Source organism: Oryza sativa, chromosome 8, assembly GCF_034140825.1.
Source record: "Oryza sativa Japonica Group chromosome 8, ASM3414082v1".
Classification (NCBI taxonomy): domain Eukaryota; kingdom Viridiplantae; phylum Streptophyta; class Magnoliopsida; order Poales; family Poaceae; genus Oryza; species Oryza sativa.
This window is the reverse complement of record NC_089042.1, coordinates 23,519,048-23,587,787: the sequence shown is the minus strand read 5'-3', so window position 1 is coordinate 23,587,787 and position 68,740 is coordinate 23,519,048. Positions and strand designations below refer to the sequence as shown.

The following is a 68,740-nucleotide window of genomic DNA, read 5'->3' as shown; positions in this document are numbered from 1 at the left end:
TTAGCTGATCAATTCGATCAAAAACTGAATTTCTAGGCAAGGAGAAAAGATAATGTACGTCTTGCTGCAGTGCAATCTTCCTGTCTCTCCTGGATTGGCTCCTGTTCATGATCATCTGGGGCGCCGCAGCATTGGAGGACGACGCCTTCATCGCCGGAATCTTCGAGTTGGGCCTCTCCATCACCTTGATCAGGGCGGAGAAGAAAACAAAATGGACTCGTTTAGATGCAACAAGCGACAGTGAATTAAATACAACGCGGGGCTGCAGGAGCGGGGAGCAATCAAGATACCGAATTTGAACTGCTCTCGACTGGAATGGATCCCCCGGAGCCCATTTCAAAAACTCAGAGCGAAAACCATCCGAATTGGCACGCGAAAGCAACAGGAGTGAGGTGTACAAAACTTGTTGAACACAGAAAGCTCTGCTGAGCTTTGAAGCCGTAGCAATCAACCGCTCCCTCCAAGAACACAAAAAAAGAAAAAAAGGAGCGCAGAACTCGTCTCCCGAAGACACCCCCAAAAGGCCTCGAAACGCAAAGAATTCATGCGCCCATCTCCCATGGGACGCGAAAGGCGGCAGCTTTGTTGCGATCCGAGGAGCACGCAAGAGTCAAGGACGGCAATAGACACACACAAAAAGAAAAAAAGAAAACGTATTGGAAACAACACAAAAAAACGCGAGGAATATCATCATTAGCGCAAACTTTCCGGCGGCCGGAGCCCAAGAAAGGGAGTGGAGTGGGGGGAAGGAATGCAAGGGGAGAGCCACGTACCTTGTCGCTCCTCGGAGGAGCCCTCACGCCGCCGTGCCGCACCGCCGCCGGTGACGTCCTCCTCCCCACGCTGCCACTCATCGCCTCCCCGGCGCCGTGTACATCACCTATCACCACCAGGGTAAGGTTGGGTGGCCACTGGCACGAACGTCCGATCGGCGACGTAGGATCGGAGGAGCCAACCGACGCCGCCGCCGCCGCGAGACGAGGAGGAGCCCAGAATGCGAGGCAGAACCCGGCGGTGAAGTGGTGATCGCGGGTTCGATTCGTCTCGTACTCTCGCGTGATGTTTCTTCTCCTCCTCCGCGTGGGTGGTGGTGGTGTTCGCTTCACTACGGCTTCCTCCGTTTTATTCGCGGCTTGATATCGATCGGTCACGCCAGGTGAGGTCTCCTTTATTTTCATTTTTCTTTGTTTCTCGCCGTGCTGCCGACTTGCGACGCGACGAGGTGGTGGGCGGTGGGATGGCCGAGGCGATCGAGCGATCCACCGGGTCGGTTTGATGGTTTCTGCCGGGCTCGGCTAAGGAATATTGTGATGGGAAGAGCGGGCTGGGTCGGTCAGGTCAGCGGTGGCCGGGACGGGACGGGGGGCCACGCGGTCAATCATGAGCTCGTGGTGGCCTCGCTTTCCACCTTTCCAATATCGCACATATTTTCCCCTTCGCATGGGAAATAGTAGTATAACTTGGGAATATATCTGGATGTGTTTAGTTCGGATTCCTTCCTCCTAATGCGCAAAACGAAATTACGGATTAGCACATAATTAATTAAAAATTGATTAGAAAAATTAAAATAGATTGTAATACGATTTTCTATAATGGCTCTTCTATATTTTTTAAAAAAAACATTTTTTACAAGTTTACGCGTCAAAAATGAGGGATAGAAGTTAGGATAGTGGTCAAAAGAACTCAACCTTAAATGGAAACTTAGGAAGTATTTAATTAAAACGTTAAAAAAATCTTTGAAAAAACAAATATGTATTCTTTGTCCCAAAATACCGAATCTTAGAGATGAATATGGATATATAATATATGTTCAAATTTATTTCTACAATTGGATTATTTTGGGATAGAGTGAGTAGGTAATAACAACCTATAAAGTTGCATGAGCAAACTCAATTTCGTTGCTGAGGTATGAAATTAACAAACTATAGAGGAAAACACTCCTGTTTTTTTTCTTTTTCAGTGTTTCTAATTTTTATATCTCACAAATGAAATTGAGTTTATCCATGTAACTTTGCATAATTGTATAATACTATCTTAGCTATTTGTAAGGCTTTTTAATATATAAAGACTTTTATATCATTGTTTGAGATATAATTTTGGGAAACATGAGAGAAAAAGAAAAAATAATAAAAGGAATAGCGTTCTTCCTTTATGATTTGTTAATTTATATCTCATTAACGAAGTTGAGTTTTTTCATGGTGTGATATTTTTTAGATTTACTTGAGAACTCCTGTAAAAAAGTTTTTAAGTTTTCGTCTAGAATGTGGATTTCACTTTCCACCATATACTTTCCCCACTTGGCACTCCCTGGAAGTAGTAGTCCAGTATTTTTGTTCCTTCCCCTTCTTTTCTTCACTTGCCGTTAGCTGTAGCTGTCTGATCTGACTCTGATCACTGCTCTGTTTGGAAAAAGCTTAGCTGCATATGCTTACGAAGCAATGCAGCTACTACTACAAAACTTTTCCAAGTTGACACGGTGTAAAATAATTAGTGGATGCGAGGCTTACACAAAAAACGCAGCACTCATTTTGCTCCCCTGCAAATTTGGTCGCTGCAGCTGTTAACAAGTTAACACTAGATCAGAGCAAAAGCCGAGGAGTCTCAGGCTCGTCAGGTATATAAAAAAGCTCTGATCTTTTAAAAAGGATCAGCTTGGTTTATAAGTTTACGAGTGTAATGCTATCCAAATGGTCGGTTTAGACGAGTGTGCTGCTGCTTCCATGATGCATCGCATACGCAAAGGCCGGCTCTGCCATGTGAGGAGTTCATCTTTTGCAGTGCTATCCTGTTCATTCAACGCACAGCACATCGTCAGAGACTTTGCGAAAAAGACAGGGTCGTGACGAAGTGTTGTGTGTGTGTGTGTGTATGCAGAGAAGCTGGGCATCACGTCGCCCTGCAAAATTACAAGCGAGCAGGAACACGGAGGTAGGTGAAAAGCGTGTGGGGGGTTTTTAATTTTTTGCTGCAAAATGATCCGTATTTATCGGTCGTTTCCTACGCAGAAATGGCAGTATAGTACTGTACTAGCTGTAGTTCTTGTCGACCTTACAAAAAGCTTCTGCATTTGTGGACTGTCACTAAGCTAATCACCCCGTTGTTTTGGAAAACAATGTTAACTAGTTAATAACAAAAATAGTTTCAGAACGCCCGGTCGTTCTGCCCCGGGGGCGACGCGGGTGGCGATCCCCACCAAACCCCCCCCCACCCCGCCTCGCCGCTGCCCGAGCCACCGCCGGCAAAGCCAAGCGGCTGCAAGGACGGAGGTGGTGGAGCTCTCTCTCCCTCGCTCACGGTTAAGGCGGTCGGGGCGCCGGCAAGATGGAGCTCAGGGCAAGGCGCCGAAGCCGAGGAAGAGCCGATGGCAGCATCCAGATTTGGCACCGGGATGCACGGATCTGGTCCCCCCATGGCCAGATCTGTTGCTCCAGGCGGCGGAGAGCCAGGTCAGCGAGTTGGCGGCGTCGGTGGCGTGGAGTTGGCGGCATTGGCAGATAGAGTTGGCGGCCTCGGCGGTGTGGAGGTGGCGGCGGGGGCGGCGGCAAGCACGATAGCGTCGGAGGCATGGGTGGCCGCGGCAGGCATGGAGGCGCGACTGTTGTGGCCGCCGGCGGGCTGTGGCAGGCCGGCGGCTCGAGGCGGGTCGCCGGTGCGAGCGGGCCAGCGAGTGGACGTCGGTGGCAGGCGTCGGAGGCTGCGGATCCGAAGGAAGCTGCAAAGGTGGAGGATGGCGCGCTCGCAGCGGCCTTCTTCACGATGGCGGGGTGGCGATGGTGGCGGGGTTGGTGGTGGAGCGACAGCGGCGGTGGTGGAGGCCAGGGGGCGGAGAACTAGGGCTGTGGCGGCTGTGGCTGTGGTTGTTGTGGCGACCGTGGCCGTGCCTACGGCGAGAGGAGGCACGACGGTCTCGGACAGCTAGCCAGGGGCGTGGTAGACGGCTACATCTGACCAGCGCAACAGCAATTGGAGGAGGGGTCGGAGGTCGGCTCGGCGCAACCGATGGCAGCGGAGGTCGGCATGACGCAAGGAGGCGCGGCCGGCAGCGGTGGAGGCCGGCTTGGCGCGGCCGGTGGCGGGAGGCCGGATTGGCTCGATGAGGCACGTCCGGTGGTGAAGAAGGCCGACGTGGCGTGATGAGGCGTGGCCGGTGGTGGAGGAGGCGACCACGGTGCGAGGAGGAGCTGCTGGTGGGTGTGGCGCGGTCTACGACGCACGACGGCTAGCCGGCGGGGGGCGCCGGTGCAGGGGTCCCACATGTCGGCGGAGGTTGGGCAGTGGTGGAGCATCGGTGCGTTAGCCGTGGACTCGCAAGTGGTGAGCGGCAGGTGAAAACCCAACCCGGCCTTGGCCGGACCGACAACGATAGAGCTCGAGTGTCATTCCCCCTCCTAAGGGCGTTGTCGTGCCGTCTCACCCCTCAAGGGTGGTTGCCGGGCGAAAGCCTAGTCTTCTCTCTTTTGAAACCTTGGTGGACGGTGGCGGTGGTTTTCGTCACTTCTCTCCTTGGAGTTGTCATTTAGGCATCCCCTTGCTGAAACCACTCGAGCAATTGGTGCAAGCACACTCTAGATTTTTCATCCTCTTGTGGTGGCGTCCTAGTTTCTACAAGTTGACTACGTCGGAGGGCCTAGGGGGAGAGGTGCTCCATCTTCTCTCTCACCCTCTCTCCCTAAATCCTGAAGACGTGGATAGAGTTGGGCTTTGTGGTGGTTGTAAGAGCGTTTTTTGGGCGATCTCGTTTGTGTTCCGTTTTTAGCCTAGCGGCGGTCGGTCACGCTTAGCGGCGATCGGTCCGGTGCTAGCCTTCTCCCGGACCTGTGTGTTGGTGCTGTTGGTGTGTGGGTGGTGGTATATTTTTTATTTTTTTCTGGTTACGATCTTGCAGGGTTATAATTTTATAATTGTTTTCTGCTCTATCAATAATCGCACCGTCTCATGTGAGTCGTTAAAAAAAACTAGTTAATAACATTATTTTTTTTTGGTTAGTGTCTGAAGAAGATTAAAGGAAGCTGGGAGTGAAGAGATGGTGATTTTTCGGCGCGACCAGGGGTGGATATAGTTGCAGGACAGCTAGAGCTATAGCTCTACTCCTATTGCCCAAATATCCATAGAATCATACTTTAAAATTTAAAAAGCCCAAATATCCATAGAAATCATACTTTAAAATTTAAAAAATAGAAGACAAAAGATAAATTTATTTAGATTATACTAGTTCAGCCCTACTATGAGCATATTCTGGCTCCTCCACTGGCTGGGACGGTGGTGAAGAAATGTCTGGACTAATTTTATAGGCCGTGTTTGGTTCACCCCCAACTACCCTAAACTTACAACTTTCCATCACATCACATCACATCCAAAATTTTTCTACACACATAAACTTTTAACTTTTTTTTCAAACTTTCAACTTTCCCTAAACTTCCAATTTTTTTTAGGAACTAAACACACCCATAAGATTGAGGGAAGGTAAAATATTCTCAATAAACATAGTTGTTAATATTACAACGTGTCCTGCGAACGAATAGAACTTTACGTCGTCCAAATCCAAATCAAAGCATGTATACGTCGGGTTGGCTATCAGCAATGCACTAGAAACCGGCTTCACACATAAAATGTGCCTCGATTCGACACGCTCGCCATTCTTACATTGGAGAGATGGCGATGGTGATGATGATGTATACAAAGCTTTTGTGCCCGGGCACATGAGATGAGAGTCGCGGAGCTGGCAAGTAACAACGTTTCTTCTCGTTTTGATAGCCAAATTGGCCAGTTTGTCTCGACAAAATTTCTTCCCGAACTGACACTGTCCATGTGACGTGGTCCACGTAGTCAGTGGCGCGTAACCCTACCAATCTTCGGTGTGGAATGAAGCAGATTTCCTATATACGATCCATGATCCATCGGTGGCACTTTTTTTTTTAACGACTCGTACGAGACGGTGCGAAGTTTTATTGATAGAGTAGGAAAAAATTACAAGATTATAACTCTGGAGAGTCGTAACCAGAAAAAAGAAAAAAATATACCACCACCCACACGCCGACATCGCCAACACACACGCCTAGGAGAAGGCTAGCACCGGATCGGCCACCGCTAAGCATGACCGACCGTCACTAGGCCAACAAAGGGGCACAGACGAGATCGAAACCACGGCTGACGCACCGATTGCTCCACCACCACACAAGCTTTGCCGACATGTGGGACCCCTGCACCAGCGTCCCCCGCCGGCCAGCTTTCGTGCGCCAAAGACCGCGCCACACCCACCGACAACTCCTCCTCTCACCTAGGTCGCCTCCTCCACCACCGGCCGCGCCTCTCTGCGCCAAGCCGGCCTCCTCCACTGGACGCGCCTCTCGCGCCAATCCGGCCTCCCTCCATCGGCTGCGCCTCTCGCGCCAAGCCGGCCTCCATCTCTGCCGCCCGCGCCTCTCGCGCCGAGCCGGCCTCCGCTGCCATCAGCTGCGCTTCTCTGCGCCAAGCCGGTCTCCAACCCCTCCACCGAACGATGCCGCGCCGACCAGATGCAGCCGTCTCCCACGCCCTCGGCTAGTCAACCGAGGCCGCCATGACTCCGGTGACCGCAAACACGGTCACCACCACCGCAGCCGCTGCTGCCGAACACCCAGCCACCTCGCACCCGACTCCTTCCCTGCCGCCGACGTCGCCACCGCCTCCAGAGTCGCAGCCGCCGTCGTCGCTGCCACCGACGCCAACCACCGCCTCCGCAAACTGCTGCTGCGCCGTCGTCCTCCAACACCGAGCAGCTAGCTGCCCGACTCCATGTCTTCCGTCGCCGCCGCCGCCAGTTGACACAGCAGCCACCACATCCACGACCGCCGCCGCCATCGCCAACTGCCGCCGCCGCCGCCGTCACCACACCGCGGCTGTCGTCGCCAACTGCTGCCCGCGTCCAGATCCGGCTGAGACCGCCATCGCCACTTGCCGCTGGCCAACTGCCGCCACCACCATCGCCACACCACCGCCGCCGTCGCCAACTGCCGCCACCCTCCAGACCCGGCCGAGAGGCGCGGATCTGGGGGGCACCACCGCCGCAGCCGCCAGGCACCGCGCCGTCGCAGCCACGGGACCGCCGCCGCCGCCTCCGCGCCCTCGGCCAGCTCCGTCCCCGCCGCCATCGCCATCCCCGCCGCCTTCAGCCACCGCCGCCCAGCACCGCGCGCCCCCGCCGCCTCGCTGCCTGGGGTCGGAGCTCGGCCTCCCGCGCCGGACCCGGACAGGAGGGTTCCGGATCCGGCCATCCCGCCGCCTCCACGCGCATCACCACCGCCAGCGGCTCGGGATCCATCCCCCCGCACCAGATCCGCGCAGGAGAGCGTAGGAGCCAGCACCGCCTTCTCGTCGTCGGCCCGGTCGCCCATCTCTTCAACCGTCGTCGGCACCGCCACCTCGCCGAAGCCATGTGCCACCGTCGAGCTCGACGTCGCAGCCGCCGAAGTCGCCGCCCCGAAGCTAGGTCGGGGTCGTGGGCTCCGAACGCCGCGACCTCGGGGGGAGGAAGCCCCACCGCCGCCGTCCTTGCGGCCGCGCGGTTTCTGGCGGCCCGCTCGGGCGGCGGCGAGGTAGAAGGAGGGCGGTGGGGGTGGCACGGCGGCGGCAGCTGGGTTGCCTCCCGTGTCGCCCCTGCCCTGGAAGCGACGCGGGGGCAAGAAACGGCAATCCAAGAGCCATCGGTGGCACGTATGTATATGTATGCCTCTCGTAACTGTTAGCATTGAAATGTATTATGAGCAGTCGCATTCGAATTCGAATTCAAATTCAAATTCGCATGCAATGCGATCTCAAGTGCATTACTGAAACGACAGTGTTGCACACTTGCACACATGACTACATGAGCGGTCAGGTTTATTTTCAAGAAGAAACAGAGTGCCCATATCCTACTGCGACGTTCATCGGTCCTGCTTTAAGTGCTGTCGATTAGTTTAAACAGTGATTAAATAGAGGGTCACTGCTGGCCATTAGTTTAAGCAGATTCATTCAAACTTGGGACCGTCCAAGACACGACAGAGCAGCAATGGGGGCTTTGTTATGCCGGTGTGAATATGCATCAGAGATTCAGAGGCCAAGAAGAAGACAAACTCCCTCTCCTAACCCCTGGAATCCAAAGCTCAAAAGCATCAGCAAGTTCAAATCATCTTTCAACTAACAGTGACACTGGACCAGCAGTTTTGAGCAAAACACCCATATGAATTCATTAACTTAGTGTTGTGGAGTAACCAACCTGGCTTGTTGTTACTCTTGTTTGCAAATCATAATGGGAAGATGCATCACAATATTTTAGTACTACTCCCCAACAAAACCTTTCTTTGGTTAATCTTATAAGTAACTAAAGCTGCTTAAGACTGCTTCCTGTCGTGCCTAATGACATTTCTAAACGTGTGGTTGGCGCTCGTTTTTCAAACGGGTTGGTTGTACTCATGTGACCTCGCTTTTGCTTTGCTGCCCAATTGCTATAGTAGCATATACTACTAAGTATTATATTAAAAATCGTCAGTAAACTGGAAGCAGATGTGTCTTTTACATAGAGTTAAACATCAAACAGAGGAAAAGGGTTAGTATAGATTTATGGCATCAGTTCAACAGAGATGATTGTACATCACCCCCCAAGTCCATAACAGAACCCCCTATTCAGGTTTGTAGCACAGTTTTCAACAAGTAACTTTGACTTATTACTCCCTATTAGTTAGCTAAGGGGGTGTTTAGATCCAGGGGTGTAAAGTTTTGGCGTGTCACATCGGATATTATATAAGGTGTCGCATATGGGGGTCTTCGGACACTAATAAAAAAACTAATTACAGAATCCGTCAGTAAACCGCGAGACGAATTTATTAAGCCTAATTAATCCGTTATTAGCATGTTTGCTGAAGCACCACATTGTCAAATTATGGAGTAATTAGGCTTAAAATATTCGTCTCGTAAATTAGTCGCAATTTGTGTAATTAGTTATTTGTTTAGACTATATTTAATACTTAATATATGTGTTCAAACGTTTGATGTGACAGGGTGTAAAATTTTGGGATGGGATCTAAACGAGGTCTAACATTTTGTTTTGGACATATTTCAAGGCAAGATTTAAAAAAGTTTGAGCCTCAAATCTAGCTCTAGATATTTAGATTGGATGCTTGTATATAATGGGATTAATTTGTCTCGAAAGATACTTTTATAATGTTATATACTACCTTAGTTCTAAAAAGAAGTTTATCTGACATATACCAACAGTGGCGATTCCTATTCGGGGTCACAGAACCACGGATAGATGAATTAATCCTAGCTTAATTTATGACATGCCTATTAATATATCACTTGATAATTAGATAACAAGTAAGTATTGGACCCCCAGTAGCGAACCGATACAACCCCCATCTATAACAGACACTTTCTAAAACTCCAATGTAATTATTGTTTTAAAAATAAAGTCTTTCTAGGACAAAATAGATGGAAAAGATAAATTCTTTATGGGACGGAGGAAGTACTTATCAAGTTTTTAAAATATTTGGCAATATTAATTATAGTCAAGTTATGTTTGAAAGAACACATCTATGTCAAAATGGTATGTTTTGGTCACTCCCTGGCCATCGCGATGAGATCCAAGGCGGTGGATTCGGCCTCGTTCTCGCTGGATCCATGCGGGAAGACAAGGGTGGGGAGCAAACAACGATATCAACGGTAGCGATAGGGTGCAGTGGCCGTGGCGGAGTGCAACAACGACATCGGCGGCGGCAGCGAGGTGCAGTGGCCACGACGGAGTGTGGCAGTGACCTCAGCGTGAGCACGTCTTGCTTCTTGCCTGGACCACACAAACCCCTATTCTCTTTCCTAGAGCCACCGTAGACCACATTTACCTTTGCAGGCTCCACTGCCACCCTGCGAGACCACCCTAAACCTTCAGCGTGGCATCCAAACCTAGCTAGAACTTGAGACGACAGGTCTGAGACACTGCTTTATACATGGCCTTAGCTTAGGGATGGCAATGGGTCGGGTCGGGCACAGGTAAAGCAAAACCATGCCCTACCCGATGCCCAATGTCGCCGGCTCAAACCCTACCCACTAGGGTTAGCGAGCAAAACTCCGTGCCCGTACCCATACCCGACGGGCACGGGCATACCCGGCAGGTACCCAATGAATCTCACATGAATAATAACTCGAAAGATAAGTAATTTAACAAAGAGAAATAAAATCAATATTTTACAAAATTATCAGTTATCAATGATAATTTGAATTACATCACAACTTCTTATCAGTTAGCATAACAAATGATCCAAGAGAAAGGGGTATAAGAATCAAGAGATGAGTCGAAATTAGCTAATACAAACGTATCAGGTCGGGTATAGGTTATCCACGGGTAAAAAAGAAACCCGGCTGTTGCCCATAACGTCTTGGGTCTTGGGCGGACGTGCCCACGGGTACAAAATCACACCCACACTAGTGCTCATCAGACATTCGGGCCGGGTATCCGCTGATATCCGAACCCATGGCCAAAATTGTCATCCCTACCTTAGGTTCACTAGCTTGCTGAACACACGCTAAAATGTCAACCACATGGTAGATTGTTCTTTGGCCATGGTCCACTAGATACCTTTTTACCTTGTGCATGCTTGCCTGCCTGCTTCCATCGCAGAAAGCCACAAAGTTACTGTTTGTCACTGCAGGCAGCCCACGGAAGGTATGGCCAGTGGGCAGTGGCCACTGCAGCCGGGCAATTGCCTAGCAGCAAATGGATTCAAGAGTCAGTCATGTGCCAAAAGGCAGTGCAGCTTGCTGCTTTTGCCTCTGCCTGCCTGACATCCTGGAGTGACTGGTGAAAAATTGTACCGTATTCCCTCCGTCACAAAAAAAAAAAAAAGACAAATCCTAGGTTTCCGTGTCCAACTTTAACTGTCCGTCTTATATGAATTTTTTTTTATAATTCGTATTTTCATTGTTGTTAGATGATAAAACATGATTAATATTTTATGTGTGAATTGTTTTTTTTAATTTTTTTCATAATTTTTTCAAATAAAACGGACGGTTAAACGTTGGACACGAAACCAGGTTTATCTTTTTTATAGACGGAGGGAGTAAAGCTTACACTGTCTCTCTCCAATTCCGATTCTTTGTTGCTCGAACTGATCCTCACTGTGACTGCTCCGGCTTGGTCGGCACTTGGCAGTTTAGCATGGAGAGAGAGATCATCATCAGATATTCGGAATCCGGGACAATGATATCAGAATCCAAAGTTGGCTTGCTCTGGATTCATTCATTTGTCGTGGTTTAGGTGCCGTTTAGTTCCCAAATTTTTTTCCCAAAACATCACATCATATTTGGGTATATACATGAAGCATTAAATATAGATTGTCCCAAAAACTAATTGCACAGTAAGAGGGAAAATCACGAGACGAATTTTTAAGCCTAATTAGTCCATGATTAGCCATAAGTGCTACAGTAACTCACATGTGCTAATGACAGATTAATTAGGCTCAACAGATTCGTCTCGTGGTTTCCATGCGAGTTATAAAATTATTTTTTTTATTCGTGTCCGAAAACCCTTCCGACATCCGGTCAAACATCCGATATGACAAAAAAAAATTTCGCGAACTAAACATGCCTATTTTGTTATTGACTTTTAAGCTTAGATGGGACAATAGTACTTCTTGCTCAAGAGATCACTATTATGCATTTCATGCATGGTGTCCGTGTCACCACATGGTACAGATTGTAGGCTCGATTGGTCGCATATTTGCTAGTAATTTTGATCAATGTGCTACAGTACCATCATGTAAGCTGCACACAATGTTTGGCTGAAGGGTTTTCAAAGGACTTGCACAGGTTTTTAAGTCCTAAAGAAAAAATGATTACGAGTAAATTTTACGGAACTACATGTACTTTGATCAAGTTATCTTAAAAGTATAAATTTAGCACCAAATTTATTAGAGAACTATAAATCTAATACAAGTACAATAAAACCATAGATTTAGTATTAATGTTATAAAAAAATACATATTTTAGAGTTTACATCATTAGCACTAGCACTAATGTTATCTTCGAGCTATAAATGTTATAGTATTATGATTAGATTTTCTAAACTTGTTTTTTTATATAATTTTGTTACTAAATAAATAGTTGTGTGATATTTTATCTTAAATTTATAGTTCCATTTCTGTAAAAAAAACGAAAATATATATTTTTTGTGATAAATTTATTGTTAAATATATTATGATACAACGGTTTAAATATATAGTTTTACGATAGTTTGGTTGAAGTATTTATAGTTTTATAAAATTCACTCAAAATTCATAAACTATAGCCATTTGGATTGAAGGAAAACAAAGGGAAATTTACATGTCCTCCATTCTTAGGCCTTGTTTAGTTCCCAAAATTTTCTTCCCAAAAACATCATATCGAATCTTTGGACACATGCATGGAGCATTAAATATAGATAAAATGAAAAACTAATTACACAGTTTGCATGGAAATCACGAGACGAATCTTTTGAGCCTAATTAGTCCATGATTAGTCATAAATGCTACAGTAACCCACATGTGCTAATGACGGATTAATTAGGCTTAATAATTTCGTCTCGCGGTTTCTAGGAGAGTTATGAAATTAGTTTTTCATTCGTGTCCGAAAACCCCTTCCGACATCCGGTCAAACGTCTGATGTGACACCCAGAAATTTTCTTTTCGCGAACTAAACAAGGCCTTAGTTAAAACACCGGAAAACAAACATTCATTTGTTTTCTTTTCCAATGTACTAAAGCAGGCAATTTTTTTTTCCAAACACTTATACAAATATATGTTTCCTCTATTTTTATATCCTCTGTTTTATGCTTGCTTTCATATGTTTCATTTTTCTGCATTTCAAACACAGGCCAAACTCATTGCACTTTCATGTTAATAGGCACATATAAAGGGCCTCGTGTCATTGTCGGCCCAACACATTCCATGATCTCCGGCCTATATACTACCCCGTTTGGAATTTTCAAGCTGCTGCGTGCATAACTGGGCTAATTCTCAGGGGTAAAGAAGGACACAACTTGGGCATAACTGGGCTAATTCTCAGCTGGCTTGTACTACAAGCCCAGGTAAACAAGCAAGTGCATCATCTGGCATCTGCTTTGTCGCAATGGCTATATATCAACAGAACAAAACATTTTTCATATTTGCTGGTCGGCTCCTAAAGTCTAGGAGCTTTTTCACTTTGGTTTTTCTCATTTCTTGGCCTACGTACGTTTGCGTTCCTCCGTTCAGCAAATTGAGAAGAACTTTTGCTCCCCTTTTGACACGAAAGAATGCTGATTCCTGCAAAAGAACGCCGATGACTAATATGTATAAGAAGTATATTATGGAGTACTCCAGTATATAGTACTAGAATACTGGAGAGAGATTTGGAAAAGAAGAAGTCTTCCGACAGCATGCTTTAGAATTTTATGCCATTTCGGGCAGACTTTGCACGGCGGCGCCTACGTTTACGCTACCTTAGTTTATAATCTAACTAGTCACCTTTCAAAAACAATAATAGTTTAGCTAGCCAAGGGAATAATGATTGTTGAAATGTTGACTTATGGACTTTTTTTGACCATACGTATTACTTTCTTTTGCTTTAAATATTTATCAAATGATACTCTATTCGGTTTTTAATGTTTAATGTCATTAAGTTTTGAACATGACCAATCGTCTTATAAAAATTGTGTAGGAGTACAAATAAACAAAGGTATAAGCCATTTGGATTAAATGAATTGAAAACGAGAGTAAATGGAATTACTTCCCCCATGTTCTTAGAAATATGTTTTCTAGAAAAAAAATCATTCTTCTTCTGTATTACCTAGAACATTTGTTCTAAGCTATTGTGATGTTTATTTCTAAAAATAATTAATTTATCTCTATAATAAAGTAGATAATATATAGTAATAATCTAGCCGATAATCTACTCCCTCTGTTTCAGGTTACAAGACGTTTAACTTAATTTGACTAAGTTTGAAGAAGAAAATAATAACATTTTCAACCCAGGACAATTTTTTATGAAAATATATTCAATTATTGATTTAATGAAACTAATTTGTATTATTAATATTACTATATTTGTCTATAAACTTAGTCAAACTTGAAGTAGTTTGACTTTAACCAAAGTCAAAACGTCTTGTAACATGAAACGGAGAGGATAGATAATAGAGTTTCATACAACTTGTGGAGTGTGGGAATATATGACCCAATGGTGGTCCGTCAACCATGGATGGTTGCTCAAGCTCATCGGTAAATAATTAATCAATAGAATTCTAATGCTATTGTACGGATTTAAAATATATATTCAGTTGCAAATAATCAAAATAGTTTTGCTTTAAAGGGCGGTTCAGATTGATGCCATTTTAAATCATATCATTTTTTTATAAAGTTGACAAAATATATATACATTTAATTTTTTTTGTCAAACTTTATTAAATACATAAGAAATCCTGCTAAAATTTGGTAAGATTTATTTTAGTTGATATACGGGTCATAAAAATTCCAGAAAAAGAAAAGATTTTTGACGTTTTGGACCCTACAGGTTTTGACCGCGTTGGCAACTTGGCTCCTCCAATCACTCAGAACCCAACAAGCCAGAGCAGACACACAGCTCCTGCAGGTCGGATAAGGCGGCCCAGTACATCCACGATGCCCCTCGTGAGCTAGTGACCTCGTGTTTGTACCACTACCTGCGTGCGTTCTATCATGCAGCTACCGCCTGGCTGATCACTCAGTCACTTGACACTTGTGCGCCCAATTATGCCTCTCTTCTCCCATCGCTCCCGGCCAGAAGTTTTTCGAAAATATTTATAGAAAAATCAGAAAATCTATAAAACGGAATACCGTCCTAATGGGATAGACTAAAGATCAACGCAACGTCATCCACCACCTATTACGCGCACGCTGATTCCTCCGTGTCCCCCTCTGTGCACCCACGAGCCACCAGCCATCCGGAGCTGTTCGCCTGCCACGTCGATCGTAACACCCTATTTGAGCTGGCCATCAGCACCGTCCTCGAGAAGCCGACAGGAGTGCAGCAGCAGCAGAGGCTGCATGGGGCTAATGTCCACAAGGAGGAGGAAGATGAGTGTATGGATTTTCTACTAGTTTGTTGCCTGCACCTATTCACAATCTTTCTTTTTTGATTGTTGCTTTTATTTCATGGCTAGGGATCAACGGCTAATTGGGACACAACGTATTAGGGAGAGGAAGAAGAAGATGACTTGTTTGGTACCAGATGATACCGCTAGGTACCATGGTTTGATACTTTTTTTAGTACCAGGCCTAATATATAACTACTGGTCTTGATACGTCATGGGTATCAGACCCAGTTACCACTAACCTTAGTACCATGGGTACCAGATTTGGTACCCCAAGCATCTGATCTGATACCTATGGTACTAGATCTGGTACCTTAGGTATCAACCAGATATGATACCTCAGGTATCAAGTATCGGATCAAACGGTACCCCAAGCATCTGATCTGATACATATGGTACTAGATCTGGTACCTTAAGTATCAACCAGATATAATACCTCATGTATCAAGTATCGGATCAAACGGTACCCCAACATTTGATCTGATACCTATGGTACTAGATCTGATACCTCACGTATCAACCAGATCTGATACCTCATGTATCAAGTATCGGATCAAACACTGGTACCAGATTTGGTACATGACAGTGCGTACCAGGTTTGGTACCCACCTCAGGTATCAATTATCGGATCAAACACTGATACCAGATTTGGTACCTGACAGTGCGTACCAGGTTTGAGGTTTGGTACCCCAAATATCAAGTCTGATATCATAGTACTAGATCTGGTACCTCAGGATACTTGGTATCGTATCAGATATTGGTACCAGATTGGTACTAGACAGGGACCTGACGCCAGTGCATGGACACGTGGGGGAGTAGCAGACACGTGAGGGGTATTGGTGAACGATGCAGACGCGTGGGGACACATGGACGCAGTTGGTGGGGGCAATGACTCGTTATTAACCCATCATAATCTATCCCGTTTTAACGGGATACCGTGGTCTAGCAGTTCTCTAGAAAAATATACGTTTTTCATGTGTTGGAACCGTGATAGCGCGTCAGTCGGCGCAGCTCCAAGATACGGGACCGACGGGAGGTGGCGGTGGCGGCATGCACGCTTGCACGCCCAAACGCCCAATCAATCGATGGCCGAGGAAGGACAACCCAGTGGCCGGCGCCGCCCACGACGCCGAAACGGTGGCCACCACCGAATGTGTGCTGGATCGCGAGGACGTACGCCGATGGAGAGGAGGACGGCCAGGACCCCGGCGCAACAGAGAATATCCTGAGGAATTATACAGCGGAAGTTGGCAGGAATCTTCAGTGTAGTTCAGTGGAATGGTGGCGCATGGGGAAAAAGGTGATCAAGCCGGGGGGGAGATAGCGGTGGAGCAGAGAGCTAGCGGCTAGCCAAGTTCGCAGTTGGGGAACTCGGGATCGGGGATCTCACGTACACGGATCGGTTCTGGATGCGGAAGTGCACCGAATCTTATCGGGAATCAGGATCATCGGTAGATCGATCGATCGAGCGTGTCAGAGGGACGTACACGCATTATTCTGTACATGTGCCTGCTTGCAGAGTGTGTAAGATCGGCCATGTGCTGATGATCCGGCCATCGGCACGTCGTACCTAGGTTTCACTCTTTCAAGTCTTACCCTGATTAACATGAATCTCTTGGTTTCAGGGGAAAAAACAACAACGTGACAGAGCCCCAGAAAAATTGTTAATTAGTCTATGTATGTATGTATTTTCAGTGACAGAGCCCCAAAAAAATTGTTAAGCCTACAACCGAATTTGATAATTTTAGTTAAAAATTACATATTTTCAAAATTTCTATACGATTTCTAAAAGATTTATATGGAGTTTTGGAGCAAGTCTAAGGCTCAAGCCTAAGTTCTCCCGCTCTGCCCCTGTATACCATCCCATGCCTCTATCTATGACTCTATGTATGTATACATTGTTAACCGAGATCGAGAAGGAACTTTCACGTTCATTCTACGACCTATAAATCAGCACTCAAAAAGATTTGCATCATGAAATATTGAGGATATAACGGTATAAATGGATAAAAATCTGTTGTTTCTATACTACTAATAAAAGACAGTGATGATGGCAGCTGCCAACCACCACCACCACCACTGCTGCTGACATGTGGATTATTAATATAGTTATGACTTACGAGTAGTTGTGTAGGAGTAGTTTTTTAAGTTACTCTTCTCTACAAGACAGTTCTTAATTTTCTATTGATTTGCTTCTTGCAATCTTGATTACAAAAACTTACAAACTTTTTAGGTTTTTATTGTAGTTTAAAATGAGACGGACAACACAATTTATTGATGATTTCATATTTTACAATTATATGATAAATGCATTTTGATAACACAGATGGACTCATCAATCTGAACTAAAGACCAACTATAGCATTTTTTTTCTTTTTGTCTTTTAAGACAAAGAATTTTGTTTCAACCAAGAATATTTTTTTGGCTATTTTGAATAATCTGTTGCAACGCACGGGTTTTTGCTAGTATATATACAAATTGATGGGCTGTATACAAATTATATTCTTTTGAAATCTGTTTTATATATACAAATTGCAATTGTATTTATGGAAATAGAACCTTATCAGGTTGTATATATAATTCAATTATACTTTTAAATTTATTCCCAGTCAAATTTATTCCTATCCTAAAATCAACCTCCCACTCCTAACTACATTTTATTTAATAAGACGTGTTGTAAATTTTTTTCTTGAACCTCAATCTTTGTGAAACAATCTTTGGACCTTATAACTTTGAGACAATGTGAACCAAATAATATTAATTTTCCCATGTTTCCACTGGCTTTTATATAAAACGTGAGGTATTAAGGAGGTAGGGGTGGGCATTCGGTCTGACCGAAAATTTCGGTCTCGGTCTTCGGTCTTTCGGTCATTTCAGTCTTTGAAAAGTGAAGACCGAATTTCAATGCAAAAATATCAGGACCGAAAAATTCGGTCTCGGTCTCGGTCCTGACCGAAATTCAACAGCATTTTCATATATGCAAAGAAATAACATGGAAAATTTTCAACACAAAAATCACAAAAAAAAATTCGTAAGCACGTATGAGTAAAGACACTTATTAGTTTCATGCCTAGAAGAAGTAGGGATGTGAAAATTAGAGTTTAATCCTATTGAACTTAATGGATTGTAGGTTGCATTTAGATATTTTTTTGTTAATTCGGTCTTTTCGGTATATTCGGTTAACCGATAAGACTAACCGAATTGACCGAACAAAATTCGGTCTTTCACTACCTAGGACTAAATTGATGACCGAGTTCCTCGGTCTCTATCTTTTCGGTCTCGGTCTCTATCTTTTCGGTTCGGTCTTTTGGTTCAGTCTTTTTCTACCCACCCCTATAACGAGGGACTAGAGTGTGTTTGGATGGGGGAGGGGGTGGATAGGACATGGTGGCCTCTTTTTTTATGGGTGTTTGGTTGGTGGGCGGGGTGGCATAGGGCGGTCGGGAGGGGAATATTCTCCCTTAGATGTTGGATGGAGGAATCCGACCGTTTTGCCCAGACGTAGCTGCTCGAGCGCCTGGGCGAGCGACCGAGGTGGGTCACGTCACCCCTCACCACGCAAGTGAGCGAGGCGGTGGCCAGTTCGAACGACGAGCACGACGATGACGGCTGCACGGGATGCGAACATGGCGACGAGCTCGGCAGGCGGCACTAGATGCGAGTGTGGCGGCGAGCCCGGAGGCCGAAGGTGATAGCGAGGGGGAAGAGGGGACGGCGGCAGCGGGAAGAGGACATGGCGGATCTGGACCAACGCCGCTTCCCGGGCTCCTCCTCGTCGGGATCTGGAGGTGGTAGATCCGGTGAGGCAGCACTGGGGGTTCTGCCGCCCGAACAAGGCCTCGAGAAGACGAGGTGGTGGCTGCCGAGCGTGATAGCGGCTGGCAAGCGAGGAGACGTGCCGGCCGAGTGAGGAGACGGTCCAGCGGCTGGCAAGAGGAGCAAGCCGACGGCCGACGAGAAGAGGGAGGATGACCTCTTTCTTTTCCTTTTTCTCATTTTTTCCCCTTTCCTCTTTTTATTTCTTTGTGATTTTTCATTTCTCTTTAGATTTTTTTGTTTGTATTAGATTTATAATTTTGTGGTTTTGGTGAATTGAAGGAGTACTTGCCACCTCTAATAAAGGGGTAATTACAACCATTCATCCATCCTACCCCCTCTAATCAAACAAAAAAAAATAGATCACCAAATCCACATTCCTCCCTATAACCAAACAAAAAACCGAATCACCATATCTACTCAACCAAATAAAAAAATGGATCGTCATATCCAGCAAAATATGGTTCGCCATATCCCATCCAATCTTGACCGTCAACCAAACGCACGCTTAACATCTATTATTAAGAGAGAAAAATTGGCAAGAAAACAAGTGTCCAACTGGAACCAAACGTGGGATGGCTAAGCTCCAGCAGATAGCTCCTTGACCCGATGTTGACGTGAAATCCGTCGCACACAAAGGCCTGAGAGATCTACTTAGCTCCAATGCAGGTTCTATCAATCAGGTTCTGGGCGTGTCAGTTAGTTTGATCCTGCAACTAACAAGATAGATAGACAGATCGTATAAGATCAAGGAGTCGATCGGCCATAGGCTGATGTGATGTAGCGAGGCCAGCTAATGTTAATAGGGTTTTGATCAATCGGCTATAGGTTCAATGTAGATTCAAATAATAAGATAAATAGCTAGATTCATGCTATCATCGGTTAAAACCAACTTATGTTGTTTGCCAAGCAATTAGGGCCAATACTGTTGTTAAGTAACCACATTTATTTTCTATCCTTGTAATATAGATTCCAAACCTTCGATGGACTTCCCAACCAGCTGTGGATCAAGACCAGGACAGCCTAAACCATAGCCGAGGCTTGAGGCAAAAACTTAAAAAGGTTGGATATAATTTTATCATGCATGATCAATCCATTAGTTATTTTTAATATGTCATCGAGGCAGGAGAGGTGCTTCCCCACCTGAATTTTGCATTTCAAGTTACATTTGATACAAACCGGCCAAGAGAAACAGAGAATTGCTTTCCATCTAATCTACTATTAGCGGCCACTCCTTTCCATCTTTCCAATCTCTCAGCTCAGAGAGCACTGCATCTTCAATGCATCGTCGAAGTAGTCATGATAGCGAAAGCGGTAGATTTCTAATGCCTCAGAAACAAATTTTTAGTGATTGAGAGGGAATTGCAGAGGTAGGCAGATGTCAACGAGCTGTCAAATGTCAAATATGGGTCTTCGCCCGGACAGTGCAAGGCTGCAACTCTGCAAGCTAAGCGTAGCTTAACGTAGGTCAAAATTGCAATTGGTTAATTAGGTCCGATCCTTATCCTAGCCGAGTGAACCAAAACGTAAGCCCATCACTGATCACTTCCACTATCTGCAGGTGACGCAAAATAGGAGCATGACGCTATCAACCGTAGCACAAAACTATATCAACACCACATCATATCCCTTAATTAGCTTTCCTTTTTTTTTCTGTGTAAAGCTGTAAAGCTATAGCTTTATAAAGTTTTTTTCCCTGCTATATTCAATGTATGGGCACATCTACGTGCCGAATCGTTAAAAAAAAAAATCCAACGCAACGGTTAACGGAGTCAGTTCGTGGATAGGTGTCTCAGGTTTAGCCGAATCTTTGTTTAAACAGTTTTGAGAGAAGGGAAAATGAGAAGATTAAAAAGAGAGTAATTTTACAGTACTTGAGGAGGTACTATGAGGTACCACTTTTTCTACTGTAAATTTAGTACCTTATAGTACCTAGATACCAAGAGGTACCAAATTTTACACTAAATCTTTAGTACCTCATGATACTTCCTTAAGAACTGTAGAATTACTCTTAAAAAGATATACAAATCGAGATGAACTATTAAAACATAACGAATTGGGTATTAATTATTTTAAACCTGAAAATATATTAATATGCATGATTTTTAAAGCAACTATTCTATAGAATTTTTCACAAAAATGTACATTGTTTAACCATTCAAAAAAAATGTGCGTGCAGAAAACGAATGACACTTTTCTTTCGTGTTTGTCTCAACTCTCAAGCATAGCCTTAATTTTAGACGACCATTGCATGCATGCAGAATAATTTAAGCAACGTGACATCTTTTGAGTGGGCACGTAGCCAACCGTTATATTCCCTCAAATTTTCAAGGGAAATGTACCGTCCTTGATTTTGTTATTTTTTTTGTCGAGGACCCACAGGAAACCTTAACTTTTGTTGTGTACAGATTCCTGAACTTTTTTCTTTGCTTGAACTGATCAAAATGGGGAAATACAAATAAGTTATCTCTAGGGATATCAGTGTACGTCTTGTTATATTCAGTATTGTTTTATTATTCAATGCAGTTTTATAAAGAGAACTGGAAAGCAGAGTGCTAGACGCGACGTCATTGGTTGGTCCTCCCATTTTCTCTCATCTCCAAAGCCCACTTTGCCAAGAACTCTCCACATAAACCATAGTACTATATATGAACATGTTTTACATACATATATATGTCGCAAGAAGCCAAGAATGACCCCAACTTTTGATCCTTACAATTAATTTGTCTGCTTAAATTTTAACCATGTCTATCAGTAAGATTCCCCGCAGTAATCACTAGCTTAACCCTTATTCTCTATCAGTTTATAACTAACAAATCGTTAGAGAAATTGTCGTTTAATTTGAACCGTTATAGACTGCTCTTCCTGTGCAAGTATAGTATTTTCGATCCTTTACTCCTATCTGCTTGAGTGGTAAAAGCAAATGTCATCCAAGAATTAAAACTGTAGAGATATATAGATATATATACCGATATGCAGTGGCATAGAAGCTGCAACCGCTCACAACTTTATTGAATAATCAACATTGCTTAAGTGCTTAACAGTACAAACAGTCAACACAGTACACATACTGATCGACAGAAGTTCACACAACATCGAGCTTAGTTCGATGCTTGGAGCAAATCAAATCAAAATGACGCGAAAAACTAGAGGCAAATTCAGAAGTAGAACCCAAGTATACGTAGATGTTAAGGAGCTAGCTGATCGGCAACACACAATCGATCGATCACCAGCTATAGAGCTTAAATGCTTAATTAAAAGCCTTAATTAAACAGGAACGCATACGATCGAGAGCTGCTAGTTGTTGATCTTCCCCTTGTTGCCTATGCCGGGGCTGTTCCCGGGAGCAGTAGGGCGGGAGTCCGTCGTCGTCATTGGCATGCTTCCTTGTACGGCGGTGGCGGCGCCGCCGCCGCCTCGACCTGCAGCTGCATGATCAGTCGACGCAGAAGAAGCAGTTTCTTGCACTGCTCTGAAGCTCCCGTCACCTTCCACGGCGACGGCATCCTCATTGCCGTTGGCCACCGCCGCCAGCCTCCGGGCTTCGGCCTGGCCTGAGATGACGACGACGATGAAGATCAGAATGCAAGTGCAGAATACCACCTTGTGTCCAGCCATGTCAGAATGTTAATGGAGAGTGAGACGAAGAGAGAGCTTAGTATCTAGCTATCTTAGCTAAAGGGATCACTAGCTAGCTAGCTAGCTATGAAACTGAAGGCTCTACTCCTGGTGTTTTTCTGAAGTTTCCCGGGGTTTGCTGTGAAGTGCATCCTCAGTGCTCACCACTATTTATAGAGGGAGATCGAGAGAGGTGCTGTGGTTTATATGCCGCAGTGTACGACGAAGTGCCAATCAGAGCCCCAGTTTTTCACATGGGGTACTACCACTATGGGTATGTGGTAGTGGCATGGTCAGAAACTATCTCCGTTCATCAGCACGTCCATGAAGTTGAGTATCACAAATCAGCATATCTAGATTCGTATTATTATGCGGTGTCTAATGTAGTACTGGGCAGAGGCGGAGCCAGGATTATGCCAAGAGTAGGGCTTAATCACTAGATTACGAACTTCTTGAATAAATTTTAATAAGAAAATTAGCATATTCCTTGTATATATTTTTTCTGCCAGGTATGGGGCTCAAGCCCAAGCTACCCCACACCTGGCTTTGCCCCTGGTGCTGGTTTGTTGTATTTTGGGATGGACAGAGTAATTGATATCAAATGCATTTTTGGCCTTTTCTTGTAAGCAATATTGAGCGGATGACAAATGGGCAATATTGTAAGCAATATTGAGCGGAGAAAATTGCAATATTGGGGCTGCAAACATTGGGGCTTTGCTGTTTTGGCACTACGAGTGGATGAAAAATGGGCCCATCTGTGTCTATGAAATGTGGGTCCAATGTCATTATAGCAAAGGTTAATGTTTGTAGTGTCATTATTGCAAATCTCCCGATTGAGCGAGGCTATTGTAACTCCATGTATCAATTCGTGGATTTTTTTTACCTCAATGCTACTCCCTCATTTAATAAAGGACATCTAGGTCATTTAATTCCCTATTAATTTATCTTTTAAATGCTACAATTGTATCCTTTTTGGTAATGGTACGGAGGGAGTATAGAAAGATATGAGAAACAGTTGTACTTGTACCTTATGTTAGACGGCCTTTTAGTTTGGGTTGTTGTGTTGTGCACTTGTGCTACCTCGTGTCGATTTTTTTTAATTTGTGTGTAAATGAAAATGAACATTTATAATCATTGTAACTTGTTCTATTAATTTAATTATAGTTAGATAAAAGGCTTTATATGACTATAATATCACTCGTAATTGTTTGACATTTGTTACACCCTCTGACCATTACAACTATCAGGTTTATCTACAGAACACCCGAAACCGAACATTTTATAGCCCTTAACTATCAGAACAAGGCAAAGTACTGCCCAAGGCAGTACAAACCGGTTCTAAGGATGATTTATTATAATTAGTGATGCTTCAGTACTCTCTACTGGTAGTATGGTAGTATAGTACTACCATTAGTATTAAGGGTAAATCAGTGATTTACTAATACAATAATACAATGATAAAGGGTAACTTTGTCATTTATGTTTTTTCCCGGCTAGATCGGTATGTGGTCATCTATTACACTGGTATCGCTCATATTCCATCAAAAAAGCCAAAAAAGAAGTAAAAAAGGGTTTAGTCACAGTTAAATGACGATTATACCCCTCCACACTTGTTTTTTTTTACAATAATGCCCCTCAACATTTCTACTATTGCTAACTAGGATAGTAATATAAATATATCTAAACCCTTTGATCAAATGAGATCAACGGTTCAAATTATTTTCTACTACCAGTAGAGAGTACCGTAGTGCGTTTCTTAATTTAATGATTTTATATTCTAAATAATTTATCATCTTACTTGTATGACACCTATAGAAAGTAAGAGATGTAAAAAGAATAGCTAAATGTAAGTAAATTTATATTTTGGATGTCAAAACTGTAAAACCAGGTTATATTGCACTTAAGGGGGCTATTTTTGGCTAGTTTGATAGTTGTGGGTGTAAAATGTCCAATTTCATCGGTAATAGTTGTTTTTTAAGACAAACCTAGCTAGTAGTTCGTGGACGTGTAATAACAATTTATCCCTTATATAAAATTATTTTTCCAAGCATCGATACATCCAAAAGCAAATGCTCCAAACGGGATTATCATAATCCACCGTGATAGCACATGGAGCCTAAGAGAAGAAAACAAAACATATAAAATTGTGTGTAACTTGTACCATAAAAAGGTTCTTTAAGATATATGTATTTCCAAATAATCAGAAACCACATTAGCACTCTCTAACAAGTTTTAAATCATTGTATGCCCACAATGGGTGCCTCAATAAGAAAGTGTTCCCCATGCTCACATTGTGCTCCACAAAATTCTAATATGCGCTAGAGGCCACCTAATTGTATACTTTGAGCAAATATTTCAGTGAAACTAGTTGAATTTTCCACCCAACTAATTATGCAAGGTTTATAGTTTAATCAGGATTACAATTATATTTTATATACTAATCATATGTCTTTGAAAATACAATTGCATTTTTATACAATCATAGCAATACTTTAACAATGTTTGGCCAATCAACACCCTTACAATTTAGACTCATCAGATTAATGTGGCTGATCTTTCTCTCTTTCTTAAGTAACCTAGTAAATTTATAATCCTAATGAACGTGGTGATTCCCTTGATTTAATAATACGGTAGATACACTGTTATTTTTAATTTACAGATGTTCCGTGACCCAGTGGCAACGATGATTCTTGTGTAGATACTATAGATTACTGAGCTAGTGCTTTTTCTGTTTTGCAACTTGACAGAAAATACTCGTTAAAATTGCAATGCATTCGAGAATAACATGATTCACATCTTCGCAGAAAATAGAAAGAGTAGTACGGTAGAATGAAGGAATATATCTCCTTGGTTGTGCCATAGGTGGTCCCTTAATTTGAGTTAATCTCTATGTCACGTAAAAATGGTTAATTTTTATCCAAGTTTTACTTCCATTCTGCTCCGTCCATCAAAATAATCATTTTTTGACTGGCCAAGGAAATTAGCCTTACATGGTTTAGTATATATCATCTTTTAATCATTGCACAAATCTGCCAAAAAAATCTTTTTAAAAGACACTGTTGAAACGATCATTGGCTATCAACGGCAGTACCTTGTGTAAGCTCCTGCCTGATAGATACATAAGTTTCCTACCATCAAGAAAAGGTACTTTGATTCCTTGGCCAATTGCCTTTGTCTCCTCAATTTTAAAATACACGTATTTGTTGAAAGAAAGAATAATTGTATTCTAAAACCAACAAGTACACCTACTCAGTGGTGATCATTTGCTGCAAATTTGTTTGGTGGCAGATTTAGATGTGTCCGTTTCTTGTCGGGGAAAAGTGTAGGATCAATCTTCATGGTTGGGCTCACTAAGGAAGGCTTTACAAATCATCGCAATAAACTTTAGTTTTTCTACATTGAACTAAGAATTCTTAGTGTGTCTGACGAATGAGAGGTTAACAGAGCAATTGCTTTGAATGAAAAATTGCAGATTCAGACTGTACCAATACATTTTTTTTTTGGCAGGGGACATATCCCTTAAAGTTGCAGAAAAGAAAAGTTTCACTCAATAAATAACATCTAAAGAAATGAAAATTTCGTCTTGAAAAAACTCATCAGAACTGAACAGTGACCATGAGTGGCCATCTCAGCGCTGCAAGAGTCGCTTGGTGAAGACTGAAGAGAGTGAGTTTGACAGTGACATGTAAAGTGGGCCAAATCCGAGAGCAGGATGGCGTCTGATATCAAATGGAGCCCATGAAGAGAAAAGGAATGCAGTAGCTGAAGAGGATTTTATACTAGCTATCATGTCTTTTACTAGCATCTTTGGAGCTGAAAAGGAAACGGTTTAGTTTTAAAAATGTAACTGAAAAGAAAAATTAAAACATTTTTCTCAGCCATTGACTCCTCTTCCACCGAAAAAGGCCTAATATGGCAAAGTCGCATGAGGCAACATGGAACCCAAAAGAGATTGTCAAAGGATGACAATAAGAAAAGAAACTGATAGAGGGCATCTCTCCATGTTAGCCGGACTAGTTGACAAATGTATGCAGCTGCACTGAGCAATTGTAATTTGTCAGTGTAAACAAGCAATTCTTTGATGCAAGGTACTAAGTTTGCAGCAATGTTTCCTAAAAGGCAAAGAATTCATGTGCCGGACAAGTATAATTTCAAATAATTGCTTATTAGTATCAAAGTGCAGATATGAGAAGAACTTGACAGAGGGCATCTCTACATATGAGGCCCCCTAGTTGACAAATGTATGAACAGAAGAGCAAAAGAAAATTGTAAGGGTAATTAAACAAGCAATTCTTTGATGCATGATACTGCATTTTACAATAATGCTTCATAAAAGGGAATGAATTCATGTGGTCAGCAACTATAAATAATTTCAAATAATTACTTATTATCAAAGCGTGATAATATGAAAATAAACTGATAGAGGACATCTCTCCATGTGAGTCAGCCTAGTTTCAGAAATGCATTAGCAGAGCAACCTTTTATGAGTAAAGCAATTCTTTGATGCAAGGTATTTACATTGATGACAATGCTTCATAAAAGGCAAATAATTCATGATTCCAACAAGTATAAATAATTTCAAAGAAATGCTTATTATCTAATGATGATAATAAGAAAAGAAATTGATGAAGGAGAGGGCACCACTCCATGTGCGCCGTCCTAGTTGACAAATGCATGAATAGAGCCCTTTTTTTTGTAAGAGTTAACAATCAATTCTTTGATGAACGGCACTAATCTGCCAAAATGATTCCAAAAAATCAAAGAATTCATGTGTCCAGCAAGTATTTTAATTTCAAAGAACTGCCTAATAGTATCATCAAAGGATGAAGATAGGAAAAGGAATTGATGGAAGGTAGGGAAAGAATTTGATGGAGGGGGTCTCTCCATCAGAGGCCATCCTAGTTGACAAACATATGATCAGCGGAAATACAGAATCGCGCAATTGTTATTTTGGAAGAGTAAGCAAGTAATTCTTTGATGCAAATAGTTAAGAACAATGCTTGATTGGAGTTCCAAAGAAAATGAATCAATGTGTGTGCACCGTCCTTGACAAATGCATGAATAGAGCCTTTTTTATGTAAGAGTTAACAATCAATTCTTTGATGAACGGCAATAATCTGCCAAAATGATTAAAAAAAATCAAAGAATTCATGCGTCCAGCAAGTATTTTAATTTCAAAGAACTGCCTATTAGTATCATCAAAGGATGATGATAGGAAAAGGAATTGATGGAAGGTAGGGAAAGAATTTGATGGAGGGCATCACTCCATGTGAGGTCATCAGTTGACAAATATATGATCAGCGGAAATACAGAATCGCGCAATCATTCTTTTGGAAGAGTATAAGCAAGTAATTCTTTGATGCAAAGAGTTAAGAACAATGCTTTCACTGGAGTTCCAAAGAAAATGAATCAATGTGTCAAACAAAGCAGAATAATTTCATCTGTATGAAGTCTATGACTGTAGTATTATCATTTATCTCCCCCAACTTCCTGATACTACAATACCCTCACCTAAATCAATGGCGATTTCCTTCCATCCATACACCCAATTGCAAAAGATGCAACACAATCCTGAATCCAAAATGTAAAATGTAGTAGTGGAGTAGTAAGTATGGCGCGGCAGCGGCATCCGTCGGCGACGTAGCTGCAGTTATTCTGGGTATGAACCGATGCTAATCTTGGTAATCTCCGATTCCGACGACGACGGTGTCATCGCCGGCGACGGCGAGTCAACGGTTGAGGAAGCCACTGATGACCTTGTCCTGCGCGATGGCCGCGTCGCAGTGCGGCTCGAGGAGGTGGAACGTGTGCCCCTTCTCCGGCGCCTGCCATATCTCCGCCTCGCCGCGCCACCCGCTCGACGTGAGCCGGTCGTAGTAGGCGCGGCCGCGGTCGCGGAGCACGTCGCCCTCGCCGATGCACACGAGCACGCGGTCGCACGCCAGCGCGTCGAGCGCCGGCGCGCCGTCCACGAGCGGGTTGATGAGCGGGTCGTCCTCGCCCGTGGTGGCCGGGCACATGACGCGCCACAGGCTCCCGAGGCTCTCGCGCACGGCGGGGTCCAGGTCGTCGGAGGCCACCCTGTTAGTGCCGAGGAAGTAGGGGTGGATCATGACGAGGCCCCGGATCTTGGCGCCGTGGGGGAGCCCCTCCTCGGCCACCCGCATCGCTATGTGGTGCGCGATGTTGGAGCCGGCGCTCTCGCCGCCGAGGTAGAGGCGGGAGAAGTCGGCGTGGTCGACGAGCCACGCCTCGTCGCCATCCCCCGCGGCGTGTCCGGCGACCCACGCGAGCGCCTCCCACGAGTCCGCGTAGGCCGCCGGGACGGGGTGCTCCGGCGCGAGGCGGTACTCGACGGAGACGACGAGGGCGTTGGCGAGCGCGGCGAAGGTGTTGAAGTAGGCGTGGAACGTGGGGTTGAAGGCCGAGCCGAGGCAGAACCCGCCGCCGTGGTAGTAGACGAGCACGGGGAGCTTGGCCTTGGCGGCGGCGGAGTCGTCGAGGCGGGGGAGGTAGAGGCGCGCGGAGACGTTGGAGGAGATGACGCGGTCGTGGGAGGCGACGCCGGTGGCGGCGTCGGTGGACGCGGCGACGAACTCGGAGCCGAAGTAGCGCTCCACGCGGTTCTTGTAGATGCGGATGCAGGGCATCGACTCGTACACGATCTCGTCGTCGGCCGACGCCGCCGGCGGCGCGGTGGGTGCGGCGTCCATGGCGCGGTGGAGATCTGGAGAAGAGACGGCGGTGGTTGCAGAGTTGGAGACCGAGGCGAGAACGCAAGAGGAGGGGCGCGTGTTAGACTTTGGGTTTCGTCAAGTGTATATACCAAATCTACCAGTAGTTGCCAAGTCGCTGTTCAAATCTTCCAATTAATGGGATTACTGCTACTAAAAACCATTTTAAAATGATTACAACTTGGAAGAGCTGTGAAATTCTGACCAATTCGCCCAGAAATTTTATCGGTTTGGGGGGTAAATTTGGTCAGATGAGATTCATTCGTACAAGGGTGACTTTTTTTCCATTCTTAAATCTTTTCTTTTCTCAACGTTTCCTTCATTCCGAAGCTTGATCCAAAGAATATACTAACATGGTTAGCAGTGAGGAGTCGCTGTTTCTTGAGAATGCAGCAAATAGAATAGAGGGAGCTCATGTGCAAGATTCCCTTGGCTCTGCTCCATGAGCAAATAAAGCTCATAATAAGTCAAACAAGAAACAACTTGTTCCATTTTATTCAACTCCATAATACCGCTGATTACTGAAGGTGGAACGTGCACAGCACAACATGTTTTTCTCTCTTCATTTCTTCTTATTTTTTGTGAGCTCAAACAGCTCAGAATGCAACAAAACTCCAGCATTCATCAACAACATTGCAGGTCACTAGAATGTGATTAATTGCTGTTCTAATTTTTCCCGCCAAAGAGCGCGGCTAGCCGGTCCATCACAACCACGGCCTTGGCGCTGTCGGGATCGCGGTGGACGTACTCGTGATCCTCGCCGGAGACAAGCAGCTCGGCGGCGTCCTCTGCCCACCCGCTCTCCAGCAACCCGTCGTAGTACGCCTTGCCCCGGACCTCCAGCTCGTCGTCGGCGAGGCAGACCAGGACGCGGTCGCAGCCGAGCCGGCGCAGGCTCGGCGCGCCGTCGGCCACCGGGTTGATCCGCGGGTCGTCCAGCCCCGCCGTGGTCCGGCCGCCGCCGCACGCCAACGCCCACATCTCCTCCAGCTTGCCCCTCAGCCACGCGTTCTTCACCTCGCCGTCGGCCTTCTTGGCCGCCATGAAGTACGGGTGCAGCAGCGCCATCCCCTTGACGCTCGCGCCGCCGGGGAGCTCCTCGGCCCCGGCGCGGAGGGTGACGTTGTGGGCGATGTTGCCGCCGGAGCTGTACCCGAGCACGAAGACGCGCTCCCTGTCGCCGTGGTCGCGGAGCCACGGGTCGGCGCTCGCGGCGGCGACGGCCCACTGCAGCGCGGACCACGCGTCGTCGTAGCAGGCGGGGACGGGGTGCTCGGGCGCGAGGCGGTAGTCGACGGACACCACGAGGGCGCGCGCCCGCGCGCAGAGACGGTTGGCGAACCCGTGCTCGAGCGCGTCCGCGGCGGAGCCGACGACGAGGCCACCGCCGTGGAGGTACACGACGACGGGCAGCAGCTTCCTCTCGCCGCCGTCGAGGTCGGGGAGGTAGAGGCGCGCCCACAGGCCGGTGGCCGGGTCGATGGTGACGTCGCGGGAGGCGACGCCGGTGGCGGCGTCGACGGAGGGCGGGACGCGGGTGTCCGGGAGGAGGCGGTCGACGCGGCCGCTCCTGTAGCACCGGATCAGCGGCAGGAACTCGAACGTGATCTCGTCGTCGGGCTCTCCCATCTGCGCGTGCCGGCGACGGTGGTGGTGGTGCAACTTCGGCGGGTGGTCGGCGTCTCGGCGAGCAACGCAGCGTCGCGTCGGTCACCACGCGTACGTGGGACGTGGCGGAGTATTTCAACTTTTCCAAGGCTGGCGATTCAACGGTTTGACTTGGCCTGCGTGGGACGGCAGGATAACGTTTTTTTGTTTGGAGTGGGTGGCCTCGTGCTCTCCACCTAAACACTTTGTTTGGTTTCATGGGCTAATATTTAGCTCTCACCTCTTAGTCTCAAATTAACTCTTAAGAATCTAAAATATGGGCTAATTTTGAGCTAATGTGAATTAGCTCCCCTCAAAACATTAGCCCCTCCAAGAGATGTTAATGGGGCTAATTTTATGTGAGAACCATAAAAAGCAGCTCTCTCTCTCCTTCTCTCTCCTCTCTTTCTACTCTCTTCACCCTTTAGTCTTGAATTAGCCCATGGATCCAAACATACCACCCTAGGCTAATGTTTAGCCTACCAATTCATGACTAAACATTAGCTCTCAAAATTAGCCCTGAGCTAATATTCCAAACAGAGCCCTAGTCTGCGCTTGCAGAAATAGAATACGGAGCAAACTCCTACCGTGCAAGAGAAGATGGCCCTTGTTACTGGGCCGAATCACCGCTTGCCAATTGGAATAAGTCTATTTGACCTCTCTCATGTTTTGTTCTCGGTTGAATCGCAACCGTTAAACCTGGTATAACACATTTTCTATTATTAAAATTCTGTGCAAATCGACTATTTCGATGGTTTGGGAAGTAGTTTTGTTGACGTGGTAAGTTGAAGTGGTATTATATTTGCAAAAAATAAAAAAATGATAAATTCAGTGCCCATGTGTCAGTGAAAACCTCTTCATAGGCCCTTACTGTCGGTACGAGGAAGCTAAGCAACGATTATGATAAAGGCCGAGTGGTGGCCATGGCGAAGGCTTGCGGAGGGGGACGACCACCGGAGGCCGGCGGTGGACGGGTGAAGGCGCGGCAACGGTTGTCGTCTTATTCCTTGCCAGTTGGCTACTAGGTCCTCATTGTTTGGCTTATTTCCTATTGCTTCTTAGGAAATAAAAATAAATTTGTAGATGAAACTTTTATAAATGTGTTCTTGGTGACTTAAAAGCTAATGTTGTAAAAGAAATTACGTTGAAAATATCTCAAAATCAATCTCAAAATTAAGTTTGAAAATTTAAATTTTGGTTTTTTCTTTGGCTGATTAGGCCATCCGATGAGAGCCGTAGACTTATTCCTTGTTACTAAAATTCGGGTCTGGAACCTGTAATGGGCTTTGGAACAGCCGAGCTGCTTAAATGGTTCGGCCTTTCGGGCTAAAGCTTGTGGACAATGGATTGCTCATTGCTGTATGGGCCTTAGAATTGATTTCCTTCTGTCGACGGCGACCGCTACGGCCCACAACCACCGCACGCACGCGTCCACTCCTAACAACATTGTCAGTGGCCCCATTGTCCGGTACGGTGCCTTGCCTCGATGATTTACAAGGGTATTCCCAACCCACGACCATATATATAGTTTACATAAACTCCATATCATATACTAAGACATTACTTTTTCAATGCAAATACTACTATTCTATACTTCAATTTAATGTTACTTATCTCGCATGATGTCTTGGATGTTGTATAGAAACTATGTCTCATGCAAGATATGGTTTCCTTCTCTTTCCTCATTTATTTACTTGCCACATTATTTTTTATTATAGGTGGCAGCTTATTTAATGCTATAGACACCATCCTAACCATTGGGTTGAGAATGGCATAAGGGAAGAAGGGAAAAAAAAAACGTGTACCGTGGCCCGAGTCTGGTACTACAGTAGTCTACGGTACTACTGTATCACTAGTTCAACTGGTATGGCGCTACAGAAGTATACGGAGGTGCCGTGGTACAGCTTTGTGTCACGTGCATACTCCCACGTCAAGTCTCGATGCTACTGCACCCCAGCAACTGGATCGTTATCACTGAATAGGGTTCACAACCTGAATTCGAGCGTTTCGAAACAAGGTTGAAATGAAATCTCACTGGAGATTACGAATGGGACTCGGACCAATTTGATATTTTTTTTAAGAAAATAAGGATCATTTTAAATTTTGTTTTTATATAGAAGGATCATTTTAAATTTGAAATGGGAAATATGAGTGTTAGGGTTTGTGTTATATAGCAATACCACATACCTAATTATATACGACTACGAGAAGGTGTCCTTACATACGGATATAATATAAGTCTGTAAAAATATTGTCTATTTGGGATAGAAGGTGTCAAAGTCCTATCTGAGAGAGACAAGGTTTCTTCGGCCCGCATCCAGCCTAAACTCTCCAAGTTCTACTTAAGAAAAAAAATTGGATCTTGCTGCTAGCTTGTCTCTTGCCTTCTTGATACAATCTCACGTATATTATGGTCTATAAATACCGTAGTCGGGTATAGCCCGTCGACAATGAGAAAATGAAGAAAAAACTAATAAATGGATGCAACTTCTATTGAAATAAAGGCTGAGATATCTCATTATCATAAAGAAAAAATGAAATAAAAATATCAATTCAGGACCTATAATTTCTATAGTTTATATCAATTTTATAACATTTTTCCAATATTCTAAAATTTATTTTGCATCTCTCCAATTTCCAAGAAAAAACAACTGATTTTCGATCAAACCTTTTAAAGTTCATTCAGTATCGATCGAACATGGAGCAACATATTAACCAGATTTCATTCTTGATTCGCAATCCACTGTAAGCACACATCCAATATTGCCTTTTGAACATTGCATGTTCTTAATTTATCAATTTTCATTTGATTTTTTTTGCCAAATTCGTCGTTTTATTGCGGCTTGTATTTCAACCCCAAATTGAAATTGTACTAGTGGATCACACGGTTCATAGATTGTCCCAATTCATAGAACCGTTCATTCTCTTGTCAAGCCTTCATTGGCAAAGGACACAATTCGGAGAGAAAAAAATGGTGGTGTACCGAATCAACACCCACGAAAGGTAGTAAGGTACGGTAACACGGATAACAGACATGTTGCCATGTTGGACTAGTCGAGGCTTTCAGTTTCCCGATGAGGAAATCGACGATCCCAACCAAGAAGATTCATTCCCATCCCCTGAACACGCGAACGGAAAGTTCGGTTCATCGCATCATATCTACACCGATCCGAATCGGGCTCTCCATACGGTTTGGACGTTTGGTTTCCGTTGAGCTCTCCCTCATCAAACCGCCTGCTACAACGACATGTATGTCAGGTGCGCACCAGTTCTTCACTGCACTGCACATTTGCCTTCTTCGATCTGCTCCTAGTGGGACATCATTTACCGTTTCCAACGGCAAGATGCTAGCAAAAAAAAAAAAAACGTAAAAAGAGAGAGCTTAGCTAGCTCACACGTAGTACTACCACAGTACGACTGCCAGCCGGTTCACTGTACTGCTTAACCCGGTAACGGACAAGCGCCATTCCTCGGCTGCTTTCGGTTAGCAGTAAATGGCAGTGTGACGAAACGGGCACTGTGCAGGTGATGGTAGCAGCAGTAGCAGCAGCATGCAGTAATTACGCAGGACGTCTCGCCATTGATTGCACAACAAGGGTGTCGCCGGCGGCATCTCATCATGCAACGCAACAAAGCCCCCGTCGCACGACGAACGGGTACAAAAAAACTACAGGTAGGAAGTGGCCCGGGTCTCTTAAATGACCAGTGCTACCATGCTGGATCTAGAACTGCATGCGCAACGCCAGTACGACGCCTACTACTACACAAGCACACAAAAAGGCTCCCAATAATCCTACCAACATCGGCACAAATGCCGCCATCTCTCCCGTGATCAATGGCGCTGTATGCATATGTATGCCTGTATCTGTATCGACAAGGCTGTAATCTCCATGGACGTCGTTGTACGTAGGCAGCAAAGCACACACGGCCCTTTGCTTAATTACTGCTCGGGATTGCGACAAGTAGATGGCTCCCACGCACTTAAGCACTACAGGGGCCGCCACTAATGGCGATCCATCCATCGACCGATCCAGTGGAGTGGCGCCCCCACTAGCGATGAAAACGGCCACCGGCGCGTGGCGCATGCACTCGCATTGACCCAACCCGAGCCGTTTCGCGAGTGCGAGCCGGACACATCGCCCCTGGTTCGCTTCCCGTGGAAGCGGTTAAAAGATGCCGCACCACACTACGTGCGCCACGTACATCATCCCGTGCCATGTCCATATAAACGCTTCACCCATCGAGCGCTTGGCTCACCACGGAAACACTCATTCTCGGTGTCTCTCACTCGCTCTGTACGTACGTTGCCGCCTGCCCATGGCGTCGCGGTCGCTGTTCGCGTTGCTGGTAGTGGCGGCGGCGATGTGTGCGTCGGTGGCGTCGGCATTGCGGAGCAGGGCGGCGACCGACCCGAACATGGAGGTGAAGTTCGACTTCACGCCGTTTCTGATCCAGTACAGGAGTGGCAGGGTGCAGAGGCTGATGGGGACGACGGTGGTGGCGCCGTCGCTGGACGTGCGCACCGGGGTGGTGTCCAAGGACGTGGTCGTCGACCGGAGCACGGGGCTCGCGGTGCGGCTGTACCGGCCGAAGCACCGGGGCGGGAGGCTCCCGGTGCTCATCTACTTCCACGGCGGCGCGTTCGTCGTCGAGTCGGCGTTCGACCCGGTGTACCACAACTACCTCAACGCGCTCGCGGCCAAGGCCGGCGCCATCGCGGTGTCGGTGAACTACCGCCTGGCCCCCGAGCACCCGCTCCCCGCGGCGTACGACGACGCGTGGACGGTGCTCAGGTGGGTGGCCGCCGACATGCAGCGCGGCGCGGACTCGTGGCTCGCGAGGCGCGGGGACGCGTCGCGCCTGTTCGTGGCCGGGGACAGCGCCGGCGGCAACATCGCGCACAACCTCGCGATGCGCGCGGGGCAGCACGGCGGCGGCGCGACGATCCGCGGCGTGGCGCTGCTGGACCCGTACTTCCTGGGGAAATACGTCGACCCGACGGCGCAGCGGGCGTGGGGTTTCATCTGCGCGGGGAGGTACGGGATGGAGCACCCGTACGTGAACCCGATGGCGCTGCCGGCGGCGTCGTGGAGGCGCCTCGCCACCTCCCGCGTGCTGATGACGGTGTCCGACCTCGACCGGCTCGGCCCGTGGCAGCGCGCGTACGTGGACGCGCTCCGTGGCAGCGGGTGGCCCGGGGAGGCGCGGCTGTACGTGACGCCCGGCGAGGGCCACTGCTACTTCCTCAACAACCTCGAGTCGCCCAAGGAAGCCATGCATATGGCCACGCTCGCCGCGTTCATTAACCGCGACACCTAGCAAGCACATCACTAGCAGCAGCTCTGAATTCTGATCCATCTTCAACGTGGCAGCTCAGCTACACACCCGAGTAAAGCCATACTGTAATGAGTACTCCTAGTAACCACATATAGCTTATAGTGTTACTACCATTTTTTTCTGTCTTTCTTCATCGAGGCAGATCGACATCCGTACGTGTGAGTGTGATTTCAGTGTTTCGACTGAGAATTGCATATGTACACTTCGTTACGTACCTCCGTGAAACTTGGAAGGGGAAAACGCATGTAAATTAAAACGTACTACTACCACAAAGGGACCCTTTTGCCGCGAGCTAGTGAGTTGGCGTAGTAAAGGCAGTGGACAGTGTGGTACACTGGTACCAGCCGCGAGAGGGCCGGCTATTACTACTCCGCAGCGCGCGGAGCAACGACGACCGTCTTGTGAGGTGTGTCACGCACGCACGCACGCACTCACGGTAGCGGCGGCGGCGGGCTAGATGATGGCTAGATCGGTGGCGGCGGCGAACGTGTCATGGATGCAATGGTTGCTACGCGTTTGTGGTGTAGCAGCGGCCGGCTGCAAGGTAGGCCGGCACCGGTGGTAGTGCTGCGTGGACTTTGAGCCTGGTCCGTCTAAAGTTGCGCGCACTGTCCTAGTGGTGGTATTATCAATGGATGATCCATGATCCATGATCCATCTGATCATCGGATCAAGTTTCAGGTCTTTCTTACTTCTCTTTTTCACAAGTCTGCAACGTTAATTAGCACTATTTTTATATCGTGCTCTCTATCTAAAAGTGTTAAGTATATTTTACTATTTATCTTTTAAAAACATATGGTCATATTTGTAGTCTTCATGTGTTAAATTAATTGTTGATAGAAATGCACAGTTGTATGCCTGCATTAGTTCATTGATTTTATTATATAGGGGATGAGTTAATTTCTCGTTGATTTTGTTATATAGGGGAATGGATGAGTATGCCTTACATTCTTAATTGGAGGGACTAATAAAGAATAAGATCAAAAGTTTATTTAAGTCTTAAAAACAGTTTGATGGCGCTTGTCGTGCAAGACGAGCAAAGTGGTGGAAATGCTGTAGTAGAGTGTAGGCTATCAACTGTCGTAGTAGGAGCTTCTAAACCGGTGGCACGCATTTGAGAGCTACTCTACAGTGGTTGTTTAATCCGTTTTGCCGCACTCGACGAGCGTGCCGGCTGTGTGCCGTTGTGGATGTCGCACTCGATCTCAAATGCCACACCACCATAGAGGTCTCGAGAGTGCTGATAGTAACTCATAACTGCCATAGCTAGGGATTCATCCTTTCGGTCTCACGATCTCAACCGTCGCCTGATGGAGCAGAATCGTGAAACACGTTGTAAGTTGTAAAATGCCACTGCACAAGTAGGATTGTAGGAGTAACTAATTGAAAGCACTTCACAGGTAACTTTATGCTTGAAGTTGTTTGTTGGACAGTTGTTTACTTGGACATCACTTAACACTAACATTTGATAGTACAACATCTTTTTAGACTAACAACATGCGTGCCCGTATGTTGTAATAGGTCTATAATTAGGGATGGGATAAGCCACTAGGAGGATGATTAGCAAACATTGTATAAGCCGCTAGGAGGATGGTTAGCAAACAGTAATTTCGTGTGACATCTTTGGGGGAGGATGCTAAAAGGAATTAACCGCAACCTAGCAAAATTTGCACACAACCCGCTTCATTCTTGAGTGGTACAGTAAGAGGATGTCTCAGGGAGACAAAGGCCGAGTTTAGTTCCAAACTATTTCTTCAAACTTTTAACTTTTTCATCACATCAAAACTTTCCTACACACATAAACTTTCAACTTTTTTATCGCATCGTTTCAATTTCAACCAAACTTTCAATTTTAACGTGAACTGAACACACCCAAACGCAAGACCAAAATGATGAAATTACTTCATATGCTAGTGGTGTGAAAGATATGATGTGAACGGAACAAGAGAGTTTTCAGGAATCAAAGGAACTTCAATGCAACAACTACTGCATATGTGATCAAATTATGGAGTATGTGTGGTGCTAAAGATATCGCAAAAATATTGCCGTAAGCTCTACCTCTGTTCTTTCTTTCACTGTCGGATGTGATGACTGTTTGTCTGTTTGGCTGATATCTCCACCTCGATTTACAAAGCATAACAAGCAAAAAACAATCAATTCAGTTCAAGACCTTGTCATCACGTTGCTCATTCCGGCCATGAATCCGGACACCGAGGTCGACTTCGACTTCTCGCCATTGCTCATCCGCTACAAGAGCGGCCGCGTCCACCGTCTGATGGGCACCGCGAGGGTCGACGCCGGCACGGACGCCGTCACCGGCGTCACCTCCAAGGACGTGGTCATCGACGCCCAGTCCGGCGGCCTCGCCGCGCGGCTGTACCTGCCCGGCGGCGTCCCGAGGTGCGAGAAGCTCCCCGTCGTCGTGTACTTCCACGGCGGCGGCTTCGTCGTCCACTCGGCCTTCTCCCGCGTGCACTCCAGGTTCCTCAACGCCCTCGTGGCCGCGGCGGGCGTCGTCGCCGTGTCCGTCGACTACCGCCTCGCGCCGGAGCACCCGCTCCCCGCCGCCTACGACGACGCGTGGGCGGCGCTCCGCTGGACGGTGGCGAGCTGCTCGGCGTCCGGCGGCCCGGAGCCGTGGCTGGCGGAGCACGGCGACGCCGCGCGCATCTTCGTCGCGGGAGACAGCGCCGGCGCGAACATCGCGCACAACGTGACGATGAGGGCCGGCAAGGACGGCCTCCCCGGCGGCGCGCGGATCGAAGGCATGGTGCTTCTCCACCCATTCTTCCGCGGCGGGGAGCTCATGCCGTCGGAACGCGTGGACCCCGAGCTCCCGCGGCGGGCGGAGAGATCATGGGGCTTCATGTGCGCCGGGAGGTACGGGATCGACCACCCGTTCATCAACCCGCTGTCCACTCCGGCGGAGGAATGGGCGGCGCTTGGCTGCCGGCGGGCACTGGTCACCGTGGGGGAGCTCGACACGATGCGTGACCGAGCTCGGATGTACGTGGAGGTGCTGAGGGGGAGCGCGTGGGAAGGGGAGGAGGCGGCGCTGTACGAGACCGGCGGCGAGGGCCACGTCTACTTCCTCGAGGAGGCCGCCGCCGCCGCCGGGGGAGACAAGGCGGAGGCGGAGCTTGATGCCGTCGTCTCCTTCATCAAGCGATCCAGCGCAGCGACATAGCAGTGCCGGATCGAAATTCGGAAACGGAAACGGGAACTGTGCTCATTGTTTTTCACGGTATAAGTGGGTTGAAAATGGTCACGAAAATTCCCAATCCAGTAAGCAGCGTTGTTTTCGAGGGTTATATATGGAGTACCGTTTTCAATCGTTATCGTCTTTTTTATATATAAAACTTCTTAAAATTTGTTTTTTTAATTTATTGTTGTATCGTATTGATGTTAATACTGAATAGTTTAATTGATAAATACGATCAATTATCAGTCGATCGAGCGCTGAAGAGATTTACCGTTTCCGATCGTTTTCAGCCCACTTTCGTCCGAATTTATGTTGCTTTCAACATTCTGTTAATGCTGTTACACTAGTAGAAGCGTTTTTCCCATTCTTGGTGACTTGTAAGATTTGCTTTTGATGCGCAACAGGGGTGTGATGGCTTGAGAAGGGCATTGCTAACAGGTAAAATTGACAGGGAAATAGTGGTTAGTGAGTTGATTGGGCCATCTCTGTCGCAAGAGACAGGTAATGCAGTGGTTATATGAGCTGGGTTCCCGATCAGAGTGACTAAGAACTGGTGAGGCGGATGAAATGAGTTGGCGAGAGAAACCAGCGCAACAACAACAGTATGATGATTGGCGACGAGTCAATGATTTTTTTCCTTTTTGAAACTTTAGTCAACGAATTTAGAGCCCATTGTTGAATCCTACCTCGCCAAGTCACGAGCTAGTCTAGGTGGTTGTGACCATCTGGAATCATCAGATCCCACCACTAAAGAATTATTTGGCATGGCTTCAGGTACAACTCTATCTCTTTTAGAGCTGTAAGTCTACAACCCAGCTAAAATATCTGAGGCTGTCAGGTCCACTTAAAATGGGAGTGGGGTTGGCTAGAATGCTCTCACAAATGAGCTAGATAGTGAGAATTTGGTTTAGACTGTTTCACAACTCCACTTTAATTTAACTCCTAAAGTTAACTTTAGAGATCGGAGCTTTACCAAACGGACTACACATACGCATCCACTGGTCGGAACGAATTTCCAAGTTGGAATAAGTTCACCAGAGATCCCTCAACTTAACAACGAGATTTTTCAAGGTCTTTTAACCATAAAACCAGAAATGTATAGCCCCTAAACTCACACAAACTGTGCAATCAAGGTTCTATAGCAGTATATATAGGTGGTTTCGCTGACGTGGCATCCTAGTCAGCAAAACAAAATATATAAAAAATATAGGGTCCACATATAAGAGATGAGAAAAATATAAGGCCCACATATCTTGTTTCTTCTCTTTTTTTTCCCTTTCCTTTTTTTCTCTTCTCTTCTCATTTCCAATCTTCTCGACGCCGACACGCAGTTGGCGGCAGATGGCCCGGCTGCTGCCCACTCGGCTCCGCCAGCCGCGCGCTCGCCCACCTCCGCCGCCACCACCGGTGGTCTACTCTGCCGGCCGCTCCGCTTCGCCGGCCGCACGCTCGCTCGCCACTTGCTTGGCCAGTTGGCCGCAACCGCTGCCTCCGCCGCCGCATCCGTGGCTATGGCCACTGCGATGGTGTGTTGAACGGAGTCCACCCGCGGCTCCAAGAAGCCATGACCACCAGCATCTTTCACCGTCGGCCTCTGGAAGCTCCACCGCCTCTTCTCCTTTGCCCCCCAATGTCGGTGCCGGCGTCGTCACCGCCGTCATTGCCATCGCCTGCAATAACTGCTGCACCATGGCGGCAGAGAGCGGACACGATCGGAGAGGGGGGAGAGGATGTCGGCCGGCGGCGAGAGGTGGAGGGGATGAACCCGAAGGAGATGGTGGTGGCTGCGGTGGCTGGAGGGGGCGAGGCAGGGGGAGCGAGGCAGCCACCCCGAGAACCCCGTCGAGGCCGGCAGCGCCCCACAGCCGACCCTCAGCCTACTCCGGCTTTGTCCTCGACTCCGCCCCCACTCGCCACCCTGGATCCAGCCGCCGTCTTCGTCTCGGACTCCTCCCGACGTGAGCTCGCGCCGGCGTCAGCTCTCCACCGCCGGTCGCTCCGCCCCTCTCTCGGTCCTCCTCTCCTCTCTCTCCCGCCAGCGTGGCCGGCCGCCTCTCCCCTCGCCACCAATGGCGCGTGTGGCACGTGTGCATCGGTGCACCGGCGGTGGAACTCGGCCAGGCTCGCCGGCCGCATCGGCCCCATCTGCCGCCGACAACCTCCCATGAAGAGAAGGTAAGAGAAGAGTTGAGAAGAAAGAAAAGAGAAAAAGAAAAAAGAGACGTGGGCCTTATATTTTTCTCCTCACTTCACTTACACGTGGGATCCACATTTTATTTTTATTTTGCTGACTAGGATGCCACGTCAGCGAAAACAGACATCTATACTGCTATGGGACATAAATTGTATTGTTTTGTATCGTTTAGGGGTGAAGATTTCTGGTAACGAGGATAAGGGATGTCAAACAAACTCGGTGTAAAGTTGAGGGATGATAGATGAACTTATTCCTTCCGAGTTCGACGAGCTCGGCATGGCAACCATTCGGCCGACGAAACACAGTTTATTGGGCCTCATGGGTCGTACAAGCTGCAGGCTGAAACTACGCCTGTTCTGCCTGGCCTGCCTTAAGTGCCTCCACCAATTAGAGATCCACCGAGGAATGTCACCGGTGACTCGGTGAGACAGTGACCGTGGGAGCAAAAGTGAGCATGTCAATCGGTGTGGTGCCAACACAACGGTCTGGGGGGTTAGGCTGTGTTTAGTTTAACGTAAAAATTGAAAGTTTAACTAAAATTAGAAGTTTGAAGAAAAAATTTAAAAGTTTATGTGTGTAGAAAAGTTTTGATGTGATGAAAAAGTTGGAGGTTTGAAGAAAAAGTTTTGAGTAACAAGCACTTAGCTATCTCTGTCTTTTCATTAGTCGTAGGATGATGATATTCTGGACCGCGGGTCATATATATATATAGCAGCAGTACGTAAGTGCAGTTGAACTTGCTACTCCAATGCTAGTACTCGTGCTGTGCTGTGATGTCTGCTCAAATGTCCTTGTTCATTACCACTTACCAGTATAAAAAAAAAGCTAGGACCCTGAAATTGGCGACCGCTAATTTATGGGAATTTTCGGATGATACAGGAGGACTACGACAAAGGAAGGAAGGAAGGAATACCTCATGTGGCTTACCTGCTTTCGTCGGGTTGCGTTTTGGCCTGCCGTCCAGTACTCTACTGCTCCAGGCCAGCGTAGCAGCTTCAGTCCAAAACGCCCCGTGTCATGAGATCTTTCGATCCAGTAAGGCGGAATCTGGCGACTTCGACGTGTATGTTGTGTTATCGAATTCACCGGAAACTACAAACTGCGAGTCGCTCTTACGCATCGATCGGCACGTGTGAGGCCGAGAAATCCACGCCAGTGGCGGAGCCACATGGTGATCCGTGTGGGCCATGGACCAACAGTAAAATCTGGCCCAAATGCTTATTACCCCTGTTCTGATCCAACATAGAAAAGTACGATGCTTTTGTTTCATAAGTTGATTTCCTTTATCGAGTTGTTGTTCCGGTTTCCGTCCTTCCAGTTCCCATCCTGACTACGCCATCGATCGTGCAAGTGCTGCTTTTATAACTCGACGACTCAACGCTTGGGATTGGGGGCCCATGTCCAACGGCGGCAACCGGCGTCTGGTCGTGTCCAACGGCGGCAACCGGCGTCTGGCGACCAGGATCAAGAGCAGCGTTCAACAAGCAGGTATGTCACTGTGTTAGTTTCGGTTCGATTTTGGGAATTCCGATTAGAATTGGATTGATAAATCCGTTAAAACAATGCATAATCCTATTGTAGATTTGTTGAAGCAGTTTAATGTTAATAGTATACTAACATTAATAGTGTTTAGAAAAATTATGTTAATTAAATTGGACCACCATAACCTAAAATCCTAGCTACGCCACTGATCCACGCTCTTCCTCACCTCTTGCAATTGCTGCTACTTGATTAATCATAATAATATACTCAATCTTTGTTTTATATTATAAATTGTTTGAATTTTTTCTTAACTAAATTTCTTTAGATTTAATCAAGTATATAGAAAAAATTAGCATATAAACAATACCATATTAATTTTATTAAATTTAACATTAAATATACTATGATAATATGTTTGTTTATTTTTCTATAATCTTAGTTAAATTTAAAATCAATATAACTTAAAAAGGTCAAACGACTTGTAATATGAAATAAAGGGAGTAAATCCGAAAGAAATGTGTGCATAAATAATTTTTTTGAACGATTTTTTTTAACGAAGTGTGCATAAATAATTGTGTCATATTACTCCTCAATAGTAGTATTAGTTTGGCCTAAATTCAATTTTCAAAAGGGAAATATTGTACGGACCTTTAATTAACCAACTCGTCATGATCAAGCACCAGGCATCATGAGAGTGGGATTCTATTAAAATGGAGTTCTTCATAAAAGGCGGGAACGAGAAAAAGGTTAATTGCTACCACTACCAAAAGCTTTGCTCATGGCGGCGAGCATCTCGTCTGCGCTGCTGCTCCTGCTCAACATGGCGGGAGCATTGCTCTCGCCGCGCGCTCCTCCTCCGGCTCCGGCAGCCTTAACCGGCGCCGGCGACGGCGAGGACGTCGACTTCTTCTTCTTCCCCTTCCTGGTCCTCTACAAGAGCGGCCGCGTCGTGCGGTTCATTGGCACGGACACCGTGCCGGCGTCGATGGACCCGGCCACCGGCGTGGCCTCCAAGGACGTGGTCATCGACGCCGACGCCGGCCTCGCCGTCCGCCTCTACTTGCCGAACGTCGCCAACCTCACGGCGGGGAAGCGCGGCGGCGGCGACAAGCTGCCGGTGGTGGTGTTCTACCACGGCGGCGGGTTCGTGACGGAGTCGGCGTTCTCGCCGACGTACCATCGCTACCTCAACGCGCTGGTGTCGAAGGCCCGGGTGGTCGCCGTGTCCGTGGAGTACCACCTCGCGCCGGAGCACCGGCTCCCGAGGGCCTACGACGACGCGTGGGCGGCGCTCCGGTGGGTGCTCGAGAACGCCGGTGCCGGGCCGGAGCCATGGCTGTCGCGCCACGGCGACACGGCGAGGCTGTTCCTCGTCGGGGACAGCGCCGGCGGCAACATCGCGCACAACGTGGCGATGCGCGCCGGCGGGGAGGGGGGGCTGCACGGCGGCGCGGCCATCCGCGGCGTGGCTCTCCTCGACCCCTACTTCTGGGGGAAGCGGCCGGTGCCGTCGGAGACGGCGGACCCGGCGACGCGGCGGTGGCGGGAGCGGACGTGGGGGTTCGTGTGCGCGGGGCGGTACGAGGTGGACGACCCGGTGATCGACCCGGTGGCCATGGCGCGCGGGGAGTGGCGGCGGCTCGGGCGCGCGCGCGTGCTGGTGACGGTGGCGTCGCTGGACACGCTGAGCGCGAGGGGCCGCGCCTACGTCGCGGCGGCCAGGGCGAGCGGCTGGGGCGGCGAGGCGGTGCTGTACGAGACGCCCGGCGAGAACCATGTCTACTTCCTCGTGGAGCCGGACGGCGAGAAGGCGGCCAAGGAGATGGATGCTGTCGTCGCATTCATCAATGAAGGAGAACAAGTGATCACAGCTTCAAGAATGGATGCTTAAACTGCCTAGTTGGCTAGTTACTTGTGATAATCTGCATAGGTTGAGGCCTGATCGGTTTTGAAGGATACGTGTATACATGCTACTGTTCAGTAGTGTCAGAAAAAAAAAGTTACTGTCAGTGTGGGTAGGAGAAAGATATGAAACGTATTTTACACAATCATGAATGTTCCTTCTTGAATTTATAGTGGAGGCAGAATCCTTGCAGCCTATAACCATGGAAATATACAGATGTAGAGCCAACAATGGCATATCCGAGACTACAATGTGGTAACCTGCATAAATTACACGGAGAAGTCGTTCTTTGCTGTACACTGGACGAGACTATTGAAGATTCATACAAAATTGCTTCATGACCGTGTTCTACTGAACTGCCAGCCGCTGCAGGTGATCCATGAAGACTTCGAAGCTCACATCATCCGTGAATATGACATCTCCTCCAGGTGGTGGAGGATTGTCAGAGTTATATGTGACAGACGGATTAAGCTTTGCTAGTAAAAACCGAGCCTGCAATGTAAAAAAAGATAGCAATTCTATGATTGAGTATTGTTTAATTGTTTTTGTTGCTAGTGGGAAGTGCTGATTATCCTCTGAAAATGTCCCTCCCTTCGTTCCTAAACAGATGCGTTTAGAATATAGACAATTCTAGTACACAAAATTAGCTTTGACATGGAAATGATATTAAAAGATTTTCAATTAAAGGTACTTCCATATCATTTTTATTTTCCTACAACTCAATATTTACTATCAAAAAGTGTGCATCCAAAGGTAATGTGATGTCCAAACCATGACATTTACTTAGGTCTTTAGGAGAAGGGTTCTGGGAAAGCACTTTTTGCTGGGAGACTTAATTGCAATTTTTTTACCTCAAATTTGGGCTATCCAGTTCAGGAGTAAAAACTATGATGACTTGAAATCTTATCCTGTTAGCATGAAAATTGCCAACATTGTATTCTCCTAAAAATGTCAGATGCAGAGTGTATTGATAGCTTAAGGGAAAAAAATAACCTGAGAACCATATTGATCACACACGACCAAACGAGGAACAGGAAAGCGCTCCTTGATTATCGAATCAGTTTCCTCACGTGGAGCTTTCAACAACTGAGCAAATGCCTGAACATCATACAAAATTAACTGTTGAATTCAACTGTAGTATGTACTGTATACTAACATACAATTCCCAAATAAATATAAGTTTAAAATATAAAAAGGAAGTAAATAATTAATTATTCATAAATCAAAAACTTATATATATCCACTTATGTATACTCATATCCAAGATAAAATACCTTTTCTACAAAAATCTTACAAATAACACACATGCCTTTGCAACCAGAAAAGATCTGGAGCGGGGGGATGGATGAAATCCAACGCACCATCAACCCCAAGCTCCATATTTTAAAGAGTACGACAATATTTATAATGATTATTTTGTACTTTTAATGCAAAACCAAACCTACATAATTCATATCAAACTAGACAATTTATTCACGAGCTTAGATGAAAGTTCACATGTAGCTGCTGAATCGTATCTGCTCTTATCATGGTTTGGCTTACAAAACATTACCTCATGCCCTTGCTGATCTTGGTAGCCAGCCTTTCGCCACTGCGCAATGGTTATCCCATGGAATATGACGATAGTAAAATAAGAATCCAACAAAAGGATCCTGTCAGCAGCAATTGCAGTTACATCCAACAGAACAGGCTCTGGGCCTGATTGAAATGAATATGATATAAGTGAAGGCTGGATCATCACAACTGCATTCGCTACATTCTCTCTGTTTAACATCATCCTAAAATATGCAGTTTCATCTGGACTATTATTAAACACCTGCATGGGAAGCAAATTATTTGAGAATAGAAACAGAGAAATATAACCACCAGTTCTTTTCAGATTATTCACCGGATCGCTCCACAGTTCGAAATACACATTTTCTTAAAAAACCTTCTTCTACTGCATTGCTGAGATCACCTATTTTAAGCTATTTGTTAAGTTCATTTCTTAAAATATTTAATTTATCCCCATAATCAAGCAGATATCCGTGGCAACAATCCGCTCAATAGTCTAAATCAAACTGAGAGTATATGTTCAGCATGACTGAATGAACATGAGAAACAGATTACCTGAACAAACTGAGAACGCCTTAAATTAAACATAAATTGTGGAAATATTGATAGACGTGGAGATAAACTGAAAGATGAGGGTGTTTCCTTCTGATAGTCTCCAAATTTTGAGCACATACTAATTAATGCTCGATCAAGCCATCTTATTGGGTCAAAATCAGCCTGAAAGGAACATCAAGATAATGCTATAAGAGACTGGTATAATAGGACTTCAATAGCAAGATCGATCTAGGGTATGGCTTATGCAGGAAAACATAAGCAAAAAAATAATTGCAGCAGTTCTAACTGATACAAATTAAGCAGCCTTGGGAGCCAGACAAGCTTGTTTTCTACATAGTTCTATTACTACCAATTAGTGCTCTCTGTGTATAAATGAAAGTCCATTATATCATATTTCATTCCCTTTCAAGACCATGTGCAGAAAGTTATGTGGGCAATTTAAGAAGAAACCACATAAACTATAATTCGCTTGTGTATATCGGCAATACATGGATCCTCTGCTTTTTGTTTCTTATTTAATGTGAGAATTTCTAGGATTGTTCTCCTCGCAACACATGCTCATAAGGCATGGCCAATAAAATCAGCACCGTGACAACATAGGCTCACTCATCGACAGCCTTTTTTCAAAAAGACTATCTGTCTAGGAAGACAATGATTCCATACTAATAAATGATAGCATGAAAAGGCATAGGCCCACTTCTGTTGAGTTCATATTTTAAATGCTTCAACTAATTCAAGATATGTTAAGAAAAGTGAAGAAATAGATCAATTAGACTACCCGTATTCTCAAAATTTCAAAAGGGGGAAAAAGTGGTGGTCATCTACATATATAGTACAAGAAAAGGATACAAGGTTAAATTTCCATCATTCACATATTTTGATGGTACAATATTCCATCTCCACAAAATAGCAAAACAGTATGTCATGTGTGCATTAAGTATTACAATAATTTAAGAGTATAAGGGAGTACCTCAGCTTCCATCTTAAATGAGACCAAGCGTGCCATGACTGCAGCAGCTGCCTCTTGATCAAAACCATCTATTAGATCCTACAACACATGCAATCCAGTAAGCATATACATTCCTTTTCCCATAAAAAAGAGGAAACATCATCTGACACTTAATGCATTGAAATGGACTAAACATAATTGTTTATGGACAGAGACTGAATTATGACATGGAAAGCAATTGTCAGAAACAGGTTGACAAGAGACAGACAGAATAACTGAACATATTAGCTCAACTAGTCCCAAAAATGGGTACAGACAGAAGCAGAAACTAAAGAAAATTGATTCCTGGAGTGAACTTACCTGCACACCACCAGAACCAGCAACCCATCTTCTGGAAAGTGTAGTAGCTCGTAATCTCATCTGACCCTCATGATGCTGATAACTGCACATGGTATCTCCAAGTGAGATGGATATTCATCTCTAAGAGTCAAAGATGTTATGAAGGGGAAAAGGCAGATTACGTACTATGTTAAGAATTGGAAGTAGAACTGATTGCTTGTTGATTGACTAATTGCATCGGGCCCATCTTTTTTTGCAATATCAAACACTAAACATATTGATGTTTTCCTGTCTAGACCACACATCTTCCAGGCGCTAGTGCTTCCCTGGCCTACAACTGTATCTGAGGATAGAGGACTTTTCTGTACAAACAATAACATGAGAAAAAACCCATAAAAATATATAATACCATCATCATTCTAAAATGTTTAAATCATGTCATTAACTACATACTATACCTTCTCCAGGGAAGTACAAGGTCCAATAATGCCTTGAATTTTGACATCCTTTGAGCAGTTAATTTCAAATATACCACTGCAAAGTAGTTTATGTACAGGAATCAGAAAACTCAAAAATAAAGTTGCGCTGATGCAGTTTATTAGATGCCACAATGGTTTTCTTTATGTCATTGAAGCCCCCTTTTCACCTATGATGAACAGATGTTGATGGTTTGAATTGAACAATAATTAGCTGCACACAAGCTGGCAAGCAATTTGTTTCTAACTTATCTGTAACTTCTCTGGTATGCATGCATCACAAGTGAGTGAGTGAGAGGAAGTGGAAGGGGGAAGGAGGTATGAAAAATGACTCTCCCGTGAGTGTTCACATAACAGAAAGAACTGACTCAAGGAACTTCGCTATTTTTATTTTCTAATTTTGCAGTAGATAGAAGGCAAACTAAACATGGAAATGTGAGCAGGTTAAAATCCAGCTGAACCAAGTGGGCTAAGATATATTTACTTGAATGATAAGCCAAGATCATTGTCGCTGGACTGAAAAATGCGTTGGAGTGACTCTTTAAAAACAGAATGGCCAAAACTTTCTGCAAGCACAACTATTCCCCCAGTCCTCTCCACTGCAACCTTCATCTCAGCAACACCAACCTGAGAAAAGAGTATATGACAAGAAACTGTTAATTCTAAACAAGGCAACCATGCAAAATCATAGCAAAGAATCAAGAAAATTAGTGATGTTTCATGATATGCTAATCTATACCAATATAAAAAGCACCAGTTCATCAAACACCTCTCTCTCCTGACCCTTAGATCTATTCATCCAACGGTTTATATTAAAAGTTGGATCAACCTCTGCAATTAGCGATTCCCACGTGGTAAACAGCGGTTAGCGGAAAAAAAAGAAAAGAAAATAACCCATCCTATCCTCCTGCACGGCGCCGCCCGCCGCTCGCCACCTGCGCGCCCGCCGGCGCCGCTCGCTCGCACGCGGCTACGCCCGCCCCTCAAGCGTCACCGGGTCGCCGCCTCCCGCCGCCGCCGTCGTCGAGAAGAGTTCGCCGGGGAGGTGCCGGTGATCTCGTCGGCGGTTAAGCACTTCGCAATCGTTCTCTTCGCTAATAAATCGCCAAAAAAAAAGAAAAGAAACCACCGCCCAGACCGCCCGCGCCTCCTCCTCCTCTGCCTTCTCCGCCTTCCACCGTCGCGCCTCCTCCCCCATCGTCCAGGCCGGCGGCGCGCCGAGGCGAAGTGTCGAGAACGGCCTCCAGATCGGAAGAGGACCCAGCGGCGGTTTGGAGCAGAGGTTGAGCGGAGGCAGCGCGGAGACGGTGGCGGTCGGCGGTGGAGAGGCGCAGGGCGACGGGCCGGCTGGCGGCGTGAAGGCGTGCTCCAGGCAGAGGGGGCGGCGAGACCAGCGGGACGAGTACCCCGTGCACCGGTGTGGACGGGGTCAGCGCAGGGCAACGGGCCGGCGGCGTCGGTGGAGTGGAGGTGATGGAGGGCAGCGTCGGTGGGGAGCACCATGCTGGCGGGAGGCCGGGCGGTGGAGTCGATGGCCGGCGGCGGGCGCATGTCGACGAATGGTGAGATGGTGCCGACGACCGAGTGAATCTGGAGGCGGAGTAGGCGGCGGTGACGTGCTCTAGGCGGCAATCCGGGCGGAGAGGCGGGTTGCATCGGTGGAGATGGCTCGACGACGAGGACCATGGCCGCGACGACCGGTGGAGATGCTGCTGCTGATGCTTGACTTGAACGACGACCGCTCGGCCCAGGTCGTCCCCATCTGCTGCCGCCGTCGCCGCACTCTATCGCTATCCCCACAGGAGACCGAACGGAGGTCGTCCCCAGCCCCAGCCGCCACCGCCACACTCGACCGCTGCTCCAGCATGCGCGATCTTCTCCATCACCAACGGCGCTCTTGACCTCCTCAGCCCGTTGCCTGTTGGATCCAAGCTGCCATCAAACGTCCTCCGCCTCCTGCCGGCTGGTCTTCTCCACAAGTGGTGGCCTTCCCCCAAGGCCCCAACCTCCTCCAGCCGCCGGCCATGGCCAAGCATAGTAGCGTACTCCGTTCTCGCCATCACCTAGGATGGCTCGGCCGGCCGGACTTTCTCCAGCAGCCACCCAACGCCATTGGGTGCATCACAACACGCCAAAGCTGCTCAGACCTTTCGTCCTCTCAGGTTCCATCTCTGTTTTGTCTTTGCCTTTTCTGAAAATTTGGTTTGTCTGCTGCATGCATGCCTAGCTAACAGATTGATGAGAGTTTATTCATGTGTGTTGATTGTCTTAACATAATCATATTTGTTTATCAGGGTATGAATTATGGCAAAGAGTATGGCCTGTTGCCCATTGTTCTTCTGCTTAGTTTAGACAAGATGAGGGAGCTACCGAAGTGGGTCAAAACGCCTTCATCGGAACTAAATTAAACTTTAAAGCAACTAAATTATGAGTAACATCATTGCAATTCCCAGAACCACCTGATTGGGGTTTTGAAAGAATTATGTTGGAAAAATTTTGAGAGAGATTAAAATTTTCTTATTAATTATGTGAATTAAAATAGCTTCATAGATGCTTAAACACCTAACTATTACCTGTTAGTTAGATCTTAAATGTTTCCGTTTGATATTGGTTTGCATTCTGCACTTTACCTTATGTGATAATCTGAGTCCATGTCCTTATAAGGAATAGTAGAAAAACCGATGCTCCCTCTTCCCAAATGATGTTTAACGAAATGCTTGTTTAGTCTATGTTTTACCTGGCTCAAGTTGATTTATCTCTGTGTGTCAGGCTTTTTGATGCAGGAAGTAGGAAAATCAGTTTTTTTTTTAAAGGATAGGAAAATCAGTTTACTTTCCAAGAAACCATCAGCTTGGTTTTAATGTGTTCAGATTTCGATGCTTACCTACTGACCAATCAGGTAAACTGGTCGTTTTAGAGTATCTCCTGGACTGTGCTCAACTACGTGGGGTGATGGCAGTAGCTCAGTGAATGACTGGTAGCATAGGTTCTGTCTTTTTTTTTTGTGATAGGTAAATGCTTGTCTGAATTTTTCAGGTCATACAAATGTTTACATCATTTGTTCCAGGCATAAAAATATATAGTGCTCATACGTTGTTTTCAAATTCGGTCAAAGCAATGTTTACATTACATATATAAGATCTGGGGTCTATAATAAACAAATGATTGTGATGAAGTTTAGTCCTCCTTATGTCAATATTTGTTAAAGAAAAAGATTGCGATACTCATATTGTGTGTTAGAAAATATCTGTGATATATTACATGTAGTGTACATCAGTTTAACATATATGGGCTTGTGGCTTTCAGCAGTACAGATAAAAGCTTTCGTCAAATATTCGGTTGCAGGGGACCTCAATCTTGGTTCTTAATGGTGTTCAATTGTGTAGCAAAATTGCTGCCGGGTAAACCTGCATCCTTCTACCTTCTTCTATCTTTACTAAGATACATCCTCCTAATAACATATTAGTTGGCAAAACCAATTAATGATTTTGTGTTTTATTTACGTATAGTAGTTCTGATCATTCACAGAACTTATACATTTTCCTGAAGCACATACGTGTAGTTTCACACATGTGTGTTTGATTTGATGCAGGTGATCGTCAAGAGGTCAATATGGTTTGTTCTTCTTTCATCTACAATTACCTCCTGACCAGCTGCATTCTCAGAAGAAAATCGATGCATCCAACTATGTCTTCTTCCTCTTCATGTTACGTCTTGCACTGAGTACTACCTGCTTGATGGAATTCCCCATGCGAAATTTATTTATTCTATAGATGGCTTGCATAGAGGATTTTGGAATAGGGAAAATCACGTGGAAAATTTGATTCCTGTTTTGAAGATTTCTCTATTTCTAAGTATTGACAATCTAGAGGAAATCGCCGACCAACACAGGTTCTGTTATCACTCATATCCCTGAAGAACAATTTCTTTTTTGTCATTTATAATTTTGACAGGACCTCTTGGTGATATTAAAAATTGAAGCTGACTCGAATTAAGTAGAAAACATGCTAGAAAGAAGTACCCCTCCCTCACGGCTAACAAAAGGAAGAAGTGCTTCAAAAGAAATGTACCGTGTTGTTGTTATGAGCTGTGAGGCTTAACAAGCAGAGCAGATTAGCGTGATTACTGATTGTATATGTTAAAATTGATATACTACATCATGTTTCTATGTTTTGTAGTGCAGACTGCACACTTTTTCTAGAGATAATTTGTGTATCCATTCATGCTTTCAAATCTGTACTGTTCGTTCATCTATGCACATATAAATGTGAATTTTATATTGCAGAAATAGCTCACCATATGTATTCACCTAGATATTTACAATTTTCTATTTACCAGAAAGTAAATTATGAGCATAGATAAGTATTCCTTATTTAATGTTAAACTGAAGTTACTCTGATGGATGAACACAAAATTATTTTGTGCGATTGGTTGTTATTTGTACTACTGACCATTCTCTCCTGATATATGAACAGAGCATATGCTCCTAGCAAGAAATGTGGCATGGGTGAGTTTATACTCTTTCTTTCATCATGTTGACTTTTTGCACATTTATAGAATCTTTTGGTATGATGCTGTTGTTGATTCACATGTTTTAATTATTAATGACTAGCTGCATAGGAAAACTGAGGATGTACACGGTTGAAAAGCCGGCCTAAAACATTATTACAATGTTCATTTATCTACAATCGTTTGGATTTAAGAGTTTCCAGGATAATTTACTAAGGTGGTTATCTCTGGTAAATAGTTTCCTGTCTTCATCTACTTCTTTTATACTGGGAAAAAGAATTATTGGATGCTGATATGAAAAAACTTATAACTTTTATGTACTAAGGCCAAGTGCATGCTCTCCTAGGGTGGACACTATGTTTATTCCCGACAGTTCTTAATCACTTAAAAATAGGGTTATGGAATTCAACAACATATGTGATTTAATCTGAAATTTTATTGGTTTAGGTAAGTGGGTTGCTCATGTGAAAATGTATAGCTTTCTGAATTTCTTTGTTGGTAAAATAAGGTACGCTTGATAAACTTGCTTTTGGTGGACGACTAATAGAAATGTCAAGATTATCATCCAATCTGCAGTAGGAGAATCATCAAAGAGTTCATCTTTGTGTAAGCTCATATATAGAAGATTTTATGCCAATATTTTATCTTTCCAAAACGTGCCTTGCACGTGCATAATTACTAGTTAGTTAAAACCGACAGCTTGTGTATTGATATTTCTGCTTTTATTCATTTTTTGACAATGCATATGCAACTATTAGACAGTTTGTATAAATGATCCCTAAACAGGCATTGTGCACATAGCTGATAGTGCTCCTAAATTCTGATGCACCAAAAACAATATTTTATAGAGCTGTTGGACATTTAAGAAACAAAACGCTTCAATAAATGTTTTTTGCTTGCGTAATAATATAATATAAACGCAAGAGTGCTTGTGTGGCAATCCTCCATGAATAATAAGATAGTAGTACTTGTTCAAGTCCTGTTAACAGACTAAAACTACTAAATAAAATAATACTTCATTCAATAAGTTGATATGTGATCCTTTGCGATGAAATGGGTGGATAGCTTATTAAATGATAAACAGTGAGAAAAGCAGCAAACCTGGTCAAGTGCACATGCAAAAAAATCAAGCACATGGCCTTGATGTACAAGCTGCTTTGAGATCTCCTCATAGAATTTAACAGCTTTGGTATAAAGTGGAGCAGAACCTTTATCAAGGTCTTTATGTGAACGAATTGGTTCTGACAAGGACTTGGATACGATCTGAAATTTTGCCAAGAACATCATCAGGTATATTGGGGAAAAAAGGTATAAGAATATCTCATGCAGTTTCTTAAAAAAATATATCAAGAGCAGACATTTAAGACAAGAAAACCCTTAGCGATAATCAATACACAGGCGTGGAGCATCATGTGCACGTTTTTTTACATTGTTATTCCCTGACTGTGTATTACCCAATCATAAGTCAGGAGTTACGGTGAGTACAAAGAAAAGGAGATAAAATGACAGTTACTTTGTACAAAAATGAAATGTTGTGAGATAATTTAAGTAGAAACTCAAATCAAGTGGTTGTTTCTAGAACAGCAAAACATAGATCTAGAGAATTTTCACATAGTTTTCACATATTTTTCATTACAATTACTCTAAATATGAGACATCCCAGTTATGTCCATCCCATATGAACATTAAGTCTTTCACCTGGATAGCAGCCCTATCCAACTTCATTACTCTACTGCAACTATAATAGCCATGTGGGACTAAAACACCACTAGCAAGAACTTGAGCCAGATTTTTTTCATCCTTTTGTAGAGTATAAGGAGGCACAAATCACATGAACACCCCAGTCATACCACATGCACAGTCATGGGTATGTGCGTCCACTACAAATGATAGGAATGCGGAGGCACAACCATATCCTTTTCAGCTGCACACGCATGCATGTATGTGAGCTCCAACTTAATAAGGAACGAGATGATGATCCTAGAGACTGAAACCAGGTGGGTATGAATGAATAACCTCAGTTCCAACAGTAGGCCATTGGTGTGTCCTTAAACATGACAAGATGATAATTTATTAGAGAATTTTGACTTACAGAACCAGGCCCCTCTGTAGATGGACCCCCTATGAATGCCATAATTCTAGCACCTGATCCTGGGACACAGACCCCCAATAGACTGGCTGCAACACTTAATGCAGTTCCAGTACATCTTGATGCACGCTGATCAGCTGAAACTGGCCAAGGATCCTTCTGCAGTTCTTCTATAATCTACAAGGATAAATAGTATCAATAATTTGCAATGGTGAGAAGAAATACTATTGTACTATAAGCCGTGAAAATTTATCCTGTATAATAAATATTAGTATCATTCTTCTATGTAACTATGTAAGCATAATTCTTACTGAATTCAACACAAACTCGCACTCAGAAGCAGGCAACAGGAACCTAGAAATGCTCTCTGCTGAAAGGCCATCCCTTGAGCCCGCGATAACACCTGTTGTAGGTTTTGTTTTCCCTGCAAAGAAGCACATTTGTTCAAGAATTTGATCCTTTGTAACCTCCTTCGTCCCCTTGAAGACATATGATTTCGGCAACAAACCAAAACCCAATTCATGCACCTACATGGATCAAAATACATTCATATATAAATTAGTACCAGTACATTAAGCAGTGAATCATCAATGGGAGAATGTTGAATATATTATAACCTGCACGTATGTCCCAAATGTAATGAATCCAACAAGAGATTGGTCTGGCAAGAGCTCAATCGCTTGCGCTAGAGCAGACTTCAAATAATCAATTTCCTCCTCAATCATGCAAGTATCAACAACAAAGAGGAAGACTGGTGGTACTACAGGACCAGTTTCGGCAGTGGACATGAACTCAACTGTAGTATATTGAGGAAACAGTTCTGCAGGGAGATTGCTTTCTGAAATAGAGGAGTAGTGCTGGGGGAAGTGGTTGCGCTGAAAGCAGAACGGACAAACCCAAATCTTGGCAACATAGTCAACAACGCAGAAAGGGTTGAGAATAGAACGGCACATGCGGCAACGAAGGGGGCCGTAAGGAAGAACAGGAATGGCAGGATTTGGTCTGAGAGGAGTATATATGGCGGAAACGGGAACAACACAGTTTGCAGCATCCTGCTTAGTTCCTGGTATAACATTCCAAGGCATCCTTATCCCATCCTGCAGCTCGAGATCCAGGAACTCAGACATTATCTGTAACCAGGTTACTCTAAGCCCCTAACTATAGTGTCTTCAAAACAGCCTCTGTTTGGTAATTGTATCAGGCCTTTGGCCTGCAAATCTGCAATAACAATTAACTAATTAATTAACAACGTGTTTCTTCAGTAAAAACAAAAAAAAAACAGCAAGCATCAATCATTTATAAGTGCAAATCAAATATAATCATGATGTGCGATCCAATTTGTTCTGATTAGAACCAAGTATGTGACTACCATGAGCATCTTGGTTTCCAAAATATCACAAGACCAACAACAGGGGCCGACCTGACCTAACGAGTGGCATGGGTGTTCAGTTTTTTTTTAAAAAAAAAAAGAAAATGGGATAAACCCGGCCTCTGCATCCATGTACACAGCTAACGCATGGGGGTTCAGTTGAACCCTAAAATTCTCTTCGGAAACAAACTGCTATTATTAGTACCAAGGTTAAAAGGCAAAGAGAAAAGCAACTTCTAGATCTAGAAGGAGAAGCTAAGGGTTAAGGCATAGCCGCGTAGAGAGAAGGCGTGGGTGGAGAGGGATGAGGAAGGGGATGCGCGTACGTACGGGGATGCTCACCGGAGAGAATTCGGCAGAAGCAGCAGGTCGCCGGCCGCCGCTGCTCGCGGGAGGGGAGATCGGCGCTGCTCGGCGGAGGAGATCGTCTCGGCGGGCTCCTGCGGCGGCGGTGGGGCGACGGGGATGGCCGCGGGGAAAAGAGCAGAAAAGAAAGAAGACAAGCCGAGTCTGGACTCCTGGAGTCTACAGTCGGCAGAGGGGTGGGTTCCAAAAGTTTGCCTACTCGGTACTCAGTTACTCACTGTCCAGGCCCAGGGCCCAGTTTTCCCCGGGTTCGGTCGGGCCGGGCTCGGGCCTAATGAGCAAGGCTAAAAAATTATTACCCCGTTATCGTGGCTAGTGGATTATTTTTGCATGTTTTTTAAATCGGCTCTGTTAAGAGGGACTTGCTGCGGTTGCGACAGTTCAAACCAGCTGCCAACTACAGCCATTCACAACTGCTACAGTCGCGGCCGTTACGGTAACTAGTGTAGCCAAACGCAGCCACTGATAAACTATATAATCTTTTCAAAAGATCTACACAAAAGTTCCTGAAAAATCAAACGGGCCTAATTTGACGTGGTTTATCATAGTTATATGCACTAATTACTAAAACTTGTCCCACAAACCATAGTTTGTGCATCCCAAACCCCACTATAGAATAAGGTTTTACTGTGTTAGGCTGTGTTCGGCTACACAGGTTCCCAACTCCTCCTTCTCGTATTCCGCGCACACACTTTTCAAACTGCTAAACGGTGTTTTTTTTAAAAAGTTTCTGTAAGAAAGTTCCTTAAAAAATCATATTGATCCTTTTTTTAAAAAATTAACTAATACTTAATTAATCACGTGTTAATGGACTGCTTCGTTTTTCGTGCGCAGGAATTAGGTTCTCATCTCCCCCAAATGAAACAAAGCCTTAATCTAGGCCATGTTCTCTTCTTTAGCTTTCTCATCTGATTATTGCCTTGGATTATTTGTTCCATGTTTGTAAAGACGAGCTTTTATTAAAACTTCTACTACCTCCGTCCCAAAATAAGTTCATTTTTCATTCCCCACACATACCAATACAAACACCAAAATACTAAAATACCCCATACTTAATCTAATCCTAATCCAACTATTACTCACTTTATCTATTCCCAATGTAAATATTTCTTTACTCTCACTAACTCTGATGCAATAATTATTCAGAAATGAAGTTATTTTAGAATAAATAGGATGAGTCAAAAAAGAACTTAATATGGGATGGAGGGAGTATTACATTGCTTAGACCACTTTCTAAACTAAACTATTTGGTTCATCCAAATGATCATCAAGTAGGTAATCCGCATCAATAATTTGCTATTGTCCATAGGAAATATCCCATTTCTACATGTCAGCGTAGGCCGACTGGCGCGAGTAAAGTTGTTTTTGGTGATCATCTACAAAAAAATGTTTCCGTTGGTAAAGAAAGGTCACATGAGTGATGGAGCATTTGATGAAACTCTTCATGTCACACATCCGACCTCAAGCATTATCCGTTTTTATGCATATATGAAAAAAGATCCCTCCTTAAGCACATATAAGCTTCATTTTCTTTCGAGTTTTCTTCAAAATTGATTTACTACAGTCTCCTGTATCATTTGAGACTAATTTTGGAAACGAGCCGAGGAAAACCAAGCTGCAGTGAGTACAAATTTTGCACCAGCCCACTTGAACTGAAATTTTCTTTCACCCTGTATCTACGGTGCTCATATTTCTGGCGTGATATACTTGCCAGATTCAAATTTGGCATGTAAAATATAGCGAAAATATCTATTCAGAAATATATAATGTTTGTAGTCATTAGTTTTCAGGTTTGATGGCATTACAAATTCCAAACATTTCAAGGTCAAAAGATATCTCTATTCAGAAATATTCGCCTATTTCTTGAAAAATAATCATACCAAATACTTTACAAAGTCAGATAGAAGAGGAATAAATGATCAAACGATGTTAAAGGAACAGCAAAAAGGATTTATGTCACATGCATCATTCATATTCCAAACAAAAAAGATGGTTCGTTGTTGAGTGCTGCCTAAAGGAATGCTACATGTCAGAAGCTCTCAAATGGGTAGAGTCCGTAGGGACTCTACTCTAGCAAGTTAAATGGTTATAATGAAACAAATTCCTGATTAGCTGAAATTTTATATTTTATATTTTTCTCATAAGCAGCGGTTGAGGAGTAAACATGTTCAAAACTGTTCCAGATGAAGAGTACAATTTCTACACAACTGTCAAGAAGTTCTATTTATAACCAGCCGTGTTTTAAGTGAACAAGAACCACAGCTCAAAACAACAGAAGCTGATACACAGTCAGATGACTGAAAATATATTTCCCCATCATCGTCGACCAGAATGCCCATCTCCGCAAGGTCAGATGACAAGATCGAAAAATGATCTCCACATCTACATGGATACATCAACTCCATAGCATCACCAGTGCTTTCAACAGTCATTTCCTCGATCTCGATTTCATAAGCAATGTTTGCAGAGTTCTGCCTTGATGTTTGCAGCTGCTTGTCATACTCTGTTCTGGATTTGGGATCACGTAGGACCTCCCAAGCTTTCTGCACGCTGAAGAATTCCCCATGCTCAACAGATGACACAAGTGAATCCAGTTTTGCCTGAGACTTGTCAGGATGCGCGTTTAGGATAGCAGCCCTGTATCCAGCTCGGACCTCATCATATGTAGCACCTTCATTCACAGAAAGAACTTCATAGTGGGTTTTCTGAGTAGAAATATTGCTGCTTAAGGGCATGGGTGATGCTAGATTACTAGTTCACCGTGTTGTTCTGAAAAACAAGGAAACAACATGGGGCAATTGGAGGTGTACGACATCAAACTTAAAAATAAAGGAGATACTGAGAGAGCAGAAAGACTGTGTTTGTTCTATACATTTGTATTTACTGTACATTGTCAATCAATTTAATTTAGAAATCTGTTGAGAAAAATAAAAGTCATGTTCAGGTTTAATTGAATTAGAGGTCTCAAATTTCCCACAAGAAATAAGATACTACATACCTAGAATTGTATGAGATGTTAAGGACACACATTACGAAATAACCTTTTCTGTCACAATGCCCAATCCAACTTTATTCTAGGTCGACCAAAGAAGTTCATCAACAGTCAACTAGACCCTGAAGTTCTAAAATATGATGTTACGGTTACATATCAGACCAATTTATACGAGGTGGGTTCCCATCCCGGTTGTAAAAGGTAAACACTCATATCTAATTCTAAAATATGATGTTACAGTTACATATCAGACCGATTTATACCAGGTGGGTTCCCATTCCAGTTCTAAAAACTCGTATCTAATTCTGAATTTCTTCTGGAAACAAACTGCCCCCACTACTAATTTTAAGGTAATTTGTTAGTTGTTATATGTTGTTGTTGTCTTGTGGAGATCATACAGAATGGTGGGATGGCACTATTTGTTTTGTGATCTGATGTTGCTTCCCTTCCATTTTTCGTTTTTTTTTCCTCTGTAGCTGAACATGCTCGCTTCCTTTAACGGAAGGGGAAGAGCTGTGCTCTTCAATTTCAAAAAAATAATAAGAAAAACAGCAAATATATGGTAAAGAGTAAAGCATGCTTCCAGATCTAGAAGAGAAGCTAATGTTAAGGGCCTAAGGCAAAGAGAGAAGGTGCGGGTATAGAGGGGACGCGAGAGAGGATTTCCGTATGGGTCGCTCACCGGCGAGGATGCGGCGGAAGGGAGACAGGTCGCCGCCGCCGCCGCCGCCGCAGCTGCTCGCGGGATGGAGATTGGCGCGGGCAGCGGGCGGGCGAAATCGCGAGGAGACGGGAGTGGCGGAGTGCCGAGGGCACGGGAGCGATCTCTCCCGAGATCGCCTCGCGGAGCTCCAGCAGCTGCAGAAACGATTCTGCGCCGTTGCGGAGGGGAAGCGGCGGCCATGGTCCACGGACTACTGACGAACGAAAGGGGAAAACAACCGAAGAAGAAAGAGAGCAGGCAACACACTGGACCAAATTATATGGGCCTGGTTTGCTTACCGGACATCATCCGTGGGCCTCATCACATATGCTATCGTAATGGAACAGGCGAACAAGGCCAAGCTGATTCGTATCCCTCAAATCTGACCATCCGATTACTAAAACCGATATAATTTGACTCTCTCAACTGATTTGAGAATTTTTTTCTTACATATCAGTTTTCCTTTCATCTTTCTTCTCCTATGTACTAACCATATTTGAAGTTTTGAACTTCCCAGATAATTTGGGATTTGTGCTGCCCCTTGTACTTACTTCTATCATCTTTCTTCCCACATCGTCTATTCCCTAAAGAATGTACTTCTCGTTCGTTAGAGCTACCATCGGCACGACAAACTCACCATCATTTTAGAGGGAGTGAAATTCTGAGCGTGCTAGGGATTAAACACGGGTCCACAGGATTGCAACCACACACCCTTACTACTGCATTATCAAGTGTATCTTGCCATGTACTTCCTCCGTCCCAAAAAAAGACAAACTCTGGGTTTCCGTGTCCAATTTTGACTGTCCGTCTTATATGAAATTTTTTTATAATTTGTATTTTCATTGTTGTTAGATGATAAAACATGATTAATATTTTATGCGTGACTTGTCTTTTTAATTTTTTTTCATAATTTTTTTAAATAAGACGGACGGTCAAATGTTGGACACGGAAACCAGGGTTTGTCTTTTTTTTTGACGGAGGGAGTACGTCAATAAACTAGGGCAATAACGTGTTATTCCCAATTCCCACACTTAGGTGGTGTTTGGATCCAGGGACTTAACTTTAGTCCCTGTATTTAGACACTAATTTAGAGTATTAAATATAGACTACTTACAAAACTAATTATATAAATGAAAGCTAATTCGCGAGACAAATTTTTTAAGCCTAATTAATCTATGATTAGATAATGTTTACTGTAGCATCACATAGGCTAATCATGGATTAATTAGGCTCAAAAGATTCGTCTCGCGAATTAGTCCAAGATTATGGATGAGTTTTATTAATAGCCTACGTTTAATATTTATAATTAATGTTCAAATATCTAATGTGATAGGTACTTTAAAAAGTTTTAGTACCATCTTAACATGGCCTTATCTCTCCCACCAATTAGTCCATGCCTCACCACACCCTTGTTCCTCTCCTCCCAACAATTTCACAACCATCTTTCCATCTCCACCCAGCCAATTTCCCTCCCCCACCGCCAGCAACGTCGAGCCCTCTGCCTTCCCGGCGACGAGTGCGTGTGCCGGCATGTCCAGTCCAGTCCGCCGCGTCGGCAGCGACCTCAGCAGCGGCATCTACTCAGCAGCTGCAAGCCACGGCCACCAGCAGCAAACCACGAGTGACAACGGCCACGGGTCAGCCAACGACGACGACGACGACGACGACGTTGCCAAGGCGAAGCAGAGGCTCTCGTCGCTTCTCTTCTCCGGCGTCGGCACGTGGCGGAGAAGCGTGGACGGCAGCGGCGGCGACAGCAAGCGGCAGGTGAAGGGGAACAGCAGCCGAGGAGGAGGAGGTGGGCTGGACATTGCGCAGCTGGTGAAGAAGTACGCGTCCATGGTGGAGCGTCTCTTCTTCGCGTCGTCCTTGTCCAATAATCGCCGCCGTGGCGGCGGGGATCAGAGCGGGAGGAGGACGGAGCTGCGGCGGAGGCGGCACTCGTTCATCATCTCCGGCCTTCGTCGCGGCGCCGCCGCCGCCGCTGCCGCCCCGTCGAAGCGTCACGAGGGGAGCTGGCTGTTCTCGGCGCCCGCGTCGCTGCGCGGGTCGCCGGTGGCCAGCGGGCACCTGTCGGTGAAGGTGTCGACGTCGTCGGAGGAGAGCACGATGGAGGAGCTGCACAGCGCCGTCCAGGCCGCCATCGCGCACTGCAAGAACTCCATCGCCGCCGCCGCGCCAAGCAGCAGGCCGGCGGCGGCGGCGGCGGCGACCACGCCGACCGGTGTAAATGCTGACGCGGTGGTGGCGTGTACGTCTTCTCGTGCGTCGTAACTGCACCAATGTAATGTACCTGTTCGTGTTCTCGGTTCGATCTATTTCCTGTGCGTAAGTTAATGGCGACAATTAATATTAGTCCGAAAATACGAGTGTATTGTTGACTAATTAATTTGAAATGTTAGTTATCGATCAATCGGCCGATTGGATCGAGTCGGATGACTGATGACTGAATATTAGTCCTAGACCTGATTGAGTTAAGTTAATTGCCCCTTGTACGTAATTAAGTCGTCGATGAATGATGATGCATTGTACTACATCCGTTTATACTATAAGTCTTTTTTACTTTTTTAAGTCAATTTGTCTTAAGTTTAAGTTTTTTAAAAAATAGGAACACTTATAATACCAAATTAGTTTTGTTAAATCTAGTATTCAATATGCTTTGATATTATGTTTTTTTAGTTAATGTTGCTATGGTTTATATAGCTTTAGTTAAACTTATAGAAATCAAAAACATTAAAACAATTTATAATACAAAACGGAGAGAATATTAGTTATAACAATTTATTCGATTACTGGGAAGACACACAGGGAAGCAACCAGAGGGCACTTGTCGACCCGACAGATAGAAAAGGAGGACAGCGATGTCACGTAGGAGTAATTCGATATCGGTTGAGTTCTTCAGTCTTCACGGCCGGCCGCCGGCCGATGCATTGGATCACAGTCAATGCCATGTCGGGCGACGTACTGAACAGAGCACCATACGTACGTACGTACATCCACTGTATACGACCGATGCATGAGGAGGCCATCGCCGACGCACCGTGTACGTATTAGCGGTGCCAAATTAAACCGTACGTGTGCAAGCTAAGCTACGCTTATACTCCAATTAGTTAGTGCTAAACTTTCTTTGACAAAACTGAACAGGACTACTACAGTAGTTTGAAGAGGATTTGGTACGCGTAGCCTGTTGCTTGACTTGGCTATCAACAAGTATTCAAGTAACCATCAACATAATGATCTCGAAAGCTTCTTGCACCTGCAAGCCGTGCTGCTGCTATATATTGCGATCCCTCCAATTTGGTCAGTGTGACAGGACAGGTGGTTGGCTGGTTATGGTTTGTACAAATTAAAACCACGCGAGAATGTTGCCCCAGCCATGATTACTACATAAATTCCAGGTACTAATCAACCAATCAATTTAGCACACATGCAGGGACCAACGGTTGCATTCCCTGGTACTGATCAACATATGCAGTCTTCTCGGTCCCCGCTCCAATAAAGCTAGATTAACAATCTTCAAAAACGGTACTGATTGAATGTTCAAATGAAGCAATGCAATTCAGAACGAGGCAGGAGGTAATTCTATGATTCCAGCAGGTATTGAGAATTAAACGAACTCTAGTGAAATTATGCGTTTCCAAAAGAAGCCCAAAATAGGCTAGGTTAGTTACTGCTACATTTTTTTTTGCTGCAGAAGACTAGTAAAATCTATCTAAATCCGTGATGCCATGGTGCAACAGGCTGGGGAGCTTCTGCATTATGCGGACCAAGAACTCCATGAAGCAGACGGTGCGCAGCGCGGCGTGCTGCCCCATTCGCCTGTCCAGCTCCTTCGCGGGCTTCAGGGCGGCGAGCACATAGGCCGCCAGGTCACGGCGCTGCTGCTCGTGCTGGCTGAGCTCGCCGTCGCCGATGATGCTCGCCGGAGACACGAGCGTCGGCTTGTAACCCCAACAGATCCGGTAGTCCGACTCCTCCTCCGGCGACGCGTTCGGCGGCGCGTCCAAGTGGGACACCTCCTGCGTCACATCGTCGTGTATAACGATGGAGATTTCGTCGCCGGACTGCAATAAAATAAGCAGCCCGCTGCCACAGTCCCAGACGCCGGCGACCTTCGCCGCCGACGACAAGTAGTCATTGCGGAACGCGCACCGCCGCTCCCACCGGCGATCGCCCATGAGCAGCCATATGGCGTAGCGTGTCTCGTCGCCGCCGTCGGCTGTCGCGACGCACACGCGTCCGGACATCTCCATGAGATCCGATTTGGCGTGCGAGCGAGGCTCGCCACCACCTTCGACGACGACACGCTCGCCGGGCAAGTCGATGGGGGTGATGGCCTCATCGTCGACGTCGAAGGCGAGGACGGTTCCCTTGTCGGCGTTGAGGAGGTACACCGCGCCGTCCATGTAAAGCGATCGGCCGGGGATCTTGTCGTTGTCCAGCCCGGCGAGCACCGTTCGCGGCTGCTGCTCCGCCGCGGTGCCCAACGAGTACACGACCAACTCGTCAGCACGGTCTATGTAGAGAGGTTGACCAGAAACGCGTCCGCGTGTCTTTCTGCCGTTTGGGTATACTTTTAGGTTGAGAACGAACTCGTGCTTGCGAGCGAGGAGCTTGTAGGTTCTTGTTCTTGGACCGTAACCGAGGCCCGATATGTGATAGTTCGTTCTCTTGTCCGGCGAGGAACAGTCGAGGGAGACTTTCATCTCGTCGCCGGCGACGGCCGGGTTCAGGAGAAGCCCGATGGAAGGGTCGTCATCCTCCGCCTCCCCTTTGCCGGCAAGGAGTACGACGCCGTTGCACGTGCCGACGTAGTTCTGGTCGTTGCGCTTCTGCCTGGCGAGGACGCGCATCGGGTCGGTGCCGCGGCGGCGGCCGTCGCCGGCGACGTGGAAGCCATGGTACGTCCACGAGCGGTCCTGCTCTGGGTCGTCGTAGCTCGATTGACAGGCGAAAGCCCCTGTCCCGAAGCCGTGCTTCGCTCGTTGTTCGGCCCATTGTTCGAGGGACTTGACGCGGCCGAACATGTCGCGGTGGGTGGCGACGACCGCCGTGGCGACGTAGGCGATGTGCGGGCGCGGCAGGGGCGCGCCGTGGCGGCAGTGGAGGCGGGCGAACTCTGGGCTGGCTATCAGGCGGCGGTGGTGCCTCGACAGCGCCATGGACGCGACGGCGTCGCGTGCCGGCAGGCGGGCGAAGATGTTGCGGACGACGTCGTCGCAGATGGCGCCCCACGACGACGACGACGACGACGACGACGAAGCCATGCGCGCTGCGGCGGCCGGGATCTCTCCATCCGCCGCGGCGGCGGCGTCCTCTCTCTTCCTCTTCATCGTTGCTCGATCGGGCGGGCGGGCGTAAGCAGCGGCCGATGATCGATTGTGATACCAAGATATCACAGAGACGCCGTATTATGCAGGGGATACTGGAGTAAATCTGAATTGTGCAGAACAATATATGGTATGGCCTGAGATCTTGCTAATACTTCCGAGAGATATATTTGGATTTGGATTTTGGTACAAATTTAATCCGCACTTTTATATTAAAGAAAAGTCGAACGCATTATAGAAACAAGTAGCAATTTGCCAATGAATCTAACAGACTGAAACAAAACACATATGATTTGACTATGATCAGAGTCGAATAACCAGATTTGATCTTTTGTAGATTGAAACAGACGTATCGAGGTCTTCCCCAAGAAATCAGGAAACAAAATCCAAAATACAACTAACTTGCGATTTCCCACTACGTGTGAATGTGGATTGGCCAAGCCGCCTAAGTAAGGAGAAGCATCACTGGGCCAACGCATCACCTTCCCGTCGCCGCCTATTATGTACGGGCCGCATATATCAGCTATGGGCCATGGCCTGTCCGTGTAACTAGGCATAAGTCTACTTACCTCCCTCAACTCATGTGCATGGTTGAATCACATCCCTCAACCACAAAACGGGGTATAACATATACCCCAACTTTCAAAACCATTGCAAATCAACTCCCCGGGTGGTTTCGGAGGCGGTTTTGTCACACGTGGCATCATTGACCCCGTTGGCTGGCTGAGTTAGCTTGTGTTGACTCCCACTGCCGCTGCGGCCAGGGATGACGTCGACGGTAGTAGCGCCAACCCCATCACCCCACACGCCAAAAACTCAGCAGCAGCAGTTGCCCCCCGTCGCCGCCATGGGAAACTCCAACCTAGGGTTTGGCCTCACCTCCTTTAATCACACGGGCACCGCCACCTCCTCCTTCCCGCCAAACCCCGTGTCTGGCCAAATGGCACCATGCGGCGAAGGCGACCGACATGTGCTGATGCAGGAACCTCGGCTGCAACACCATCTTCTCTACGAGACCATGGAGCCCGTCACTCACGTCGGGTACGTAGGAAGATGGCCATGAGTACCGCATAAATTCGCCGCCATCGTCACTGTGCTTGTGCTTGTCATGGAGTCGTGATGCTCAACACGTCAGCAGGGAAGAAGGAGAGGAAGGTGGGGATGAGGCGGCGGCGGCGGCGAGGCTTCCTCACCTCTGCTCTCTCCCCGCTCCCGCTATCCTGCTGCTCCCGCCGAGCTCTCGTCGCCCCGCCGCTCTAGGTAGTTTTGGCTCTCTCGCCGCCGCCGCCACCTCGTTAACTGGCCACGGCGAAGAAGGGGAAGGCCTCCCCAAAAGCGGAGAAGAGGGCGGTGCCCAAGAAAAAGAGGCTGCTCGAGCCGTCCTCTGATGACTCTGAGCTGGAGCAGCAGCAGCAGGGGGAGCTTCGGGTGGAGTCTGGATCAAACCTCGACATCCTTCGTGCTGCTCCCGCCGCTCCACTGAGCTCCAACAGTCTCACCACCCCGCCGCTCAAACGAGCTCCCTCGCCCCATTGCTCCCGCCACTCTCTCAATCTCGCTCGTCGCCGAGTATAAAGAGAGTAACTGACACGTGGGTCCAAAACTTCTTTTTATTTTTACTTAGGTTTGTTTTTATTTTCAGTGCCACGTAAGCGCCACATCGATGACACACAAGATGAAGACCAAGTCAACCCGCCACGTAAATGTCACGTATGACGAAACCGTCGGAGGAATCGATTTGCAACGGTTTTGGAAGTTAGGGGGCATGTTATACCCGGTTTTGCGTTTGAGGGGTGTGATTCAACCGGAAGCATGAATGGAGGGAGGCAGAGTAGACTTATTCCGTGTAACTAAGCCTTTAACGTTTGGTGGGCCACGCGTCCACGCCGCTCTGCTACCGAACTGGTATAGGGTCATCACGAGCCGGCGCGGCGCGACCGCGCGAGTACCGGGGAAGGGAATGGACGTTCTGGACGCGGTACCTACCCTACCAAGAATCCACAGCGAGATGACGCGAAATAATCCGCAGGACCGCGCGGGCGTGCGTCGCGCGCGGCGGGCGTCACCACCTGAAGTGGTCGTGAACCAGCTGCCTTTGACTCTCGCGCGGAAGACGGAGTGAAGTGCGTGATGTCCGTGGCCGGGAAACGCAGCGCAGGCCATGCGATGTGCGCCCTGACGACGCAGCGCGCGCGCAGCTGGCATGACAGCCTGGGCTCTGCCTTCCGCGCGCTGCCTGCCGCCGCCGCCCACATTGATCAGAAACATTTGTTTTTGTCGCGAGGCCACCGCCACAGGAGAAAGTCTCCTGCCCGGCCGCCCGGCAGCAGCCAGCCACCAAGTTTCACTGCAAGGATGCCGAAAGGCAGGATGGCCAGCTAATGAGCGGCATAAAATTTTGTGATCAGGCCATCACTGGCTAGCTCACTGCAGACACTGCTGCTTGGTGCACGCGCGCACTGGAACAGAAACACTGAGACAGAGG

The 68,740-nt window shown here is 45.9% G+C and overlaps 12 protein-coding genes and 1 long non-coding RNA gene across 20 annotated transcripts in view; 6 read left to right on the top strand and 7 right to left on the bottom strand.

Moving 5' to 3' along the window:
• LOC9267781 (uncharacterized) overlaps positions 1–1,240 on the bottom strand; it is a 6,175-nt gene extending 4,935 nt beyond the window's left edge. For 2 of the 6 annotated variants that reach the window (XM_015795540.3, XM_015795541.3), the window contains exons 1-2: positions 774–1,219; positions 59–184 (exon numbers count right to left, since the gene is read on the bottom strand). In XM_015795540.3, coding sequence (XP_015651026.1) covers positions 59–184; positions 774–1,178 — 531 coding nt within the window. In that variant the 5' untranslated portion in view covers positions 1,179–1,219. Of the gene's footprint in view, positions 1–58; positions 185–290; positions 450–773 lie in introns of those variants that run through there. The other 4 variants (XM_015795544.3, XM_066303604.1, XM_015795543.3 and 1 more) reach the window with 4 other exon arrangements.
• A 5,319-nt stretch (positions 1,241–6,559) lies between these two features.
• On the top strand, positions 6,560–7,333 carry LOC136351601 (formin-like protein 14). The gene has a single exon (XM_066303787.1). The coding sequence runs from the start codon at positions 6,560–6,562 to the stop codon at positions 7,331–7,333; it is 774 nt and encodes a 257-aa protein (XP_066159884.1).
• A 14,560-nt stretch (positions 7,334–21,893) lies between these two features.
• Positions 21,894–22,694, bottom strand: LOC107278581 (uncharacterized). The gene has a single exon (XM_015794174.3). It carries the CDS (start codon positions 22,523–22,525, stop codon positions 22,205–22,207), a length of 321 nt encoding a protein of 106 aa, XP_015649660.1. The 5' UTR covers positions 22,526–22,694; the 3' UTR covers positions 21,894–22,204.
• A 5,200-nt stretch (positions 22,695–27,894) lies between these two features.
• On the bottom strand, positions 27,895–29,317 carry LOC4345825 (probable carboxylesterase 12). Its single transcript, XM_015795325.3, has one exon. The coding sequence runs from the start codon at positions 29,236–29,238 to the stop codon at positions 28,255–28,257; it is 984 nt and encodes a 327-aa protein (XP_015650811.1). The 5' UTR covers positions 29,239–29,317; the 3' UTR covers positions 27,895–28,254.
• Positions 29,318–29,722: 405 nt separating this feature from the next.
• Positions 29,723–30,974, bottom strand: LOC4345824 (tuliposide A-converting enzyme 1, chloroplastic). The gene has a single exon (XM_015795326.3). The coding sequence runs from the start codon at positions 30,886–30,888 to the stop codon at positions 29,926–29,928; it is 963 nt and encodes a 320-aa protein (XP_015650812.1). The 5' UTR covers positions 30,889–30,974; the 3' UTR covers positions 29,723–29,925.
• A 4,148-nt stretch (positions 30,975–35,122) lies between these two features.
• On the top strand, positions 35,123–36,503 carry LOC4345822 (tuliposide A-converting enzyme b2, amyloplastic). The gene has a single exon (XM_015793200.3). The coding sequence runs from the start codon at positions 35,224–35,226 to the stop codon at positions 36,223–36,225; it is 1,002 nt and encodes a 333-aa protein (XP_015648686.1). The 5' UTR covers positions 35,123–35,223; the 3' UTR covers positions 36,226–36,503.
• Positions 36,504–38,021: 1,518 nt separating this feature from the next.
• LOC4345821 (2-hydroxyisoflavanone dehydratase) lies at positions 38,022–39,720 on the top strand. Its single transcript, XM_066303283.1, has one exon. It carries the CDS (start codon positions 38,441–38,443, stop codon positions 39,428–39,430), a length of 990 nt encoding a protein of 329 aa, XP_066159380.1. The 5' UTR covers positions 38,022–38,440; the 3' UTR covers positions 39,431–39,720.
• Positions 39,721–42,945: 3,225 nt separating this feature from the next.
• Positions 42,946–45,518, top strand: LOC4345820 (probable carboxylesterase 12). 2 transcript variants are annotated; one of them, XM_015794753.3, is made up of 2 exons: positions 42,946–43,127; positions 43,805–45,518. In XM_015794753.3, exon 2 carries the CDS (start codon positions 43,900–43,902, stop codon positions 45,010–45,012), a length of 1,113 nt encoding a protein of 370 aa, XP_015650239.1. In that variant the 5' UTR covers positions 42,946–43,127; positions 43,805–43,899; the 3' UTR covers positions 45,013–45,518. The 2 variants fall into 2 exon arrangements, with proteins under 2 accessions (XP_015650239.1, XP_015650240.1); XM_015794754.3 differs by having other exon boundaries at positions 42,976–43,127; positions 43,799–45,457.
• Positions 45,160–57,384, bottom strand: LOC4345819 (protein transport protein SEC23 C). Of its 2 annotated transcripts, none has more exons than XM_015794751.3 (14): positions 57,195–57,384; positions 56,113–56,713; positions 55,807–56,022; positions 55,499–55,672; positions 54,508–54,669; positions 49,382–49,524; positions 48,880–48,955; positions 48,608–48,783; positions 48,443–48,524; positions 48,104–48,181; positions 47,134–47,295; positions 46,577–46,840; positions 46,018–46,122; positions 45,160–45,516 (listed from the first exon to the last, which is right to left on the bottom strand). In XM_015794751.3, the coding sequence occupies exons 2-14, from the start codon at positions 56,620–56,622 to the stop codon at positions 45,373–45,375; spliced, it is 2,292 nt and encodes a 763-aa protein (XP_015650237.1). In that variant the 5' UTR covers positions 56,623–56,713; positions 57,195–57,384; the 3' UTR covers positions 45,160–45,372. The 2 variants fall into 2 exon arrangements, with proteins under 2 accessions (XP_015650237.1, XP_015650238.1); XM_015794752.3 differs by having other exon boundaries at positions 57,207–57,384.
• Positions 52,203–52,830, top strand: LOC136351245 (uncharacterized). The gene is made up of 2 exons (XR_010734455.1): positions 52,203–52,298; positions 52,490–52,830. It is a non-coding gene; the product is annotated as an uncharacterized lncRNA (long non-coding RNA).
• A 1,954-nt stretch (positions 57,385–59,338) lies between the features above and the next one.
• LOC4345818 (uncharacterized) lies at positions 59,339–61,165 on the bottom strand. The gene is made up of 2 exons (XM_026020008.2): positions 60,905–61,165; positions 59,339–59,999 (listed from the first exon to the last, which is right to left on the bottom strand). Exon 2 carries the CDS (start codon positions 59,963–59,965, stop codon positions 59,441–59,443), a length of 525 nt encoding a protein of 174 aa, XP_025875793.1. The 5' UTR covers positions 59,966–59,999; positions 60,905–61,165; the 3' UTR covers positions 59,339–59,440.
• Positions 61,166–62,350: 1,185 nt separating this feature from the next.
• On the top strand, positions 62,351–63,459 carry LOC4345817 (probable BRI1 kinase inhibitor 1). Its single transcript, XM_015793625.3, has one exon. It carries the CDS (start codon positions 62,456–62,458, stop codon positions 63,197–63,199), a length of 744 nt encoding a protein of 247 aa, XP_015649111.1. The 5' UTR covers positions 62,351–62,455; the 3' UTR covers positions 63,200–63,459.
• Positions 63,460–64,523: 1,064 nt separating this feature from the next.
• Positions 64,524–66,385, bottom strand: LOC136351481 (uncharacterized). The gene has a single exon (XM_066303649.1). The coding sequence runs from the start codon at positions 66,256–66,258 to the stop codon at positions 64,624–64,626; it is 1,635 nt and encodes a 544-aa protein (XP_066159746.1). The 5' UTR covers positions 66,259–66,385; the 3' UTR covers positions 64,524–64,623.
• Between the last annotated feature and the right edge of the window lie 2,355 nt (positions 66,386–68,740).

Bases quoted from the DNA above. Each gene is read 5' to 3' on its own strand.
- LOC136351601 (XM_066303787.1), top strand. From the start codon at position 6,560: ATGACTCCGGTGACCGCAAACACGGTCACCACCACCGCAGCCGCTGCT.
- LOC107278581 (XM_015794174.3), bottom strand. From the start codon at position 22,525: ATGGCTGGACACAAGGTGGTATTCTGCACTTGCATTCTGATCTTCATC.
- LOC4345825 (XM_015795325.3), bottom strand. From the start codon at position 29,238: ATGGACGCCGCACCCACCGCGCCGCCGGCGGCGTCGGCCGACGACGAG.
- LOC4345824 (XM_015795326.3), bottom strand. From the start codon at position 30,888: ATGGGAGAGCCCGACGACGAGATCACGTTCGAGTTCCTGCCGCTGATC.
- LOC4345822 (XM_015793200.3), top strand. From the start codon at position 35,224: ATGGCGTCGCGGTCGCTGTTCGCGTTGCTGGTAGTGGCGGCGGCGATG.
- LOC4345821 (XM_066303283.1), top strand. From the start codon at position 38,441: ATGAATCCGGACACCGAGGTCGACTTCGACTTCTCGCCATTGCTCATC.
- LOC4345820 (XM_015794753.3), top strand. From the start codon at position 43,900: ATGGCGGCGAGCATCTCGTCTGCGCTGCTGCTCCTGCTCAACATGGCG.
- LOC4345819 (XM_015794751.3), bottom strand. From the start codon at position 56,622: ATGTCTGAGTTCCTGGATCTCGAGCTGCAGGATGGGATAAGGATGCCT. The intron at 55,673-55,806 runs GTAAGAATTATG...TTATCCTTGTAG, and splicing joins GCGAGTTTGTGTTGAATTCA to ATTATAGAAGAACTGCAGAA. The intron at 46,841-47,133 runs GTAATCTGTTTC...CTTCCCATGCAG, and splicing joins GGCGTTCTCAGTTTGTTCAG to GTGTTTAATAATAGTCCAGA.
- LOC4345818 (XM_026020008.2), bottom strand. From the start codon at position 59,965: ATGCCCTTAAGCAGCAATATTTCTACTCAGAAAACCCACTATGAAGTT.
- LOC4345817 (XM_015793625.3), top strand. From the start codon at position 62,456: ATGTCCAGTCCAGTCCGCCGCGTCGGCAGCGACCTCAGCAGCGGCATC.
- LOC136351481 (XM_066303649.1), bottom strand. From the start codon at position 66,258: ATGAAGAGGAAGAGAGAGGACGCCGCCGCCGCGGCGGATGGAGAGATC.